The sequence below is a fragment of the Malania oleifera genome, chromosome 2 (genome assembly GCF_029873635.1).
Source record: "Malania oleifera isolate guangnan ecotype guangnan chromosome 2, ASM2987363v1, whole genome shotgun sequence".
Lineage (NCBI taxonomy): Eukaryota > Viridiplantae > Streptophyta > Magnoliopsida > Santalales > Ximeniaceae > Malania > Malania oleifera.
In genome coordinates this window covers 5041172-5113260 of record NC_080418.1, presented here as the reverse complement: position 1 = coordinate 5113260, position 72089 = coordinate 5041172, and the positions used below count along the sequence as shown (strand labels likewise).

The following is a 72089-nucleotide window of genomic DNA, read 5'->3' as shown; positions in this document are numbered from 1 at the left end:
ATGAGCACCCCTACGCAGTGGAAAACATAAATCACATAACCACATATACAATCACATAACCACATATACATATATATATATATATATATATACAATACCAGAATTTAGTATTTTCAACCATAACTACATAATACCTCTCTCTCTCTCCAGTGTCAACTACCCCAAAAATACAAAACCCTACACCAAACTTACCCTATAACTAGGGTGACCAAGTGATCTCTAGCTGGCTCACCTGAAAAATGTTAAAGTAATGGGGTGAGCCGATACTCAGTAAGTGGAAATATGCTATTACTAGTGTGTGGCGACCGAGTCATAAAAATTATAACATTCAAATATATAAAACTGCATGATCTGGAAAATCTGCAAAACGCATGTATAGTAGCTTAAAACATTTACATCATCTGAACTTTTATCATTCATACTGCTATATCATACTCTATACAACAAAAACGGTAAAACTGTATACACATAAATAACTGTGCTCTTTCCCTAGGACTCTGTATGTCATGATTTGACCCCTCATGATAGGGTTGTGCGGCTCGTAGCAGGACTTAACCTGGTCGGCCCTCCAGGTAAGTCACTATACTCTACACTATCTCAACCCGGCCAAACTGCATACTCTCCTAAGCGAGGGACCGACTACTACCTGTTGGGCTTTTGTGGAGCCTAGTTGTGTTTTAATTTGGGTGTCGACCCGACCCCTATTTAATTAGAGATTTCTATCCTAAGGCTTAGTCCATGGAGCGAAGGCTTGGGCCGAAAAATTTTTGGAGCCCATTCGGAACGGAATCCTAGGCGCATCATATAAAAGGGATTGCTTTCGGGTGATTAGGGTTGGCGTGGTTGTACCTGCGAGAGAGCGAGAGGGAGAGCATTGTATCGCCGCACTCTCTGTGTTTTCTTCCTGATAATATTGAAATCCCTGCAACTCCGTGGACGTAGGCAAAATTACCGAACCACGTAAATATTGTCTTGTGCGTGAGATTGATTTTCTTTGGCGTTATTTTTCCTCTATTTTGTTTCTCACAGGTTTCGGGAATTTGTTCATTATTCCCAACAACTGGTATCAGAGCCTAGGGTTAGGTACGAGTGGGAGCAATGGCAGAGGAAGCAGGAAAGGCGTCTGGAATAAAAAAGTTTGATGGCATAGACTTTGGATTCTGGAGGATGTAGATCGAGGATTATCTCTATGGGAAGAAGTTACATTTACCGCTTCTAGGAGAAAAACCTGCTACTATGAAGGATGAGGAATGGACTCTCCTTGACAGATAGGTACTGGGAGTTATAAGATTAACTCTGTCTAGGTTTGTTGCACACAACGTCGTAAAGGAGAAAACTACAGCAGATCTGATGAAGGCTTTGTCTGGTATGTATGAAAAACCATCAGCAAATAACAAGGTACATTTGATGAAGAAATTATTTAATTTAAAGATGGCAGAAAACACATCTATAGCACAACATATGAATGAGTTCAATACTATCACAAATCAATTATCATCGGTAGAAATTGATTTTGATGATGAGATTCGTGCATTGATCGTTTTGGCTTCGTTGCCAAACAGTTGGGAGGCAATGAGGATGGCAGTAAGCAACTCTACTAGAAAGGAAAAACTGAAGTATAATGATATATGGGATTTAATTCTGGCTGACGAGATTTGCAGAAGAGATGCAGGCGAAACCTCAGGATCCGGCTCTGCCCTAAACCTTGAGACCAAAGGCAGAGGTAATGACCGAAATTCAGATCGAGGTAGATCAAAATCCAGAAATTATAATTGAAACAGAAGTAAATCCAGACCTGGCCAAAAAGGACAATGCTGGAACTGCGGGAAAATGGGTCACTTTAGGAGACAATGCAAAAGTCTTAAGAAGAAGAGTGAGGATGATTCTGCTAATGCTGTAACAGAAGAGGTACAGGATGCACTACTTCTTGCAGTAGACAGTCCACTTGATGACTGGGTTTTGGACTCAAGAGCTTCCTTTCATACTACTTCACACCATGAAATTATACAGAACTGTGTAGCAGGAGATTTTGGTAAGGTGTATTTGGCTGATGGTACAGCCTTGGATGTTGTGGGTATGGGAAACGTCCGGATGTCACTGCCAAATAGGTCTGTTTGGTTACTAGAAAAGGTACGACATATTTCTGACCTGAGAAGGAATTTGATTTCTATCGGACAGCTTGATGATGAAGGGCAAGCGATGCTGTTTGCTGGTGGCACTTGGAAGGTTACAAAGGGAGCCAGAGTATTGGATCGTGGAAAGAAATCCGGTACTCTATACATGACCTCATGTCCAAGAGATACAATTGCAGTTGCTGAAGCAAGTACTGATACAAGCTTATGGCACCGCAGACTTGGTCACATGAGTGAAAAGGGGATGAAGATGCTGCTGTCAAAAGGGAAACTACCAGAATTGAAGTCCGTTGATTTTGACTTGTGTGAAAGCTGTATCTTAGGAAAGCAGAAAAGGGTGAGTTTCTTGAAAAGTAGCAGAACACCGAAGGCTGAAAAATTGGAGTTAGTGCACAGAGATTTATGGGGTCCTTCTCCTGTTGCATCCCTTGGGGGTTCAAGGTACTACGTTACTTTCATTGATGACTCAACCAGAAAGGTATGGGTTTATTTTCTGAAAAATAAATATGATGTATTTGAAACTTTTAAGAAGTGGAAGGCTATGGTTGAGACAGAGACAGGTTTGAAAGTAAAGTGTTTGAGGTCGGACAACAGAGGAGAGTACATAGATGGAGGGTTCAGAGAGTATTGTGCTGCACATGGAATAAAAATGGAAAAGACCATTCCTAGGACACCACAGCAGAATGGTGTGGCTGAGCGCATGAACAGAACTCTCAACGAGCGTCCTAGGAGTATGAGGCTACATGCTGGACTACCAAAAACTTTCTGGGCTGATGCTGTCAGTACTGCAACTTATCTGATAAACCGAGGACCTTCAGTTCCCATGGAGTTTAGACTTCCTGAAGAGGTTTGGAGCAATAAAGAGGTAAATTTTTCTTACTTAAAAGTTTTTGGTTGTGTTTCTTATGTTTATGTTGATTCTAATGCTCATAGTAAACTTGATGCAAAGTCCAAAATATGCTATTTCATTGGCTATGGAGATGAGAAATTTGGCTATCGGTTTTGGGATGAACAAAACAGGAAAATCATCAGAAGTAGAAATGTGATATTTAACGAGCAGGTTATGTATAAGGACAAGTCAACTGTAGTGTCAGATGTCACAGCGATAGATCAGAAAAATTCTGAGTTTATTAACTTAGATGAGTTGACTAAAAATACTGTCCAGGAAAGGGGTGAAGATGATAGGGAGAATGTAAAATCGCAAGAAATTCAAATTACACCTGTAGCTACGGTTCGTAGATCTTCCAGGGCCATTAGACCTCCACAACATTATTCACCTGCTTTAAATTATCTTCTGCTAACTGATGGTGGTGAGCCAGAGTGTAATGATGAAGCCTTGCAGGACAAAAGTTCAAGCAAGTGGGAGTTAGCCATGAAGGATGAGATAGACTCCTTGTTGCGGAATCAGACATGGGAACTAACTGAATTGCCAGTAGGGAAGAAGGCTCTGCATAACAAGTGGGTATACAGAATAAAGAACGAACATGATGGTAGCAAGCACTACAAAGCCAGATTAGTTGTCAAAGGGTTTCAGCAAAAGGAAGGCATTGACTTTATAGAAATATTTTCTCCAGTTGTGAAGATGTCAACAATTAGACTGGTACTGGGAATGGTGGCTGCAGAAAATCTACATCTTGAGCAATTAGATGTGAAAACGGCATTCCTTCACGGTGACTTGGAGGAAAACATCTACATGATTCAGCCAGAAGGGTTCATTGTCCATGGATAAGAGAATTTAGTCTGCAAACTGAGAAAGAGCTTGTATGGTCTAAAACAAGCTCCAAGACAGTGGTATAAGAAGTTTGATAGTTTTATGCATAAAATTGAGTTCAAGAGATGTGAAGCTGATCACTGTTGTTATGTTAAGTTCTTTGACAATTCTTATATCATTTTACTACATTGAGGAGATTAATAATCTGAAGAAGCAATTGTCAGAACAGTTTGCAATGAAGGATTTGGGAGCTGCAAAACAAATCCTTGGAATGAGAATTACTAGAGACAAGGCTAATGATACATTGAAGCTTTCACAGTCAGAGTATGTGAAGAAAATTCTCAGCAGATTCAACATGAATGAATCTAAACTAGTGAGCACACCCTTGGGTAGTCATTTCAAACTAAGTAAGGAATAGTCACCAAAGATAGAAGAAGAAAGGGATCATATGAGCAAGGTGCCCTATGCTTCATCTATTGGCATCTTGATGTATGCTATGGTGTGTACAAGGCCAGACATTGCACATGCAGTGGGAGTTGTGAGCAGATTCATGAGCATGCCAGGAAAGCAGCATTGGGAGGCAGTAAAGTGGATTCTGAGATATCTGACGGGTTCATCAGATACATGTCTTTGCTTCACTGGTGCAAGTTTGAAACTGCAGGGTTATGTAGACGCTGATTTTGCTGGTGATAATGATAATAGAAAGAGTACTACTGGATTTGTATTTACTCTGGGTGGTATAGCTATATCTTGGGCTTCAAATTTGCAGAAGATTGTTACTTTGTCTACTACAGAAGTTGAGTATGTTGCAGCAACTGAAGCTGGAAAGGAGATGATTTGGCTACATGGTTTCTTAGAAGAATTGGGTAAGAAGCAGAAGATGGGCATTCTACACAGTGACAGTCAGAGTGCAATCTTTCTTGCCAAAAATTCGGCTTTTCATTCAAAGTCGAAACACATACAAACAAAATACCACTTTATCCGTTACCTTGTTGAAGATAAGCTGGTAATACTTGAAAAGGTATGTGGATCTAAAAACCCAGCAGACATGTTGACTAAGGGTGTTACTATTGAGAAACTGAAGCTGTGTGCAGCTTCAGTTGGTCTTCTAGCTTAAGGAGAGGAGGTTGAGTTGCAAGGATGAGGGATTGTTTGTTTAGGAGGATTGCGGTTGATACTGGTAATTGAACTAGTCTCCAAGTAGGAGATTTGTTGGGCTTTTGTGGAGCCTAGTTGTGTTTTAATTTGGGTGCCGACCCGACCCCTATTTAATTAGAGATTTCTATCCTAAGGCTTAGTCCATGGAGCGAAGGCTTGGGCCGAAAAATTTTTGGAGCCCATTCGGAACGGAACCCTAGGCGCAACATATAAAAGGGACTGCTTTCGGGTGATTAGGGTTGGCGTGGTTGTACCTGCGAGAGAGCAAGAGGGAGAGCATTGTATCGCCACACTCTCTGTGTTTTCTTCCTGATAATATTGAAATCCCTGCAACTCCGTGGACGTAGGCAAAATTACCGAACCACGTAAATATTGTCTTGTGTGTGAGATTGATTTTCTTTGGCGTTATTTTTCCTCTATTTTGTTTCTCACAGGTTTCGGGAATTTGTTCATTATTCCCAACACTACCTCGTCAAACTGGCCCCCTCAACCTAGCGAACTGGGGAGCTGCATACTCTCCGAGCACGGTTGACGATACCCACACACTATCTAAGATATGTGATTGCACTCTATCTATATTAGCAACGGTACCATGCTCTGTATTCTATATTTGTATTGTATCTGTCTGTAATCTTCCCACAAGGATCTGATACTATATATATACATACTATACTTTTTATACTGTTTTCATTATATTTCCAAAATAACCATAACACTATATTGCTGTACTGTAAATACTGTAATATTTGTAGCATCTTGATGCTATAACTGTATAATCTGTCTGTACTTTCTTTCTATATGATATTAGTGTTATGGCATTTAGGAAAACATAGCTTTCTATACACACTGTATATACTATTCTGAATAAATATCTGTATACTGTTATATATATATTTGTCTATGTAATCATATGAATAAAACTGTATATACATATTCTGTCTGTATAAAATCTGCAATTATCTAACTATATTTGTATAACTTGAAATTCTGAAAAACTATAAAACTCCATATCAATATCATGTACTCAGGCCACACATACTTTAAAAATTTGTATCCTGTATAATATCTGGTATACATGCATATATATATATATATATATATATAGTAAATCTCTTAGCATAGCATATTTCCCTTACCTTATCTCTGAAAAGTCCCTACTGTACTCTAGCCCTATACCCGTAGGGTTCACCACTCAACACCCTCAAAATCAAATCCCCTAGAACAAAACATCAGTATTTTTTCGTGTATTGTATTTCTTATAACTGAAGGAAAGACAAATACTGAATAAAATGCCTTATCCTGAGATTGGGATGAAATCCAAGCCAACTCCACCAATGATCAACTCCAGTAGACTTGCAGAGAACTTCGCCAGGAGCGTCGTGGTGGCTTCAGATCGTCGATCAGGCGTAAAACGGGCCCAGAATCAAAGAGAGAAGGGGTGGAAGATGTTTTAAAGAGAGAAAAGGAGTTTCTTGCACTGATTTTTCATCAAAAATCCGGGTTTTCACTATTTATAAAACCGAATTCGTTGACAAGACACGTCACCTCGTCGACGAGTCCTTTAATAATTTCGTCGACGAACTTCCCCCCCTCGTCGATGAATTTTAGACTATCCAAAAACCCTTCTCGGTATCTTCTCATTGACGAGGCATGGTTTCGTCAATGAGGTCGCCTTATGCGCTCGTCGACGAATTCCCTGTATTCGTTGATGAGGCCCTATGTAAGAATTTCGAGTTATTATCTCCAAAAAGCAATGTCACCACATTCGTTCACGAAGCCTGCTGCCACCTTCTATTTCTGTTTCCATTTCTCTTTCTCTTTATTATTTAAAAACCAATATTTTCCGAGTCGTTATACTATGAGTGTGAATGTGTGTATGGTTGTGAGTGCAAACGTGTGGGTATCAGTGTGTGTGAAGTGTCAACAATTCCCGGGAGATCAAAGTTCAGTTCTCTGTTAAGAAAGAGTGCATTACTCCGACGACCAAAATATGAAGCAAACTACTCAACACATTCATCAAATTACCAAAATAGCAGTGACAAAAGGAATCCAATAAAATTGACCTCATTGCAATTGTATTCTACCACCACGTTATGAAGTCCTGAATGACACAAACTCAATAGAAATTCAGTCCAACACAAATAGATGCAGTAAAGAGATTCAAGCACCACTTTCAGACCACAATATGACACGTTCCAACTTTCTAACTGAAAATCAGGAACAATGACCCACAATAAAAGCATTTCGATAAGGAATTTCATGTCTACCCCAAGCCATTTACGGTCCAAGCATGCAGAATTGGCAGAATAAAAACAGGAACACACATAAATGAACTTACAATTTTAAGGGAGGGGCCACTAGCCGTGCGAGGAAGCACAGAGCTGAGTTGTTGTCTGTCCAGGATGCACCAGAGAAGGGAGCTACTCTGTAAGATAGGAAATGGAATGCAGAGCTGATGTTGACGGATGGTGGTGCTGATAATGGATGTTGGTGGCCGGAGCTACCTACGGGCTGGAGTCTGGATCAAGTGGTTGTGAAGTAGCCGGGGATGGAGGTCGTGAGCGCCGAGGATGGCTGCCAGAGAGGGTGCATGCTCTAGAGTGGCTCGTCTTTGTGCATAGGATGCTCACGACTGTGGTTGGGGGTTGGATCGTGGTAGGTTGGGCAAGCCGTGAGCGTGATGGTGACGGCGATGACACAGGAGTGACGATGGTAGCCCTGAGCTGACGACGGTGGAGGGGTGGTTCTGCTGGGCTTAAACAGCTGTCTAGAAGAAGAGAACTGGAAACGACAACCACCGCTGCTACACTTGTCGGTGAGGGAACTAATGGTGGCTGGTCTGGTGTGGGAGAGTCGTGATAGAGGATATGGAGATGGTCATGCGGGATGGCTATGGCTGTTTGTGCAAGAGAAATGGAGAGTCTGAGAGAGGGGGAGGTTATGGTTGCCGGCGTTTTGGTGGCGATGGTGGCCGTACTCAGTTCACGGCTGTGTGTGGGGGCGTCGGGAGTGGATCTGGTATGATGGTCGTGGTTGGGATCTGCAGTGAGGGAGGAGAGTTGCTAGAGAGTTGGCTATGGTGGGATGATGATGAACAGTGTCTATGGAAATGTTGGCGTGAGGGAGAAGTAGTGTGGGTTGGATGGAAGAGAATGGTGGAGAGAGGCAAAGTATGAAGTGGAGATGGACAAGAGAATGAAGACTGCCCCCCTTTTACCTGTGTGTGGGTGTACTTATAGAGAGTCTACAGAGGATTTTGGCACGCAAAGGCACGCGAGAAGCAGGAAGAAAGAAAGAAAATCTTTAACAGAAAATAGTCCCTCCTCCCCTGCTGTGTGTGATTTGTTGGAACTATTTCAACGTGTCATGCTTTTCTCTTTTTTGTTTTTGAATTATTCTTTTTGTTATTTTTATTATTTTTTGTAGCTTTTTATTTTCCACAAATGAAAAACTTAGTTTCAATAATACTTGATCCCCGACAATGGCGGACCTGGAATAAAAATGACTGTGGGAAAAAGGGGGCATTGGGTTGCATCTCTAGTTTCGTTGGAAAATCGTGGATATATTGTGATATATATTGTGTTATGGAGATGGTCGTGCCTTGACTTGTTTTAAACTGTATTTTGAAAATGATGATTGTTGAGATTACCAAATGAGTGTGGAATGACTTGTTATATGAACATGCATAAGTTGTGATTTTCTGAAATGAAATATAGGAACGGGGTTCTGAATTGTTCCAGGTTGTGAAAGAGTGTCTGACTCTATATCCGATGGCGTGAGCCTTTCCGGCTGATCACCAAAGGGTGTGGATCCACTAGATGTACCGGTATGATGCCATGGGAGCCTGGGGCTATGCCATGTGCTAAGGACACCGTGTAATGCGGGCCGGCTTTAGGCCGAAGGGTGTGATGACATCGGGTTACCTAATCATGTGTGTGTGTGTGTGTGTGTGTGTGTGTGATGAGCACTATACTGGAACTGTTTTGTGAAAATACTGGAATTGTATTGAACTGTGTTTGTTTTGTCATAATAACACTCAATTGCCACACATCGATATAATCTGGATCTGTCTTACTGAGAGGTGTCTCACCCTTATCGTACGTACAAGTTTTTCAGGTCCTTCGAGTAACCGGAACTAGCTTCCTTGTGTTGGGAGCGTGGTGGTCGGTGTACTGCGTGAAGTACTTGTGTAAGTATTTGGACTATAACAGGTTGTCGTTTTGGGTTTTGGCTGGCACCCGGGTTTATGTTTTGTATTATAGAGCATAGACTCTTTTTGTATAGACTCTGGCATGATACCATGTATGTATAAAAAGAACATTTTCATGCGTATATGTCATGTATGTGTATGTGTATAGGGTGTATGGGAACCCCATGGTGTCGGACCCTCATTCATTATTATATCATTGTTGTTTTGTATGATATAGGGATAGGTTAGGTTACTAATTCACCCCTGGGTCCCATTTCTAGGTTCGGGGTGTGACAGCTTGGTATCAGAGCTAACTAGGTGTTTAGGTTTTGTAGACTTGGTTAGGCATAACTATATGTACATACTAGAGTATAGGATGTAGGAAATAGGGAGAGTAGGTCGAGGGTTGTTTTGTTGCTAGACAGAGACTCGTTGGCGGTGTTCTGTGTGTTTTCTGTAATGATGATTTCAGTAAAATCATGGCAAACCATTAATGATTTTCGTGTTGGTGTGATAGGACAAACCTGAACCCATGAGATTGGTAGTTAACATGATTAGATGTCAATGATTGTGTTAAATGTGTACGATATAGGAATTCTAACTAATTCCTATTCTATTTTCAAAATGGAACCCAAGGACAATAACTTGGAAGGTGGCTCCGAGGAGACTGCGAGCGACGAGTCTCCTTCTGTGCCTCGAGGGTTGACGAGGCAGGTTATGTGGGAGATCGGGCGGAGTGTTAGGAGACGCAAACATTCTCCTACTGCTGCGGGGTGTACCATTGAGAGGTTCACACATATACACCCTCCAATGTTTTTAGGAGGACCCAATCCAATGATAGCGGAGGACTGGGTCGAGAAGACTGAGAGGATTCTAGAGGTCCTACACTGCATAGATAAGCAGAGAGTCCTTTACGCTACCTTCCAGCTGTCTGGGGAAGCGGGGCAATGGTGGATTGCGGTGAGTCTGCTGGAGAAGCAGATAGCTGGTCTTATAGAGATGACATGGAGCCGATTCAAGGAAGTATTATTTGAGAGATACTATCTGGCCTCCATACGCGATGCTAAGGCGGATGAGTTTTCTGCTCTTACATAGGGAGATATAATGATGCAGGGGTATGCTGCTTGATATATAGAGTTATCCCGTTTCGCACCGTGTTTGATCTCAAGTGAGTATGAGAAGTCTCGAAGGTTTGAGAAAGGCCTGAGGAAGGACATCTGCAAATTAGTAGGTATACTTCAAATCCATGAGTTTTCGATTTTGGTGGATAAGGCCACTATGATCGAGACCGGCATCCAGGAGGATGAGGTAGATCAGCAACCGAAGAAGAGGCCAGTGCCATCAGGTTCTAGCCAACGATCATGGAAGAAGGAGAACAAGGGCTCAAGTTATCGTTAGAATACCGAGCGTCAAAGTTCTTAGGTGAATCAGTCGAGTGATCATTGTATCAGGTGCCACATATGGCATAGAGGTGAATGTTAGCCGTTTGGGGGTAACTGCTATAATTGTGACCAGTCAGGTCACATGGCTCAAGATTGTCACGCACCAAAGAGGGGTATGCCCGCTTCAAGTTAGAGTCGAGGAAGTAATCAGGTATCTTAGGGAACTTATCACCAAAACACAGCTCCGGCAAGGGTATACTCGCTTACTCCAACGGATGCTGAGCATGCGGGGAATGTGGTGACAGGTACTATGATGTTACTTTTAAATAGAGTTGTGGTTTTATTTAATTTGGGTGTGACCTATTCCTTTATATCTGCTAACTCTGTTAAACTATGTAGGGTTGAGACCTGAGTTATAAATGAAGAATTGACTGTAGTTACACCATCTGGGAGTGTATCGTTCTGTAGGAGGATGTTAGAAAACCGACCAGTGGTAATTTAGGGAAGGTTGCTACTAGTGAATCTTATGGTATACGACATGTCTGGGTTTGATGTCATACTGGGGATGGATTGGTTATCCTCCAGTTATGCTGTGATCGATTGTCATGGAAAGGTGGTAGTGTTTAAACCTCTTGGGGAGCAGAAGTACGAGTTTGTAGGATTGTCTGTGCGTTTGATGTCACAGGTCCTATCGGTATTACAGGCGAGGATGTTACTCTTGGACGGATGTCAGGGGTACCTAGCTTGCATGAGGGAATCGTCGCGGGATGATTTGAAGCTTAAGGATATTCGAGTGGTTAACGAGTTCTTGGATGTGTTTCCCAAAGATTTGCCCAGTTTACCTTCAGATCGTAAGGTGGAGTTTGCGATAAAGTTGCTACGTGGCAAGGCATCGACCTCTAAAGCTCCGTACCAGATGGCTCCAACAGAACTTCAGGAGTTGAAGGAGAAGTTGTAGGAATTACTAGACAAGGGCTTCATTCGACCTAGTGTTTCGCCCTGGGGAGCTCCAGTTTTGTTTGTGAAGAAGAAGGACGGGTCAAATGCGCATGTGCATTGATTACCGTGAGATCAACAAGGTGACTGAAGAATCATTACCCGTTGCCTCGTATCAATAATCTCTTTGACTAGCTACAACGAATGCAAGTCTTTCAAAGATCGACCTACGATCAGGGTATCATCAAGTGAGAGTTAGGTCTGAGGATGTTGCGAAGACTGCTTTTGGGACCAGATACGGCTACTACGAGTTCTTAGTCATGCCTTTTGGGTTAACGAATTCTCCGACAATGTTCATGGATCTGATGAATAAGGTTTTCCATAAGTACCTAGATCTGTTTGTAGTGGTGTTTATCGATGACATTCTGGTATACTCGAGGAGTTCGGAAGAGCATGAAAATCATTTGAGGTTGGTGCTACAGATTCTTTGGGATAGGAAGTTGTATGCCAAGCTGAAGAAGTGTGAGTTCTAGTTGAATCAGGTCGCATTTTTAGGTCATTTGGTGTCTAAAGGCGGTATCTCAGTTGAACCTAACAAGATCAAAGTGGTAGTCGACTGGGTGAGACCGAAGAGTGTGTAGGAGGTTCGGAGTTTTCTAGGACTGGCGGGTTATTATCATCACTTCGTGAAAGGATTCTCTAAGTTGTCTAGGCTTCTGACATAATTGACCAGAAAGGGGGTGAAGTTTAATTGGACTGAGAATTGCGAACAATGTTTCTAGGAGTTGAAACAATGATTGGTTACTGCTCCGATTTTGACTATTCCTTCTGGGGATGGTGGTTTTGTGATCTATAGCGACGTGCTCTGAAGGGTTTAGGATGTGTGCTTATGCAATAGGATAAGGTAATAGCTTATGCTTCTCGGCAACTAGAGGAATATGAGAAGAATTACCCTATGCATAATCTGGAATTGGCTGCTGTAGTTTATGGAGTGAAGATCCGGTGACCCTACCTGTATGGTGTTCAGTGTGAGATTTTCACAGACTACAAAAGCCTCAGGTACTTTTTCACACATAAGGAGTTGAACATGAGGCAGAGACGATAGCTAGAGTTGATCAAGGACTACGATTGCACCATCAGTTATCACCCGAAGAAAGCTAATGTGGTAGCTGATGCGTTGAGTCAGAAGTCAGAGCATGTGGCAGTATCTGCAGTTGAACTCAACATCATATCAGATGAGATCTAGAAAGCCTTGGCATAGAGTGGGCGGTTGGAGATCATCGGGCTTTCATTGCTAGCTTGGTGATCCAGCCAACTTCGTTTGAGCATATTAAAGTCACGCAGGCTAATGATGCAGAGTTAGTCGAGATTGTGGAGAAAGTGTAGCAGGGGTTGGTTGCAGATTTTAACATCTCTGAGGGAGGTGAGTTGAGGTTTGGAACCAGGTTGTGTGTTCCAAACGACAATGAGATCAGGACAATTCTCGAGGAAGCACATCATTCTTTGTATACGATACATCCAGGTAGCACGAAAATGTACCGGGATTTGCGCGAGACCTTCTAGTGGAGTGGTATGAAAAGGGAGATTGCTCAGTTCGTGGAGCAGTGTCTGATGTGTCAATAGGTGAAAGTTGAACTTAAGAGGACGTCGGGGCCGTTACAGCCCTTAGCTATTCTGGAATAGAAATGGGAGCATATTTCCATGGATTTTGTGACCGAATTGCCACCAGCGCTTCAAGGGCAGAATGCCATCTGGGTGATCATGGACAGGTTGACAAAATCTACTCACTTTATACTAATGAAGATTAGCTACTCCTTGAGTAGGCTAGTAGACTTGTACGTGCATGAGATAGTTAGAATGCACGAGGTACCCGTATCCATTGTGTCAGATAGAGACCCGAGGTTTACCTATTATTTCTGGAAGAGCTTGCAGGAAGCATTGGGGACGAAGCTTACTTTCAGTACAATGTTCCACCCTCAGACTGATGGATAGTCGGAGAGGACTATACAGATCTTGGAGGATATGTTACGGGCTTGTGTGTTAGATTTCAGCGGTGGTTGGATGCAGTTTTTGCCACTAGTAGAGTTTGCCTATAATAATAGCTTCCAGAACAGTATCAAGATGGCACCGTTTGAGGCTTTGTATGGTCGGAGGTGTCGGTCTCCTATGTACTGGGATAAGGTTGGTGAACGTCAGGTGTTAGGACCTAAACTCGTGCAGCAAGCATCTAAGAAGGTGGGTTTGATCCAGGATAGGATTAGATCGGCTCAGAGTCGATAGAAGAGTTATGCGGATGTTCTCTACCGTGAGTTGGAATTCGAGGCAGGGAGTAAGATATTCCTAAGGATCACTCCGATGAAAGAGGTGATGAGATTCGGAAAGAAGGGCAAACTGAACTCGAGGTATATCGGACCATTCGAGGTTCTTGAGCGAGTGGGTCCGGTAGCCTATAGGATTGCACTACCCCCTGCGCTTTCGAGGATCCACAATGTGTTCACCTATCCATGTTGAGGAGGTACGTGTCAGGTCTGTCGCATGTTGTTAGTTACGAGAACTTGGAAATTGGGGATACTTTAGCGTACGAGGAAGTACCCATTCAGATTCTGGACCATAAAGTTCAGAAGCTACATACCAAGAACATACCGTTAGAGAAGGTATTGTGGCGGTATCACGAGGTTGGTGAAGCTTCTTGGGAATTGGAAGCAGAGATACGCCGAAAGTATCCACAATTATTCTGAGTTGTGGTTTTGATAATAGAATCAGTGAGTATATGTGTATTACTCTACTTTTGTATTGTGATAGGTGGTTAGTCGTTAGGAGTGTGTATTATTGTGAACTCCCGAGACAGTTTATGTTTGTAACCACGGTGTTCCTTCACCATAAGTGAGGGTATGTATGTATTGTGACGGGGCTGCATTCTAGTAGCCGCCAGCTCTTCTTAGAGTCAGGTGTATGTATTTGGTTGTGTGGATGAGTTTGTAAATTAGAGATTACAAATTTCGAGGATGAAATTTTTGTAAGGAGGGGAGGTTGTAAGAACCCGATCCGTGAGATCTGGAATAAATACATAAGGAAAGGGAAAAACAACAAATTGAGCAGGCTTTGTCGACGAAGCCAGAGTTCATTAACGAAGGCCCTTCTGTTGTTCAATGACGTAATGTAGGGGCTCGTTGACGAGGAGAAGCCGAGAGGTTTCGAGAAATCATAAAATGTCAAGCTTGTCGATGAGGCCACCACCTATGTCGAATTACCTATGTTGACTCGTCGACAAAGACGTCGCCTCGTTGACGAGGTTGGCTAAGCCAAATGTGCTATAAATATCCATTTGGGTTGCTTAGAAGCTAAGTTATCAAGTTTTTTCTCTCTCTTTCCCTAAGAACTCAAACTCCACTCTCTCTCTCTAGATTTCTTCGCCATACGTTGTTAGAATCGATGATCAGATGTTACCACGAGGATCAAGGAAGGATTCTCTTCGAGATTTGTGGAACGGATTTTCATTTCGAGCATTTTCGAGATTTGACCCAAAATCGAGGTAAGGCTTGGTTTTCATTTCCGTTTTGGTAGTACCGTAGAGAATGGAATTGTAAGTATGTTTTATACTGTGATTTATAGGTTTTGGGAACTCGGTTCGCTGTTTAGGAGCCGTAGAGTTCGGGTTTGGATTTTTGGGGAAAGGTAAGGGGATTCTATTTATATCGATTATTTTCGAAATCGGATTCGGTAGAACTGTGGTTCACGGTCCTGCGTGTGTTTTGACTACCTATTTGGGGAAATCTAACTAGTAAAATTATGGGATTTTCATGTTACAGTTTTGGGAAAAATGGGGCATTGGGTTGCATCTCTGGTTTCGTTCGAAAATTGTGGATATATTGTGATATATATTGTGTTATAGAGATGGTCGTGCCTTTACTTGTTTTAAACTGTATTTTAAAAATCATGATTGTTGATTTTTTAAACATGCATGAGTTGTGATTTTCTGAAATGAGATATAGGAATGGGGTTCCGAATTGTTTCAGGTTGTGAAAGAGTGTCCGACTCTATATCCAAGGGTGTGAAATACCACCTGCCAGTGGCAAAAGTGTCCAACTCTATATCTAAGGGCGTGAGCCTTTCCGACTAATCACCGAAGGGTGTGGATCCACCAGTTGTATTGATACGATGCCATGGGAGCCTGGGGCTACGCCATGTGCCGTGGACACCGTGTAATGCAGGTTGGATTCGGGCCGAAGGGTGTGACGACATCAGGTTACCTGATCATGTGTGTGTGTGTGTGATGAGCACTATACTGAAACTGTTTTGTGAAAATACTGGAATTGTATTGAACTGTGTATGTTTTATGTCATGATAACACTCAATTTCTACACATCGATATAACCTAGATCTGCCTTACTAAGAGGTGTCTCGCCCCTATCGTACGTACATGTTTTTCAGGTCCTTCGAGTAACTGGAACTAGCGTCCTTGTGTTGGGAGCACAGTGGTGGGTGTACTGCGTGAAGTACTTGTGTAAGTACTAGGACTATACTGGGTTGTCCTTTTGGGTTTTGGCTAGCACCCAGGTTTATGTTTTGTATTATGGAGCTTAGACTCCTTCTATATAGACTCTGGTATGGTACCATGTATGTATAGAAAGAACATTTCCGCTGTGTATATGTTATGTTTGTGAATGTGTATAGGGTGTACGGGAAACCACGGGGTCAGACCCTCATTCATTATTGTATCATTGGTATTTTGTATGATACAGGGACTGGTTAGGTTACTAATTCAACCCTGCATCCCATTGTCGGGTTCGAGGCGTGACAGAAAATTATTACATGCACAGACTAACCTGCATAAAAGAAATATTACATACTTATTTGTATCTCTTCCCAATTACTGTTATTCCCTTCTAAACAAATGCGGGTATTTTTGTTGTATCTCTTCCTTAAGCTCCCAAGAAGCTTCCTTTACCGCATGATTTCTCCACAAGACTTTTACTAAAGGAATCTTCATATTGCGCAATTCCTGTTCCTTCCTCTTCAGAATCTGCACCGGAACTTCTTCAAAGGTCAAAGTATCACTGAACTCTAACTCAGCATAACTAATGACATGGGAGGTATCTGGGACGTATTTCCTTAACATGGAAATATGAAATACGTTGTGAATTCTACATAAAGCTGGTGCTAAAGCCAACCTGTAGGCAACTGACCCTACTCTTTCAAGAATCTCGAAAGGGCCAATAAACCTAGGGCTCAACTTACCCTTCCTCCCAAATCTCATAACTCCCTTCAGTGGCGCTATCTGTAGTTTCAGTTTTTCTTTTCCATTACTTCTCCACCCAGGTACGCTCTACTTCTCTCGTGCACATATTTTCTATTTCCCCTATGCTTTTCACATTGAGGACAATGTTCCAATTTAGTTGGAGGGGTGAGAAATTGCATGTGACATTGTGCACGTCTACTTGCTGAGTTTTGTATTTAAAAAAGAAAGAAAAAAAAAAAGAAAGAGTATTGAAGATAGATGATTATGCCATGATTAACACTGACATTTATCCTTCATATACTTGCATATAACCTAAGAATTACACATTCGAATCATTTATGTGTAGTTTCTCTTTATATGACTTTGTAATTCCATGAAGAATTGATTGGTAGTACACTCGTGTTAATTTAGCTATATAAACTCTTGTATTTACATGGCATTTCATCAGACTGAATATACACATTCACGTAATTCGTGACACTTAGGGTTCCTTATGAGCACTGAGAGAACACCTGTGGCGACTATGACACATTGTGAGCAACTGTTGAGTCATTTATTGTTCTTTTGAGTTTTGACGTTAACTCAAAGTTCATGAAACTCAACTTTTCATTTTTCTTCTGGATGATTCTTTGTACACTAATCTTTGTTTTTGAGTTGCTAGCCTAGAGGTGGCATCCAGTGAGGAGATAGAAACCTAAGTCTTGTAGCCTACTCAAGATGTGAAGGCTGAGCCACTCCTAGAGATAGACTTAGTTCATGGACTACTATTTGAATTTAATTCACATGGGTGGTATGAAGATAATAAAAAAAGTGTAACGATTGTCCTAATTGACAATGAAAAGACAGAAATTGAAGAACGAGTAGAAGAAAGAATAAGGAAAATAGAAATGCACATGAAATGAAAGGTCAATACCTGTTCCACGCAAATATCACAAAAAGTCAGGGACACGACACATATTCTCCACATATGAAGACTCTTCAACCGCTTAATGTCTTAGATGTATTCGTGTTTGGTTTGTGAATAAGTTGATCTAGGGTAGTCTTGGTTGGATATGGCAAGTAGGCGAGAAGATGCAAGGGTGAAGGACCCGACACCTCACAAATAGGCTAGATCCTTTTCAGATTAGTCCACTCCATACATTTAGCTTTTGTTCCTTACAATATGTCAGATCTTTGATTGCGGCACTCCTCCTCATATGTGACAAGCGAACCCATTCTTTTTGAATGTTTTTTAGGGTATACCAGTTAGGCCGAGTCAAAACGACCGATCTGTAGGTGTCCACTGGTATCCTGGGTGTAACGAGTCATACACATTACACATATCTCAAGATTTCCCTTGTTTATACTCGGATTTATATGACTACATTAACTTTGAATTGTATTACTGGTTAACTTCATGTGAGTATACTGTTCTTAACGGCTATATGACGATGAGACTTGTATGAATGACTTACTTAGGAGTTGCGTGCATTGTATATGATGAGCTTGTGTGAAATTTGGTTATATTCTTGTATGTGATATGGTATGGTTGGGTCGCATGTGCATTCATTTCATGTTTGTTGGAATTAGTATTTGTGGGTACTGCCCTGGAATTCATTTACGTTATTTGCTAAAGACTAGCAAAACTTTAGTTGAGGGGTGCGATCACGTGCCTAAATTGCGTAATTAGACATTTAAATTCATGCGTTAAGAATTATATTTTTAATTAAATACCTAATTACTCTCTATATTTTAACATTGTGTTCTATTTATAATATTTGAGTTTTATTGAGTAATTTATGAATTTTTGGTATTTTTTATCGCAAGGTAATTATTGGAAGCAAAAATCGACACTACTTCATATTTTGCCTGTACCTTTCTCATTTGAGCTACGATCGAGACAATTCAAAATTCTAAGAAAACCTAAAGGAGTGGTCTACAACTTCTGTGTTTTGAGCTTTGAGAGATACGGGCTCTAGGAGGGTCAAACTCGGGCTTGTTTTTTGGGAAACAAAAAAGGAAAAAAAGGAGGAACAAGAAAAGGGAAGAAAATAAAAATAATAAATAAATAAAAATTGTGATTTGACCTGACCATGTAGTCGGGTCCTTTTGCTTGAAGCACTGGGCGTAGGGTTGGGGCTCTCTCTATATATATATATATATATATATTTTTTCTTCTCTTGGGAACCCGGCACCCTCTCCCTCTCTTTCCTTCTATCCTCTTCTCTTCCTTTCTCTTCTTCTTCTTCTCTCCTCTCTTCCCTACCTGCTTCAACTTCATCAACCCCAGTCTTTCTGGCTTTTGTTGCTGCTCGTGAAATGTCCCAGCCAGCACCCTCCTCTCTCTAAATCTCCTTTCTCTATAACTCTCTCCTCTCTTCTCTGACTCTTGGTCTCCCTTTGTCTTCCTTTCTTCCTCTCTCCCTTACTTCTCTCCCCTCTCTTTACTGTTGCTACCCGAGACCCCTCTCTTTGCTGCTGTAAGCCCACAAAGTCGAAGCCTTTGTTGCTGTAAACCAACAAGTCAAAGCCCTTGCTACCAGCCAAGGGCTCCCACTGCTACTGTTATCCCAAGCTTGCCGAGAGCCTCTCCCTGTTGCAACTGCTACTCACGGCCAGCCACACTGCTGCTGCTCTCTCTCTATTTTTATTCTTTCTTTTAAAATAGTTAATTGAATAATTGTTATTTTTCAGTTGGATGTCAGTTAAAGTTTTAAACTTTTAATTCTTGTTTAGGTATTATTACTAAAGTAAATTTATTTTCTTTCTCTTCGTATTTAGTATTATTATTATTATTAAAGTTAGTTTTTGGTTGAGTTTTTTTTATATTATTGTTAAAGTTTGATTTCGTCTCTTAAAAAAAAGAAAAAAAATCTTCTTTAAGAATTAAATTTTGTTGGGTTCTATTTAATTTAGGTTCAGTTTGATTAAAATATGAATTTTTTTTTCGTGTTTCCATTTATTGTTTAGTTGTTAAAGTCTTAATTTTGATTCAAGTTTTTGATTGATTTAAAAATTTGGTTTCTTCTTGTTTGAGTTTGTGTTCGATTGAGTTTTTTTTATTGCATGCTTAAGTTTGTGCTTTAAGTTATCGTTTTTAATCTTTTTCTGAAATTCAACGCGTGTTTCAAATCTTGTCTGGCTATTAAACGTAGGATTTCCATTTCTCGTTGTTAAATTTAGTGCATGTTAAGATTTATAATTTAAAATTCACGTTATGTTTAATTCGCCAAAAGAAAATCTCAATATCCCAGAAAACCCGAATTTGAACTGTGTTCAGTGATGTAACGTCCTCAAATTCCTTAATATAAAATGTAACATGATAAATAGAAAAGTCAATCGGAACTCGTGGGTAATGGGGTCACCTGTCAATCACAACGGAAACCTAAGTAGCAGTAAGTATAAGATCTCAAACATTCAACCATAAAACATAATACAAGAGTTTACTACATCATCAAAATACTGTATTTATAAACAACTTCCAAAACATCAAAATAACTCTAAGATCATACAACAAAAATCTCCTGATCCTAGATCAAGATCTGGCCCTCCTAGTGGGTAACTCAATAAGCTCAAAGGTGGTCACGACCCGCCAGTCTCTCAAGGTCTCCTGAAAAATTAATTAGGTTCGGGGGTGAGACACATCTCAGTATGGGAAAATAAACTAAATGCAACTGTGTGGCAACACAAATATATAATGCAGTTATACATATACAATACATTTCACATATTTGTAAACATTCGTCATAATATAATGAATCATCATATACTTTCATATTTTTCTAGTAACTTATATCATTCATAAATCGTCTGTTATAATTGATAATACTGAAAACATACCTAGGATGAATAACTAGCTAACGTCATGTATTACCCCCCATGACGGGTTGTGCAGTCCGAAAGCGGGACCCGACAATGGCTGGCCGACCACTGCCTAGTCGAAAATGTCTGTAAGTACGATGAGCCCACCGCATCCTGGTCCGGACTGCCAAGTGGACGTCTACAACTCTACACTGAAAGTCACATCGACTATCCATCTCCCACCCCCTCGTGAGGTGGTTAGCACAAGTCTGAACATAAATATCTAATCAATATAGCTACGGTACCGAGCTCCTGAACTAAACTAAACTAACATCCGAATTCTAATAACATATAATACATGATAATATAGCATCTTTCATAATTTCATAAATACGGCCTCGCGCTGAACATTTCATAAATATGGCCTCGTGCCGAGCATTTCATAAATACGGCCTTGTGACGAACATTTCATAATTACGGCTTTGTACCAAACATTTCCTAAATATCATTCTGAAAATAAATCAATTATCATGTATTTAAAATTCATCATATACTGTATTATTACCTTATTCCTGAAAACATGCTTATTCGTAAAATTGTCGTAACGTAATACATTTCATGAAAAATAATACTCATGCCACACAATGCTGAATTAAATCATACGTTCCATCTAAAATCATAATTCCTGTATACAGTAGTATTTTCCTAAATATATATTTACTCTATAATATTCGTATACAATACATGTTTTTTTGAAAATAATTTACTCATACATAATAATAATTTGCATAAAAAATAACTGATTTAGTTTATTCCCTTACCTGGCTACTGAGAAAACCCCTAAAAATCTTGGTTTAACACCCGTAGGGTTTCCTGATCAATACCCTGAAAATGAAAACTCGCAAAACTAAACTTCAGTATTTTTACGTGTATATCATTTCCTATAACTACCGTAAGACCAAATTTAGCTTAAAAAACCTTACCTCAACTCAGGATGAATTTCAATGGAGTTCCACTAACGATCCGCTTCGGCAGATATGCAGAGAACTTCTCCAGGAGCATCATGGTGGCTTCAGATCATTGATATGGCGAAAATACGGCCCAAAATCAAAGGGGGAAGAGGAGGGAGCCAAAGGGAGAGAAAGAGGGTGAACTTTGGCTAATTTTTGGATGTTTAATCTGGATTTTTGATATTTATAGGACTGGATTCGTCGACGAGCCATGTCATCTCGTTGACGAGTCCTTCAATAATTTTGTCGACGAAACCCACTCCTCGTCGATGAAATTCAAACTGCTCAAAAACCACTCTCGGTATTTCCTCATCGACGAAATTTGGCTTCGTCGACGAGGCCCTCTTATGCCCTCGTCAACGAATCCCCTGTGTTCATCGACGAGGCATCTGATAATTTTCCTTCCTCTTTATTATTTAAATCTCATTATTATTTGGGTTGTTACATTCTCCCCTCTTTATAAAATTTCGTCCTCGAAATTTACTATTCATATAATTCATCATCCCTTATTAGGCAAAATGGTCTACTTATTTTATTACTTACCCTTACTTATGGCGGAGGAATACCGTGGCTACATTTTAAGTCTTGGGAGATTACATATACCAAAAGAAAATTTCCCCCAAAACTAAAATACCTTTTACTACTAGAATATTACATGTACCTACAAAAGAAATAATACATATTTACTCACATTTCTCAATCACATATGGGCTTCTTGGAATAATTGCGGATATTTCTGTCTGATCTGTTCCTCAAGCTCCCAAGAAGCCTCCTCTACTGCGTGATTCCTCCATAAAAGTTTTACTAGAGGAATCTTCTTATTACATAGTTCTTGTTTCTTTCGGTCTAGAATCTGCACTGGTACCTCCTTATAAACTCGCAAATCACTGAGCTCTATCTCACCATAGCTGATAATATAAGAAGGATCTGAGACGTATTTCCTCAACATAAATATGTGGAATACATCGTGCATCCTGGATAATGTAGGTGGCAAAGCTAGCCTGTAGGCCACCAGCCCCACTTTCTCTAAAATCTCAAATGGACCGATAAACCTAGGGCTAAGTTTACCCTTCTTTCTGAATCTCATAACTCCTTTCAATGGAGCTATCTTCAAAAACACATGATCACCAGCATCGAATTCCAAATTCCTGCGGCGATTATCGACATAACTTTTCTGTCGGCTCTAAGCTGCACTGATTCTTTCCCTGATAAGTCGAACCTTGTCATATGCCTACTGCACCATCTCTGGACTCACAACTCGCCGCTCACCCATCTCATCCCAATACAAAGGAGATTGACATCTCCTACCATACAAAGTCTCAAAAGGTGCCATGCCAGTACTGGACTGATAACTGTTATTATATGCGAACTCTACTAGTGGCATGAACTGAGTCCAACTACTCCCAAAATCTAAAACACATGCACGAAACATATCTTCTAATATCTGTATCGTCCTCTTAGTTTGTTTGTTTGACTGAGGATGGAATGCCGTGCTAAATGATAACTAAGACCCTAAAGCCTCCTACAAGCTCTTCCAAAATCGTGATGTGAATCGCGAGTCTCGATCTGACACAATAGATACAGGCACCCCATGAGAACGAACTATCTCCTGAATGTAAATCTCTGCCAATCGGCTGAGGGGATAACTGATCTTGATAGGGAGGAAATAGGCGGACTTAGTCAATCGGTCTATTATGACCCAAATCGCATTCTGGCCATGCGATGTCGACGGCAGCCCTGAAACGAAGTCCATGGAAATATGATCCCACTTACACTCTAGGATAAATAACGACTGCATCTGGCCTGCCGGCCTCTGGTGTTCAGCTTTTACCTGCTGGCATGTCAAGCACTAGGCTACATACTCGGTAATCTCCCTCTTCATACCACTCCACCAGTAAAACTCTTGTAGATCTTTGTACATTTTTGTACTGCCGGGATGAACCGTATACAAAGATCTGTGAGCCTCATCTAAAATATTCTTCCTAATGTTAGTATCAGCAGGAACACATAATCTGGAATGGAACCGCAAAATTTCGTCATCTGAAATGCAGAATTCCTCCCCCTGACCACTCTGCACTCTGTCTATCACCTCTTCTTATTCTAGGTCTTCTTTCTAGGCGGCTGTACCACTAAGCTGGCGATACATACTGGAGGATTACTTTCTACCAACTCTATACCAAGTTATTCCAGATCCATAATAATCGGATGCTGGATCTCCATCGCTACTAACACTAGACTCGCGGTCTTCCTGCTCAACGCATCAGCTACCACATTTGCTTTCCCGGGGTGGTAACTGATGGTACAATCAAAATATTTAATTAACTCTAACCACCTTCTCTATCTCATATTCACTTCCTTTTAGGTGAAGAAATACTTTAAGCTCTTGTGGTCGGAGAAAATCTCGCACTGCTCACCGTACAGGTAAAGCCTCCAAATTTTCAATGCGTGTACCACTGCAACCAATTCAAGATCATGGGTAAAAGTAGTTCTTTTCGTATTCTTTTAACTATCTAGACGCATATGACACCACCCTGCCATGCTGCATCAATACACAACCAAGTCCCTTCAAGGACGCATCACTGTAAATAGTATAACCCTCACCCCCAGACGGGATGATCAATACAGGCGCTGTGACTAGCCTTTGCTTCAATTCCTGAAAGCTTTGCTCACAGCTGTCATCCCATTCAAATATGGAATTCTTCCTAGTCAGTCGTGTCAGAGGCCCTGATAAAGCTGAGAGCCCCTCAACAAAACGACAATAATATCCAGCTAACCCTAAGAAACTCCTGATCTCCTGGACGTTTCTCGGTCTAGCCCAATTCACTACCGCCTCAATTTTACTAGGATCTACAGAAATTTTGTTTCATGAGATAACATGCCCCAAAAACACAACTTTCTCTAGCCATAATTCACATTTACTAAATTTCGCATACAACTTCTTTTCCATAAGCATCTGCAAGACTGCCTCAAATGTATCTCGTGCTCCTCATAGCTCATCGAATAAACTAGTACATCATCAATAAAAACAACTACAAACTGATCTAGATATGGATGAAAAATCTTATTCATCAAATCCATAAATACCGCAGGAACATTCGTCAGACCAAATGACATAACAAGAAACTCATAATGTCCATATCTAGTCCTGAAAGCTGTCTTCGACACATCCTCTGCTCTCACCTTTACTTGATGGTAACCTAATCTGAGGTCAATCTTAGAATATACTCGTGTACCCTGGAGCTGATTGAACAAATCATCGATACGGGATAGAGGATACTTGTTCTTGATTGTCACTTTATTAATCTCTCTGTAATCTATACACATCCTCATAGACCCGTCCTTCTTTTTCACAAATAGTACTGGAGCTCCCCACGGAGATACACTAAGTCGTATAAAGCCCTTATCAAGCAAATCCTGCAACTGATCTTTCAGTTCTGCCAACTCTGCTGGCGCCATTAGGTATGGTGCTTTAGAGATCAGCGCTATACCTGGAAGTAGATCAATAGGAAAATCTACTTCGTGATCAGGTGGTAGACTTGGTAATTCATCTGGGAACACATCCGTAAATTCTTTCACCACAGGCGTATTGATAAGCATTAGTTCATTTTCAGACATTTCCCTCACAAAAGCCACGAATCCCAAACAACCATTTTGGAGCAGCCTCCTTGTCTGAACAGCTGAGACCATTTGAGGTAAAGATTGCACACGTGATTTATAGTTTCCTTAGAGGTCTGAATATCACTTCTCTCACACGACAGTCTATAATAGCAGAATTAGCTGCTAGCCAATCCATGCCGAAGATGATGCCAAACCCGTGCATATCCAACACCACCAACTCAGCTGATATAATCTTCCCCTGAACATCAACTGGACAACCATGGAGTACCCTACTATATCTTACTGCGAACCCAGTCGGTGTAGCTACTAATAACTCGACATCTTGTGATTGTGTTTCAACCCCACACAATTTAACACACCCCAAGGACATAAACGAGTGTGTGGCACCAGAATCAAAAAGCGCAATAACTTTAAATGAAAATATATTAATTGTACCTATTACCATGTCGCTAACTGTCTCAGCATCACTCGGTGTCAAAGCAAAAACCCTGGTTGGAGCCATATTCCTCTGCTGGCCTCCACGTGGCGTCTAGGAGCAGAAGCAGCACCAATCTGAGCCTCGTAATCTCTCATCACATGCCCTGGCTCCCCACATCGATAGCAAACATCTCGCCCGGCACGACACTTCCCTAGGTGCCTCTTCCCACAAGTTGGGCAAACTAGAGGTGGTTGTACACCCTGAAAATCGCGATTCCCTGTCTCCTGCCTCCGATCTCTATAGTAGCCACCTCTTTTCCATAAACTACATCCAATCCCTTGCTGGGAATCAGAAGGTATGGATCTCTTCTTCTGTCTCTGCTCCTTAGCCTCCAACCGCTTTCCAATCTCTGCTATAGTGGCCCTATCAACCAACTCGGCAAAATCCTGCAAATTCAGAATCGAAACTTGCTTATATATTTCCCTCCTCATATCTCTTTCAAACTCTCGTACCTTCTTCACCTCATCTGGAATGATGTACAGGGCAAAACGAGATAGCCTGATGAACCTCACCGCATACTGCTGCACTGACAGTTGTCCCTGCTTCTGATTCAGGAACTCCTCAATCTTAGCCTCCCTGGACGAGGCTGGAAAATACCTATCGAAGAATATTTCTTTAAACTGCTCCCACATCATCTCCACAGGTACTGTCCTCTGCTGCTCTAAAAGTCTCACTGGCAACCACCATCTCTCAGCCTCCCCAGTCAATCTGTAGGTGGCAAACAGCACCCTCTGCTTCTCAGTACACTGTAGCACTGCAAATACTTTCTCTACCTCCTGCACCCAATTTTCAGCGACTGCAGGATCTGTCCCTCCTAAGAAAGTCGGAGGATCATCTTTATGAATTTCTCTATCGAACTACCGTGGCCTGTCGATGGACCACCCTGTTCCCTTGAACTCCTGGCAATTTCTGTCATAAACTGTTGTGCCACGCTGCATGAAATGGCATTTGAATCACTACCCGCAACGCCTGAGGGTCCAGCACCCTCACTTCCACTAGCGTGGGCACTACTGCCATCAGGGTCCATCTTGAAAAGCAAATAACTTAACTCAGAATCCTTTCACTACATATATTCCCCAACCAATATAGTATTTATTCCCAAATTAATTCACCTCTCCTGATCTTAATTCAAGGTTCAATCCTGCAACCTAGATACCCAACTCAACGATAGTTTACTATGAATTTCCTGAAATCGTCACCCCAGGAAAATTACATAAACCACCACGGAAGTCTTGCATCTAGACTACACAGACCTCAAATTCCCTTATCCTATACTCTGGTATTATTACTACTGCACTCTAGAGTCCACAGAACCTAGTATCCTAGGCTCTAATACCAAATTGTAACGTATTCAAATTCCTTAATATAAAATGTAACATGATAAATAGAAAAGTCAACCCAAACCCGTGGGTAACGAGGTCACCTATCAATCACAGCGGAAACCTAAGCAGCAGTAAGTATAAGATTTCAAACATCCAACCATAAAACATAATACCAGAGTTTACTACATCATCAAAATACTGTATTTATACATAACTTCCAAAACATCAAAATAACTCTAGGATCATACAACAAAAATCTCCTGATCTTAGCTCAAGATCTTACCCTCCTAGTGGGGTAACTCAATAAGCTCAACAGCGGCCACGACCCGCCGGTCTCTCAGGGTCTCCTGAAAAATTAATTTGGTTCGGGGGTGAGACACATCTCAGTAAGGGAAAATAAACTAAATGCAACTGTAAACATTCGTCATAATATAATGAATCATCATATACTTTCATATTTTTTTAGTAACTCATATCATTCATAAATCATCTGTTATATCTGATAATACTGAAAACATACCTATGATGAATAGCTAGCTAATGTCATGTATTACCCCCCATGACGGGTTGTGCAGCCCGAAGGTGGGATCCGACAATGGCTGACCGATCACTACCGAGTCAAAAATGTCTGTAAGTACGATGGGCCCGCCGCACCCTGGTCCAGACTGCCAGGTGGACGTCTACAACTCCACACTGAAAGTCACATCGACTATCCATCTCCCACCCCTCGTGAGGTGGTTAACACATGTCTGAACATAGATATCTTATTTATATAGCTACGGTACCGAGCTCTTGAATTGAACTAAACTAACATCCGGGTTTTGATAACATATAATACATGATAATATAGCATCTTTCATAATTTCATAAATACGGCCTCGCGCTGAACATTTCATAAATACGGCCTCGTGCCGAGCATTTCATAAAGACGGCCTCGTGCCGAACATTTCACAATTACGGCCTTGTGCCGAACGTTTCCTACATATCATTCTGAAAATAAATCAATTATCATGTATTTCAAAATCATCATATACTGCATTATTACGTAATTCCTGAAAACATGCTTATTCGTAAAATTGTCGTAACGTAATACATTTCATGAAAAATAATACTCATGCCACACAATGCTAAATTAAATCATACGTTCTATCTAAAATCATAATTCCTGTATACAGCAGTATTTTCCCAAATATATATTTACTCCATAATATTCGTATATAATACATGTTTTTCTAAAAATAATTTACTCATATATAATAATAATTTGCGTGAAAAATAACTGCTTTAATTTATTCCCTTACCTGACTACTGGGAAAGCCCCTAAAAATCTTGGTCTAACACCCGTAAGGTTTCCTGATCAATACCCTGAAAATGAAAACTCGCAAAACTAAACTTCAGTATTTTCACGTGTATATCATTTCCTATAACTACCGTAAGACAAAATTTGGCTTAAAAAACCTTACCTCAACTCAGGGATGAATTTCAACATAGTTCCACCAACGATCCGCTCTGGCAAATATGCAGGAAACTTCTCCAAGAGTGTCATGGTGGCTTCAGATCGTCGATTCGGTGAAAATCCGACCCAAAATCGAAGGGGGAAGAGGAGGGAGCCGAAGGGAGAAAGAGGGAGGGTGAAGTTTGGCTAATTTTTGGACGTTTAATCCAGGTTTTTGATATTTATAGGACTAGATTCGTCAATGAGCCACGTCATCTTGTCAACGAGTCCTTCAATAATTTCGTCGACGAAACCCACTCCTCATCGACGAAATTCAGACTGCTCAAAAACCTCTCTCGATATTTCCTCATCGACGAATCCCCTGTGTTCGTCGGCGAGGCTTCTGATAATTTTCCTTCCTCTTTATTATTTAAATCCCATTATTATTCGGGTTGTCACAAGTGACCCTTTTGTTTTTTATTTTCTGATTGAAATTACGCAAAATTTAGGATTAAACTGCATTCTGTGAGGAGACGATCTGACCCTTAGGCTAATTATTACACGACTGAACTCCGATACTTGGGATAACTTTTGAATTGCTCATTTTTGGAGTGAGTCAGTTATTAATCTTATTAACCCTCATTAAACATTTTCCAAAACTACCCCTATGTCCCCAACGATCAAAACTTTGGGCATCTCTATATATATGTCCTCATTTGTCCTAATTAAGGAGGGATTAGCAAATAGGATTAACTAAAATCCTCTCAAACCTTTTATACTCTCATTTGCTCAAACTACACATTTTGAAGCCAAATTTCTTATACTCTCTCATACAATCATAACCAATATTTGTGAGAGTTATTTGAGTAGTTATTCATTGTTCTATATTTCTAGGATACTCTCATTATATTCATTCTATTTGATTTTTAAATTGAGAGTTGAGTATAAGACTTTTCCCTTGATTTTATTTGATAAATTAGTGTGTGGGAAAAATCTTGTAGCTAGTGAGTTTTTGCATCCTCATTTCAAGACCCATTGAGCTTGTGATTTTTGAGTGTGAAAAATATTTTTCACAAACTCATTTTTCAAATATTTCTTGTGCTTGAATATTGAGAAAATATTTTTGGAGATATTTTGATTACCTTGGTGAAAATCTTTGAAACCCTAAATCGTTATTGAGATTTGCATCTATATTTTGGTTTAAAGATTATCTTGTTGATACACTCTTTGTGCTTGATTGAATATATACTTTACTTTGAGTGTTAGCACACAAATTGCACTGAGCTTATAGTTCCTATCTGTTTGAGGTGTATTGATTATATTGTGCATAGTAGTACATATCTACTTGTGTAAGAAGCATTTGTTTGTACATAAATCACTGTATCTTTTGTATTCCAGGTGTGGGCCTAAAGAGGGAGATTAGTCCTGTTGAATAGTCTCGGATTGGCTTAGACCCTGTTAGGAAAATTAGGTGCACCATCCAGGTAAGGTGTGATTATAGGTTGAGGTCAGCCCTGTCAATTGATCTGGTTGTAAATGGTGCCGCTCCACCCTTGAAGTGAGCCTTTACTAGAATCCTTGTACTTGTGAGCCAAGGTGGGGACGTAGGCAGTATTGGCCAAACCCTGATAACATATTGTGCGTGTATTTTATATTTCCAACATTTTATATTCCTACACGTGTATGTTATATTCGATATATTGTAAATGTTACGCATGATTTAATTTTTGCATATTATCTATACATTTGGGTTTATGTGTATATAGAAAGACCCTAGGTTGTGAAATACTGTTGTTGGATTAGCTAAACCTAGGAATAAATTTTAAATACCCAATTCACCCTTTCTCTTAGGAATACATCAATTGCAACAATTGATATATCAGAGCCTCGTTGCACTTGGCTTAACAACTTTGTTAAAAAATTGCAATAACTCTCATTGGTGTATCCCCATTCGATAAGGGACGATCACCTTCCAGTCCTCCATTATTTTGTGATGTAAATTACACCCACTAAAAAATCAGAATGAGTGTTTTCATAAAATCTATAAATTGAAGGGCCTGACAGGTGATTGATAACGGAATTTGTATGCTAGTAGAAACTGATATTAATTTGATGCATGCAAATTCACATGCCATGGATTTATTGTATTGCGCTTTAAAATCTAATATTCTACTTGAGATTATGGCATGTTCTAGTGCAAAAGAAATCTGGGATAAGCTAGAAAAAAAATATGGAGAGCCCAAAGTGAAGGAGATCACTCCTTCGGATGCTCCAAGCTCATATGATCAGAAGGAGGTAAATCATGGGCTAGCAATATCAATAGACACTGAGTTATATGATTCTTACTCTACCTCATTTACTGATTCGTACAATGAAGCATGTGATGATTCTTATGCTGAATTCTGTAATATATTACATGTTAAATCATCTACTGAATATAATGATAGTTCGGTTAATAATGCATGCGATGATTCTTATGAAAATTTTTGCGAATATATCTTGTGATGAATCATCGATTGTGTGTGATGATGATACTGTATGCATTGATTCATATGATAGTTATAGAGATAAATCTTGTATTAAATCATGCTATGATGAAAGCATGTCATTGAATGGATAACTAGAAAATGATTTATTTAAAATTCATAAGTCTCTAGTTAGAATGTCTTATCATAAAACTTTTCTAAAAAATCAAAACAAAAGGTTGGCTAAACAATTAGACAAATAAAAAGAGTGTCATGTCTTCCTTGAAAAAAAATATATTTAAAAGATATTGAAAATATTCTACCAGGAGGGAGAAGTGAGAGATGATAAATCCTTAGGTCTTAAAAATAAAAATCTTTTCAAAAAGGGTTCAAAATCACTTAACAAATCTCATACAAATTTCTATGGCTCAAAGAGTAAAAATAAGATTTGTAAGCATAATCTTTCACGCATACACAAGACTTGCTTATTCTATGAAATGTTTTGGCACACTCCATCTAGAAGTGCCAGAGGTTTAGATAAAGTGATGATATGGATGATAATGAGAGCAAACCCTGTAGGATCTAAGGTAAAATGGATCCAAATTAATATTGCATAATTATTTAATTCATCCTTAGTTCCTAAGTTTAGGGGTTGTGATGACTGTAGGCTTAGGGAGTGGTTCAGGGTTAAAATATATAAACCTAATATCTACATCCACTTCCAAATGGACATGACATATTTGCTAGGTAAATAATTCAAATGCTTAACTCATACTTAAAATGTAAACATCTTAAGTTAAGCAACTGTTGTCCATTGCACTAGATTGAGTGTTAGGGATCCATCTTATATCATATATTACTATACCCTAAACTAATTTTTGAATATGAAAAGCTTGAATCAAAATCAAGTCATCACTCTAGGCTTAAAGCACTATTGATCATAAATGATTAATATATATTAAGTATGTTATTCATAAGAGATCCTGCTACAATCAAGATCAGAGGCAACCACTAAGGGATTCAAGTTTTATTTATTAAATCAAAATATTCCCTTTGAACTTAAAATATAAAAATCCTTTATTTTGATTCACCATCCAATCCATAGGACTCCTTACCAAACCACGATCATATTCTGTAAGGTTTCTCCCATTCCTTGGTTCATATCCTTGCTCTAAATTGTGATCATATCTAAATGATACATTCCATCCTCCAAAGAGAATTGTTCCATAAATAATAATATACTCCTAGTCACTCTTAGTCTAACTGTTATGACATATATTAGCCACCATGAATACATTTTGAACAATGTCCTACCTCTCCTAAATACTCTTATGAACTTAATAAAAAATTAACTGTTAAGAGTATTTATTCTTTACTTCTCTCACATGCTCTCAAATCGTAAAATCATATCCTTTAGAGCTTCATATCCTTAGAGATAAGTTGAATGACTAAGTTGGTTGCACTAGGTCTCAATCTAAATGAATGCATAAAATTCAAATAGACCTATGCATGTGCATTTTTAAATCGAAAGTCATTCCAGCTTGTGCCTCTCACACGTATTGCGATTCATAAGAAAAGAGGCAAGATAGGCTTAGCACATAGAAAATATAATCATTTTGACTTTTTGGTCTGATAAACCTATAATCAAAATGCCAAGTTTATATCAATGAATACCCTTAAGTCACTTGGCTAAGAAATTTAAAATATATGATGACATAAAATGAGTAGAGTACATAATTGAGGGGGATCATTTATCTTTCATGACTATATAAATTTGAATGCTCTTATATTCTTATATCATTTATGCTTTTATGCCCATATGTGTACAACATTGCAGCACACTATCCATGATTTGATAAATGACTAAAATTATTATGGATAGTGTATATATTTTCTTAGCACAAACTACTATTAAGCTATACTGTATATCTTGAGTTTATTATACTACTGGATTGCATGCTTAGTCTAGAATGCCTTCTGCATGGCAGATGCAGTTGATGTGAATTGCATGCTGGTAATGAATTTTAGGTTGTTGCATGCTTTATATGAATATTTTATTGAGAACAATCATATTTTTAGGTACAAGTTTTATGGGAAAATGTCCAATTTTATAGACGGCATGCTGCCGAAATTTTGACAGGATTTTTCTCAAAATAAAACCTTATTCAAAGATGATTATGATATAATAAAATGAAAGTTAAAATATTTTTGAAATGATGAGTGAAAATTAATTAAACAAATTAAATTTCATCCTATCATAATCATCGAATAGTTAGAGGAACTCAGCTCCATCCCTAGAGAAAAAGCATAAAGAACTCATATGCATCATGCTTTAATTTTTGAATATTGAAGCTCTTTTAAGAACCCTAAACATCATATCCAACTCTTAAAACTATATATGTAAATATGGATTGTTCTTGGTTGTGAGTATTATAGCATGCCTTAATATATATTCTATGATGCATCTATGGTCTATAGGGACAACTATACTGATAAGGATAAATATAATTGATTAATAATTAGTATGGTTGGTTTAAAAGTTTTAAAATGATTGCTTATACTACTGGGCATAATGAAATATTTCTTTATCTAGTATAAACAGTTTATTGCATCTAAGCTAGGATTCCAAACAATAGGGGGAGTGTAACGACCTACTTAACTTACCATATAATAAAACACATATAATAAAGTCAACTCGAACCCGTGGGTAACGAGGATGCACACCTAACATACACAGCGAAAATCTAAGTAGCGGTAAATATAAATTACACCCATCAACCATGAAATACATAATACCAGAGTTATCTACCATCCATCATAGCACTGTATTTACATACAACTCCCAAAACATCTAAAATATATCTAGGATCTCACAACAAAATCTCCTGATCCTAGTCTAAAAACTTATCCTCCTAGCGGGATAACAATTACTGCTTCAGTGGCGACCTTGATCCGTCGGTCTATTTGGGTTTCCTGAAAATTATTTAAGCTGGGGTGAGACACCTCTCAGTAAGGGAAAATAAACTAAATAAAGTTATGTAACAACATGAATATTTAATGCTATAGTAGATATATAGTACATTACACATACTAGAAAACATTGATCATAACATAACTGAGTAAACATATAATTTCATAATTCTCATAAATCATACAGTTCATGAATTGTCTGATATAACTAATAATACTGAAAGTTACCCAGGATATATAACTAGCTGATGTCATGTATTACTCCCCATGACGAGTTGTGCAGCCCGAAGGTGGGACCCGACAATGGCTAGACGACCATTGCCGAGTCAAAAATGTCTATAAGTATAATGGGCCCACCACACCCTGATCCGGACTGCTAGCTGGATGTCTACAACTCTACACTGAAAGCCACATCGACTATCCATCTCCCACTGCCTCTACTTATAGGGGCGCTTAGCACGAGTCTGAACTATAATAATCTTAACTGTATAGTTACGGTACTGTGCTCTTGAAACTGAAATGAACTATCATCCGAGTTCTGATAACAAATAATACATGATAATATACCATTTAACGTAAATAGATTGATAGCATTTTTTTGTAATAATATAAATAAATGTGACCTTGCCCCGATTACTTTCATATCTGCGGCCTTGCGCTAAAATCATTCATAAATATGGTCTTGCGCTGAAATCATACATAATACACGACCTTACGTGGGCTATCAATCATGGTCTTGCGTCGAACATTTCATACATATCAATTTAAATAAATAATTCGTTTATCACGTATTTTAAAATCATAATGTATTGCATTATTTTATAATCTCTAAAAATTACTGAAATATACTTTACTTACAAAATTACCTTGACATCATATAATATGCGTAAAAATAATATTCATGCCACAAAATTTTGAATAAAATCATACATTCTATACTGACATCATATTTTCTGGCATTTTATACTAAAAACATATAGTGTAATAGCAGTATTTTCCCAAATATACATTTTCTCTGTGATACTCACATATAATACATGTTTTTTGAACATAAATCTACTAATAATTTCGTAATAATTTTCATAGAAAAATTATTGCTTTAGTTTATTCCCTTACCTGATTTTTGAAAAGAAACCCCATAAAATATACTGTTTCTACACCCGCAGAGTTTTCCGTTCAATACCGTGAAATCAACATCTCTCAAAAAATTTCAGTATTTCTCTGTGTACAACATTTCCTATAACTATGGAAAGACCAAATTTCGAATAAAAAGTTTTACCTTGAATTTGGGATGAATTTTAAGGTAGCTCCACTAACGATCCACTCTAATAGATTTGCAGAGAACTTTCCAAGAGTGTCGTGGTTGCTTTAGATCATCGAACCGGCGAGGATCCGGCCTGAAATCTTAGATAGAAGCGAGGAGGGATGAATTAAGGAAAGAGAGAAGAATTTTCACATAATTTTCAGCCAAAAAATGAGAGTTAGGTCTATTTATACACTGGTCTTCGTCGACGAGTCACATCACTCTGTCAACAAGGTCAAGAAATAAATTCATCGACGAATGCTCACTTCTCGTTGACGAAATTCAGATATGCGATAAATCCCCTCAGTATCTTCTCGTCGACGAGACGCGTCCCCGTCGACGAGCCCCTTTTGTGTTCTCGTTGACGAATCCCCTGTGTTCGTCGACGAGACCTTGAATAATTTCCTTTCCCTTCTGTTATTAAATAACGTTAATTATTCGGGTCTCTACAGGGAGCATCTAAAATTAAATATTCATCTTATCATGCTCTTAAATACTTTTAGCTTAGATCTGTTTTGAATCAAGTTTGGCTTGTGCTAAAATAATATGATTATATTGAAAATCTTAAGTTGATATATATTGCTTTGCCACATGTTGTTTGTATTTGCCATATGATCCTTGTTGTAATTTGTCTGATATCTTTGCGATCATTGTGGTTATGTTTTTCTAGTTACATTTTGTGTGCTTAAATGATAAACTAGAATATTGATGCTTGCTTGTGACCTATTTTAAAGTTTTTTTTTCAGCAATGCATTACCCTTAGTACTTTTTTCAAATATCAAAAGGGGATATATATATATATATATATATATATATATATATACACACATATATTTTTAATTGCATAATTGGTTCGATAACTTCTTATGTAAATGCATGCAAACTTGTTAGACTGTGTTTGTGCTCAAACCAACTATTTGCTATCATATGTCGTGTGCTTTAAACTCAAATCTTCCACGGGTCTTACGATATATTTCAATTGTAACAGTTTGTGTATATTTATGGTCTAGCCTTATTTTCATGTCATTTAAATCATTTAAATGACCAGTTTCATTATTTGTGTGCTTAATTGCTGAGGTTATCTTTGTCATTCATTTTGCATTATATGACTATTCTATCTCTTGAATGATTGAAAGTTATACTTTTATTTTATGTCTTTAACATACTCGACTGTTTAAGCTAATTTTTGTGGATAATTGCTATCTAGAACTCAAATAGGTCATCTCTATACAGGTATTTTTAGGAAATGCTCTATTTTCAAACGGCATGTTGCCAAATTTTCTAAAAATCTTCCCAAACCATATCCTATATATGAATATACTTAAATATTTATTTAGGAAATTTTTGTTGTTGCCAAAAGGGGAAGAAGTAGGCAAGTATTTGTCATCATCAAAAAGGGGAAGATTGTTGACCCTATGGGTCATACCCTGTTTTGATTATGACAAATACTCCGATATTTAATATCTATCAAATTTGTGTGCAGGATAATACTAGTAAGAGTAAGATCATATTGATGGCATGCCACAACTTGAAGAAGAATGAAGACCCCGATATATTTACTTGTTGTATTTTCATATTCGGGTCTATAATATTTAAATTCAAAAATGTTTATAATAATTTGCATATCATGCATGCAGGGCTATAAGCTCAAGACCTTAGAAATACCTTCGGTCGACCAACACCAGATTTTTGGGACAAATTAAAAAGTTAAAAAACCATAGACTGACTTTAGGTCCCAAATTATCACATAAAAAATCTCCACAATCTTAGAATTAATTATCACGTAAATAGGGGTGACTTCATAAGAAGAATATGGTTGAATTGCACAAGTTTGGTATGTTTGGTCAACCAAATCCCAACACATGGAGAACTTCGGTCGACTGAAATTCCCAAGGGTCAAAAGTTTGACCAATCGGTAGACCGAATATAAAATGAACTACAACGCCCTGGTCGACTGAACTGACATGTCGGAAATCTCAATGCCCTGGTCGACCGAACCTTTAGGTTATATGTCTTGGTCGATCAAACTTATGAAGTTTGGTCAATTGAACTTGGCTTGGTTGATCGAACCTCGGAGGTTCTGAAATCGCCTTATGATTGGTCGACCATTTTCACAGTCCAAATTCATCCTAGTTGACCGACCCTCTTGAGTTGCTTAGATTTTACCGAGGTTGAAACGCTATTAGTCTTATTAACCCTCATTAATTTTTTTTTTCAAAATTACCCTTATGTCTCTGCTAGAAAAGGTGTATTCCCAAGAGGGGGGGGTGAATTGGAAATTTTAACTTTTATCCTAGGTTAAGTCAGAAGTCAATAAGTTTTGGTAACCTAGGGTCTTTCTACGCAGTTCCAAATGTGCTGATAAGTAAAATACGTAGAATTTAAATCATGCACGTCATTCATACAATAACATATACGTGCGATAAATATAAAGTGCTGAAATGTAAATAGACACACGATATGTTATCGGGGTTCGGCCAACTGTGCCTACGTCCCCGCCTCTAACTCGCAAGCAAGAGGATTCCACTAATAGCTCATTTAAGGGTGGAGCGGCACCGTTTATAACCAGGTCAAATTAACACAGGCCTAACCTCAACCTTAACCAAGTCAATTAGCGGGGCTGACCTCAACCTACACGCCTTAACAGGACGACGCACCTAGCTTTCCTAACCGGATCTAAGCTAATCCGGGACTATTCCAGGGCTAGTCTCCCTCTTCAGGACCGTGCCTGGATATATAACAAATGTGTATTTATTCAGATGGTACAGTGATTGTGCTTTCGTGTAAAGCAGATATGTACCCAAATGCGCGCAATTAACATATACCACAAATGATATAATTAGTAAGCTCAATGTGATCTTAAGTGTTTACTCTCAAATAGATTTACTATCGATGTAATTCGTGTGTGAGAGTGCAAACCTATATAATCTTTGTATCACTAGATATTCAATATAAATGCTCAAGCAAAGATATTAGCCACACTTCATATATTTCAATCAACAAGTTTTCTTAATACATATATGTATATGAAGCTCTAGCAATGTATAAGTTTGGTTTGCAAAAAGAGTTTAATCTTTGTATTCAACTATAGATATAATTTAATGAATATTGCAACAAAGATTTTTCTCACAAAAACAAATATCTTTTTAAAGATTTATCAGGACAAACTACACTAGATATTTGAAAATATTTTGCAACCAAAAACAAATACAATCTTCTTAAGATGTTGCAATGAAGGTGCAAATCTTAGAAGATCTTTCAAAGTTTTCTTAGGATAGACTTATTAACAAAGTCTCCTAAGAATACTTAGGTTTAGCTCTCAATGAAAATAAATCAATCAAATATGAATGGGAGAGCAAACCTATTAAATATAAACACTCAATCAACTTACAGAGGATTTAAGAGATAGAAGAAGATAAGCATGAGTGAATGGGGATTGGATACGAGTATTATAGGATTTGGGATTTTTAGAGAATTTCTCTTAATCAATATTTTTAATCCCATTCTAATTATCCCAAATGAGGGGGTATTTATAGACAACCCTAGAAATATAACCGTTGGGGACCTATTGGGAATAATTAGGAGAGTTTAATGACCTTTCAAATATTTTAACCCAGTTTAAAAATATTAACTGTGGTAAAAAAATCAGGGCAACCACAGAGGTCTGGTCGACCAAAACAAGTTCGGTCGACCAAGTCTCATATGGTTCGTCGACCAGGGGACTTTTGAACTGAGGTCTCGGTCAACCAGGAGAAAGAGATTTCCCAATTTTTTGAGGTTCGGTCGATCAAGCCATTTAGAACTGGCTGGTTCGGTGGACCAGACCGCTGGGAATTCTTCCGAGGACCCTCCGGTCGACCAGGTAGTTGGAGAACAAATGTTCTCGGTCGACCAGATAGTCAACTGTTGACCCATGAGGGTTTCGGTCGACCAGGGCCTTTTGAACAACAAGTTTCGGTCGACCGAGTGGTCAATCTTTGACCTAATGCACTTTTGGTCGACCAGGGCTTTTTGAACTAACTTGGTTGGTCGACCAGATGGTCAAACTTTTGACCCAATACACTTTCGGTCGACCAGGGCTTTTTGAACTAACTTGGCTGGTCGACCAAATGGTCAAACTTTTGACCTAGGGAGGTTTCGTCAACCAGGGCTTTTGGCTGGTCGACCGAAAGTGCACCATGTGTGCATTTCGATCCCGTTTCGAAACATACAAGCCCTATTCAAGTGCCTAACAAACATATGTGTAAATGTGTGTGTCCTAGGGTCACTTGGGGTCCAATTTGAAGACACCGAAAAAGTCCTGTGTCGGTCAACCGAAGGTCGATCGAAGGGTACACCCTAAGGTCTTTCTAAGGTCATTTTAAATCATATATGTGATGTGTGTGAGCTTATTTTAAAACCAAAAGACCTATTTAATATTACAAACCAATTTCCCTACTAAATATATATATTACAACTGAAAAACGTGTATTGATCTTCAAGCTTTAGTTCCTCTTTGTGATCTGCCAATTAGAATTCCTGCACATCAACTCGACAGATATTAAATACCTGAGTATTTGTCATAATCAAAACAGGGATATGACCTATAAGGTCAACAGTCTCAAAGGTCAAAATTTTGGGCATCTTTATATATATGTCCTCATTTGCCCTAACTAAGGAGGGATTAGCAAATAGGATTAACTAAAATCTTCTCAAACCTTTTATACTCAAATTTGCTCAAACTACACATTTTGAAGCCAAATTTCTTATACTTTCTCATACAATCATAACCAATCTTTGTGAGAGTTATTTGAGTAGTTATTTATTGTTCTATATTGTTAGGATACTCTCATTATAATCATTGTATTTGATTTTCAGATTGAGAGTTTAGTATAAGACTTCTCCCTTTATTTTATTTGATAAATCAGTGTGTGAGAAAAATCTTGTAGTTAGTAAGTCTTTGCATCCTCATCTCAAGACCCATTGAGCTTGTGATTTTTGAGTGTGCAAAATCTTTTTCACAAACTCATTTTTCAAATATCTCCTGTGCTTGAATATTGAGAAAATATTTTTGGAGATAATTTGATTACCTTGGTGAAAATCTTTGAAACCCTAAATCGTTATTGAGATTTGCATTTATATATTGGTTCAAAGATTATCTTGTTGATACACTTTTTGTGTTTGATTGAATATAGACATTACTTTGAGTTTTAGCAAACAAATTACACTGAACTTATAGTTCCTATCTGTTGGAGGTGCATTGATTATATTGTGCATAGTGGTACATATCTGTTTGTGTAAGAAACATTTGTTTATATGTAAATTATTATATCTTTTGTACTTCAGGCGTGGGCCTGAAGAGAGAGATTAACCCTGTTGAATAGTTTCAGATTGGCTTATACCCGGTTAGAAAAGTTAAGTGTACCATCTTAGTAAGATGCGGTTGTAAGTTGAGGCCAACCTCGTTAATTGACTTGGTTGTAAACGGTGCCGCTCTATCCTTGAAGTGAGCGTTTAGTGGAATCATTGTGCTTGTGAGTCAAGGTGGGGACGCAGAAAGTATTGACTGAACCCCGATAACATACTGTGCATGTACTTTATATTTGTAGCACTTTATATTCCTACATGTGTATGTTATATTTTATATATTGTGAATGTTGTGCATGATTTAATTTTCGCATATTATCTGCGCATTTGGGTTTATGTGTATATAGAAAGACTCTAAGTTGTGAAATACTGTTGTTGGATTTGTTAAACCTGGTAATAAATTTTTAATACCCAATTCGCCATCATTGTGGGAGTACACCAATTGCAACAAAAAGCAAAGCGTATTTATAATTTTACCAAGCAGATTGTGAATTTTTTCTTACTATTAAAATTACAAAACATAATAAAATTTACATTCATGTTATAACTTTAAATAAATCACTCTATCAAATGTATGTTTGAACAACTAATAGTGTTTATTGTTCATATTAACTTTTAAAAAATTAAAGTATACCTTTTAAAAAAATTTTATGATCTTCAAAAAATGTATACAATTACTTTAATTTTCTCAATATTTGTTTTTGCTAATTCTTAATGTCTTACTTAATTTAATTTATGACATTGAGTTAGAACTTTAAAGTAGAAAATCACAAGCTTTAATTATTGAAAAAATTAAAATAATTTAATTAGTAAAATTATAAAATTGATCTTATATTTAGAAAAAAATTTGAATTTATATTTATATAATTTTAGATAAAATTTAATATAAAAGTATATTACATATTATCTAAATTAATAAAATTCAAATTTTAAAGCTCTAAGTTTATACTTTGCGGAATTAATTTGTGCAAAAAAATTAAAATTATTACATTTATCTTATAATTGTTATTAATTTTGTTATTTATTATTATTTTTAAGGCCAGGCGAAAAAGCGAACTGGCAAGGCCATCACGTTCTTACAAGTTCTGATATTCAACATTTCCAATCTCCTGCCGCCCCATCCCTGTGTCTCTCTCTCTCTGTCGATCGCTGCTTCAGATCTCGCAGCGATCAATCCTCGATTTGGCTGGTGAATCATCGCTCAAAACCCTTCTTGCAGGGGGTTTCGATCTTTTCTACCGATCGATAATAAGCTTTTGAGCTATCGATCTCGCAATCATGGCTGCTGCAAATGCTCCTATCACCATGAAAGAAGTTCTGACGGTAACATCTTTCTCCCTCGTTACCATTTCACTAATTCAACCTAGATTAGTTGCTCTCTCTTCGAATTCAAGCTCAACTTTTCTCACTGATTCTGTTTTTCGTAGCCCTACACCATTCATCTTTAGGCAGATCTTAGATCTCTTCACTTTCTCTTATAAATCGTGGTTTTAGCTTTAGCTTGCTATTGATTGTCTTAAGTGGATCTTTTTTTGTCAAATTCTGGGTGTATTAGTGTTCCAAGTGTTTCTCAAATTTTCCTTTTTTCGTGGTTGCAGTTGCCTAGCATTGGAATTAATCCGCAATTCATCACGTTTACGCATGTGACGATGGAATCAGATAAGTATATATGTGTTAGGGAAACAGCTCCACAGAACAGTGTGGTCATCGTCGATATGAGCATGCCCATGCAGCCGTTGAGAAGGCCCATTACCGCAGACTCAGCTTTGATGAACCCCAATTCTAGGATTCTTGCGCTGAAAGGTAGATTTTAGAGACCTTTTATGCCTTGCTTTATGATTTGATATGTGTGTGTGTGGGGGGTGGGGGGTTGATCATCTAGGACTTGATCAATCATGTCAATTTACATGCTAAATTACAACTCACCAATTAGTCAATTGATTGTTTCGGTTTTGGATTATCATTAGCGCACCTTCTATGTTGAGCTCCTTACATAGGTATGACATCTTATATTGTGGATTTTGGGTTATGTTCATTTCTTCCATCAGCTTTTAAGTCGATCAGATGATGTTGTCTTGGAGGGTTATCGATGGCATCAACTTCATTGTTTTTGTTTATGGACATTATTTGCATGATATCCTCATTATTTCTTGCTTCTATTCTGAAATGCTCCTGGCAATGAGTTAGTGGATCTTTTAATTGAAACTTTCATGCACTTGCATACTCATATGCACGCTTTTTATCTCTGCTGTAAATGTTTTATTCCAATAATTTATGTGGTATAATGTTTATTCTGCTCAAGATTCAATTAATTACTGGCTTGGTTTTCTTGCTATTGTTGTTGTTCCCTAGTCTGTTGTTGGAGTTTGCGAATCTTTGTCTGTGGATGTTGGGTTAGACAATAGACATTGATTTCAAAGCATTTGTTGATGCCAGTTCATGCATTCTATGATTATGATAGGCATATCAAAAGCGGGATTTTTTTTTTTTTGTGGTTGGGTGGGGAGTGTGATGCATGAGCGATTTTTAATATAAAAATTTGTGTTATTATTGATGGATTAGAAATAGTTTTTCATTTTATATTTACAATGGGACTAATTAACTGTATGATAATTTATTTTGAAGCTCAACTTCCTGGAACAACTCAAGATCACCTTCAAATATTCAATATTGAAATGAAAGCAAAGTTGAAATCTCATCAAATGCCTGAGCAGGTGATAAATTTGGCCCCTTTAAAGCACTTCCTAAGTATTGGATATGTTCTTTTAATACTTTGTACTCAATAAGATTGGCTTGATTTTGGTGGTCTTAACACATGTATGGCACTCTCTAATTAGGTTGTCTTTTGGAAGTGGATTACTCCGAAGATGCTGGGCATGGTCACACAGACCTCAGTATTTCACTGGTCTATTGAAGGTAAGACCCTAGTTTTTTTAAAAAGTATTTTTACAGCCCCCCACCTCGCCCCCCTGCACGCACTGCGCATGCTTAGCTTACAATTCTCTAATTGCGTGTTAACAGGTGATTCTGAGCCTGTAAAGATGTTTGAGCGAACAGCTAATCTCGCAAATAATCAAATAATCAACTACCGCTGTGATCCCTCTGAGAAGTGGTTGGTTTTGATAGGAATTGCTCCTGGTGCAGCTGAGGTGCATGGTCTACTGGTCCCATTGTTGCCTATTCATTTATTTACTTTTTGGGGAAACCTTATTTTTCTCCCTCCTCCCTGCGTTTGACCTGTGTGATCTCTTTGCTTACTCTACCGCTTTGTAAATCGCGTCAGCTTCTAAATGGCATGTATAGATATTTGTAGTAATTGAGTGTGTTCTTTTAGCTATGTTTGAATATTGATCTTGTTAAGTTATCTGACATGTATGAGGTGCTTGACATGTTGATCCAAATGGTATTTTGTGAAGCATTTTATTTATGTTTTCTAAGAATTTTCTAAGGCAAAAATTGTTCTTTTTTTTCCTTGAGCAAATTGATCATGTTGACATGCATAAAAGGTGTGTTGCATCATGAGTTGAGCGTATAAAAGACTCCGTGTTCTTTCATGGTTTTGTATGATATTATCAAAACATCTTTGCTTTTTGAGATTTTTTTGCCGTATAAAAATTCATGCCCTTACTTTGTGGTAGATGTTGGCAAAAAGATCGTAAAATGCCAGTCTTAAAATTCTGTGCGATTGCCTTGCAACAAATAATTGTTCAAAATTTTCTCTCCATTTTAAAGTTGAACAGAAAAATAAATGTGTGATCTAGCATATATATTATTTGTATTGTTGTTGTTGTGGTGGAGAAACTTATGTCCTTGATTGATTCATTTCTACTTGAATAGTTCAAATACTTTCATGTGCTGTCTCAAAGTTTGACACTGGCAGAATCCTTTAGAATTAATATGATTATACCATGTAACTCCTTGTCTCTGTTCTTGATTGTTTTCCTATGTTGTGAATTCAGCCCTGGATTTATCCGTTTCAGAATCTCTTGAATCTGAAAATGTCTATTTTGTATTTTATTCTTTCTTTGGTTCACTTACATTAGCAATATTGGTCTCTGTTGGTTTTGTTGCATCATAGTGGAAATCTATGTATTGAACCATGTTTATTTCTAACTGTATGTAGTTTAAGAATATCAACAATAATAAATATCTGAGTCTGTGATGATAATACTTCACTTTACGTGTTGAACATTTTATTGCAGAGACCACAATTAGTCAAAGGAAATATGCAGCTTTTTTCTGTGGACCAGCAACGTAGTCAGGCTCTTGAAGCTCATGCTGCATCTTTTGCTTCATTTAAAGTTTGATTCTGCCCATCACTGTTGTTGTTTTTTTTTTCCAGGCTCTAATTTTTTAATTTATGGAATTCATTTTCAATAATTTTTGTTATATGCAGGTCGCTGGGAATGAAAATCCTTCAACTCTTATTTGTTTTGCCTCAAAGACTACCAATGCTGGACAGATTACCTCCAAGTTACATGTCATTGAACTTGGTGCGCAGCCAGGTATGCTTAGTATCTTACATTCTGGTACCACCCTTCCCTTTGTGTGTGTGCGCGCATGCACGTGGTAATATTTTGTACAGGTGTCCATCGATTTGAAATTGCAGTTCTGTATTTCTCACTCGGAACCTTGTCTACTTCATAAATTAAATTCCAGTTGTTTTGTTATAAGATTGAGTTGTCAATAAATTTAAATTATTTCATCCTAGACATTGTTAGCAAAATTATGATTGGGATCATAGGATCAGATGATCTTACAGTTCAAGAATTTCAAGAATGGGTAATGCTCCATTTGGTGGGATAGGAAGTATGGAAACAAAAATGATCTTTCCTTAATTTTTCTTTGTTTTAACAAAGAAGATATTAATCTGTCTTTGAGTAAGTCGATATATAACAATGAACAACAAACCAAGCCTTAAGTCCCACAAGGTGGGGTTGGCTACATGAATCATTTTTCGCCAATTTATGCTATTATGGACAATTTCCTCTAACAAATTCAAGCCTATTAAATCCTTACTCACTATCTCATTCTAAGTTATCTTAGGTCTTTCCTTACCCCTTCTACTGGCCATCATAGTAACTAGCTCACTCCTCACTGGCGCATTATTTGGCCTACATTGCAGATGCCTAAATCATCTGAGTTGTCCCTCCCTTATCTTCTATAGTAGCTACGCCTAACTTTCTAGGTATATGTTCATCATTTAATTTATCTTTTAATGCTATACCACTCATCTACCTTAGCATTCTAATCTCGACAAACTTTTTCTTTTTGGATATGTTGCTTCCTAGTTGCCCAACATTCTGATCCATATGGTATGTTGGTCTTACGGCCATTCTATAAAACTTCTCTTTTAATTTTAAGAGTAGTCTACAATCACCCAACACACTTAAGCGCTTCTCCATTTTACATAATCTGCTTTAATTTAATGCATTACATCTTTATCAATTTCTCCTTCAGCTTGCATAATAAATCCCCAAGGTATCAAAATCCACTAGTGTTATTGATTTCTTGGTCGTCAACTCTACCTTTTCTCTAATATTTCTCCGACTACGATTGAAATAAAATTTCATATATTTTGTCTTATTTCTATTAAGCCTAAAACCTTTAAATTCTAAAGCTTCTCTCCACAATTTTAACTTAGATTGTATTCTGCCGCTAGTTTCATCAATCAAGACAATTCATTTGCAAACAACATACACTAGTGTTTTAAAAGGCGAAGGCGTAAGGCGAGGCATTTTACCCCTAACAAGGTGAGGCACAAGTCTTTTGGGAATTTAATTTTTTACTTAAAAAAATATAAAAATAAATTATACATACTAAAAATCATATGAATTTAATTTAATAAATGAAATGAAGCAATTTAAATTGTACCCTTAAAAATAGCTTAAAGAGTCTGAGCTCAAGCTAGCTGTGGGGGTATTGGCCATGAATTACAGGGCCACTGCCACATGCTCAACCAGGCTTTAATATTTAACTCCAAACCTATTGCCTTTCTTGGTTAAAGGAGTTTTGACTCCACCATGATTCTCTCTCTCTCTCTCTCTCTCTGAAGTGAGACAAGTCTGTGAATAGAGATGATTTTTTGTGAAGCAGCTGAGTGTCGAGAAGAGAGACTTTTGTGTGAAGATACAAAGCAGCTGAGCGTCAAAGAGAGAGGCTTCTGTATGAAGATCTGAAGTAGCTGAGTGTCGAAGAGTGTTGAAAATCGGAATTAGGTCCTCGATGTGGGAAATAGATTGCCTGAGAAGACAAGGGCACAGATTTGCAGAAGACCTGAGGTTGGTCGATGATTGAAGTAGGTCGAGAGAGAGAGAGACGTGGTGCTTGATTGGCTGAAAAGAGACAACCCTGTCGTCCTGTCGAAGGAGTCGTCTTTCTGGAGAACATTAACCGATGGAAAGAGAGTATTCGTTGATGTCGTGGAAGCTTTTTCTGCTTCGTAATCTGCACATACAATGGGGTCTGAAATGCTACGCCTTGTCTACTGAGGTGTGAAATGCGAGTTTTTCTAGCCAAAATATGTATGCCCAACTCCAAAATGTGTATGCCTTTTGGGACTTTTGCCTTTTACATTACGCCTAGGGGTGTTTAACCGTCAAAATGCTCAAAGCGCGCCTCAAGAACTCCTTTTAAATCACTGACATACATTGTGGAGCCCCATTTTGGATACTCCTAGTAAGTTAATCCAATCGTCCATCACTAGAGCAAAAAGATAAGGGCTTAAAGCAGATCCTTGGTATACACATATTGTGATTGGAAATTCCCTAGCTCTTCACTTGTAGTCCTAACACAAGTCATTACTCCATCATACATATCCTTATTGATTTCAGTGGACATACTACATACGCCCTTTTTTCTAAAACCCACCATAAAACTTCCTTAGGTATCTTATCACATGCTTTCTCTAAGTCAATAAAAATCATATTTAAGTCCCTCTTCTTTTTCGTAAACTTTTCCATTAATTTTCTATCCTTAAACTTCGTTCTACTACACTTTCCCATAAATTCGTTGTATGACTCATAAGTTTAATTCCACAAATTTATTACAATTTTGAATGTTGTTGTTATTTTTGTATATAGGTATTGAAGTGCGTTTCCTCCATTCGTTTTGCATTTTCTTAGTTTCTATAATTGTGTTAAATAAATTTGTTAACCATATAATTTTGTTATCACTTAGACATTTCCAAAATTCAATTGGGACGTTATCTGGTCCTATAGCTTTTAATTTTTCATCTTTTTTAATATGCATACTAAACTTCTTTAACTCCAATTTTGTGAGTAAGTCTCATATTTTTATCTTTTTCCTCATTTGTTAATTCTAAATTTAATCCTTCTACGTGGTTTTTATTAAATAGCTTACTAAATCAATGTTTTTAAAGGTGAAGATGGAAGGTGAGCCATAATCCTTTTGAGAATCTTATTTTTAAATAAAGATATGTAAACAAATTACATATATTTTGAAAATAAAGAAAATTGCAAATAAAATGCAAGAAATAAAATATAATTTGTAACTATTTGTTGGCCATTCAGAAGATAGTAACTTGAAATCATTATATAAATCATGTCGGGTGATAGCTATAACATTACAAAGCTCAAACAGTTTTCAAGACCCCAAAATTTAACTCTCAATTATTTTGAAAGTTTGAGTTTAAAGAGTTTTAGAAATCAACTCATATTACACAACATTCTTTTATATAAACATGTTAAAAATTTTCTAGCCAAATCTAACATGAAGCTTCAAACAATTGTAAGCCTCAGCTAAAAATGCTCAAAAGGTGTGCCTTTTATGCAAATGGCAAGCTTCAATGTGTATTGCGGTTGCCTTTTGGATTTAGTATTTTAAACTGAGTCTCGAGGCATTTTTTGAGATGAGTCTTGATTGAGCCTTTTAAGATATTGGATATTGACCCAAATAGAAAATTGTATTAGAATTGTAATTCCACTACGATCCTTAACAGCTAACTTTGGTTGTAAAATTTTGAGTTATTTAATTGGATTTTTAAATCATTGCAATTGTTGTTTTGTGCTTTTTTTAGAAGTTATTATACGTAATTTGTAGAATCTAATCATCTATTTATTTTAGCTAAACAAGTGATTTTGACAACCTTGATCAAAACTATTATAATATAGGAAAAGGCATTTGTTATTGCGGAAATTATCCTCTAAAGTTCAAACAAATGTGTTCCTGCTTGAGTTTTCAAATTGGAGAAGAGAGCGATTAATGCCTTTTATATAATTTTCCTTTACAAAAATTGACCAATTTTGTCACCCTACACTTTTGTTGTGATGCTTTCCAATGTTTTCTTCATCCTTACCGGGCATTTGCTTCCTATCTATATTATGCATCTGTAAACTGTTAGCATACAATTTCCAAACATTATTTAAGGTAAAATGCTACTTTTATTCTATTCATTTTGTTCCTTCATAAGAAATTTTCACGCTCTGATAATGTGCGACTTATTGTTAGGAAAACCTGCATTTACCAAGAAACAGGCAGATCTATTCTTTCCCCCAGACTTTGCTGACGACTTTCCCGTGTCAATGCAGGTGCGTATAGAGATTCATTAAAAAATTTTTATTGAGCACCTGAAAGATTAAATATTAATTTAGCCTTCCCCTTTTGTCTTTGGTTGATGACAGATATCCCACAAGCACAGTTTGATATATGTCATCACAAAGCTTGGACTTTTATTTGTTTATGACCTGGAATCAGCTGCTGCAGTTTATAGAAATCGAATTAGTCCAGATCCCATATTTTTGACAGCAGAAGCATCGTCAATTGGTGGGTTTTATGCCATTAATAGGCGGGGCCAGGTGTTACTTGCCACTGTAAATGAAGCAACTATTGTGCCTTTTGTTAGTGGCCAGGTATGTTTAGAAGTTCTTTTTTCCCACTGCCTATCGCAATCAAAATGTTGTATGCTAAATTATTATTTCATTGGATTTTGAATGTTGTTCCATATTTTTTGCAGTTAAACAATCTGGAGCTTGCTGTCAACCTAGCCAAAAGGGGGAACCTTCCTGGTGCAGAAAACCTGGTAAATTTAGGCTTGATTTGAATTTGTTCCTTTTTCCCCATACTATTATTCTAAAAGTTGAGGTTTCTCTTGACTTTGTTGATTTTAGATGGAGCTGTGTCTTTGAAGTGAATGGTGAAAACTTGGCTAGATCATTGTTTTAGTGCATGTACTCTATTAAAATAATTGAATGAAGATAATTATTATCTCTATTGTGCTTTGATAATGGAAGAGAGGGCTTTTGGTTGGTTATCCATCACTTTAAATTACAATTATAATATCATTGAGATCTACAACACTAGCATTAGGTTTAGAATGTATGTTAAATGAAATATCCAAGTAACCCTCTGAGCTTGGGGTATTTAATAAAGGCCATAGCAAAGAGACTTTTATGACCAGTTAGAGTAAAGCCTCAACTTTCACAGATTAGTAGGATAAAATAGCAATCCCAAGACTAGCTTTCCCGGACAATGTATATTGTGAAATGGTGGCACTATAAAAAATCCAGAAAGGTAGATATCTTTGTTTTCTGCACTATACAACTCAACTCTTTTTTTTTTTCTTTGGCTTTACTATTCTCTCTCTCTCTCTCTCTCTCTCTCACACACACACACACACACATACGCACACACACACACACACACCCCGACACCCCCCCCATTTCTTGCAGGTTTGATACCTGCATCGCTTTGTGGATTATTTTCTTATTAAAATAATTGAATTAACAAACTTGTCTCCTTGCATCATTACACTCTGGATTTTGAAACCTCTGAGCACTCTCCACTTCAGGAAAAAAATGGCGTTATGTATAAAGTTTGTCCTTACAAATCCTGACACTTTGTTAGGTGCTTATTTTTCTACCTGTAGTATCCCGTATTCTTCAACAGAAAATAATGTGTAGTAATGCCCATAGAAATAATGGAAACAACTGGCTTGCAACTAGTTGTCAGTGATGTGCAAGCAAGTTATGCTTGAATTCTTAACCATATGCAGGCATGCTTTGGACTTCTATCGCATATTAAAACTTCCTCTTACGGCATGTGGTTGTTTCATAGGTTGTCCAACGATTCCAAGAATTGTTTGCCCAGACAAAGTATAAGGAGGCTGCAGAGCTTGCTGCGGAATCGCCCCAGGGAATCCTTCGTACTCCTGACACTGTGGCTAAGTTTCAGGTATTTGATAGTTTTGTATTTTTTGTTATAGATGCAATTTCCTCACTCTGGATTATACTGTTTACTGTCAATGGTTTGTTATGTGCACTTTATTTATTTCTGGGTTAAGAACACAAAATTCACTTTCTATATTTTGCGATTAATCCTAGGACTTTGTATCCATACAAAAGAAAGCCCACTAGTCCCCTAAAAGTATTGAGTTAACCCATTTTATCTGAGTCAATCCAAATGTCTGCTAGTGGTGATTTTAGATGTTAATTTTTTTACAGGTTTTTTTTAATTTTTGTAGGCTTTTTGGATCTGTGAAACCTCTTCTTTTGTTACCATTCCCGAGACATATATAGCTGGCTGTTATTATGCTTACTAGGTTAGAGAAGTTTCATAGGCTTTGCAGGTTATATGCCTTGTATTTTGTACAAATTGATTGTTTAAAAACTACCCATTTTTTCTTTCTCTAGGAAGAAAAATTCTTCAAAACTTTTTTGTTAAGTTTGATGAATCATCTTTAACTTTTAGTTATATTTAAAAAAACAATCTATTTATATTGAAAACTTTTTAAGAGTATTGAATTACCAAACGTATTCTTTTAAAAAACAAAAGAACTCACATACCATGAAAATGGATTATTTTGGGGAATACAAATTATTATATTTTTACCGTAATGGGTTTTAAGATAATTTTCTTGAAATTTGGTTGATATTAGTAACTGATTAGGACAGATGCCTTTTTGTATCTGTTAGAGGTTATTTATGTCTTTTAGTATTATTATTAAGTGTGTTAGTATGTTAATTAGTGAGAGTTAGTAAGGGTATAATCATCATTAGAATATAGTTAATTTGTATTATAAATAGAGGGAGAGACCTATCTTCAAGTTAGGTCATTCAGTTTAATCAAAATCTCAACATGGACTTAGGGCGTGATCCAACCTAAACCCTATTCTTCTTAGCCGTTGCTGGAAAAGTCATTCCCGCAGCTGTCCTTCTCAGATCCATCTCCGCCCCTCATTATTTCACAAAACCAACCATATACCCAAACACAGAATCCTTTGAAGCCTAACCCCACAAGACCCCATCGCTGGAGGAGCTCCCACGCTCTGCCACATGCTGGCCAAATGCCAGCAGTTCCGATTTCCGGCCACCTTTTTGTTTTTTTTTTTTCCTCTGCCATGTTTTGATTCCTTCTCTAGACAATATTATCAAGCTGTTGGGCCTGTTTTTAGCTCAAAAATCCAACCCTTTTCGACCATGCACTTGTGGTACTCTGTTAATCTTTGTTTGGGGTTTGTGAAGGCTTCTTTATGAATTTTTTGGAGCAGTGGCAGTGTTTGTATATCCAGTTGTGAGGCTGTGGCAGTGCTATATCTGTCAATGAGTCGTTCACCTCATTCGTGGTTATGTCGGTGCCTCACATAGTTTGTGATTGTCCCGATTAGTTTTGATTGTTCTTCTTGTTTGACATTGGTGTGGCTGCTGAGTTGTGAGTGTTGGGATGGAATCCTTGAATCCCAAAAATTTGTTTCCTACATTGCTGCCGCAGATAGCAACTCAAAAGTTGGATGGAATGAACTAAGTTCAATAGTTTAAAGCTGTTTGGTTCATTTAGCAAGATTAGGAAAATCTGATCACTTGCTCCAATTTGATCCTTCTGATGAGGAGAGAAAAGAAGTGTGGGTTCGAGAAGATGCCTTGATTGTTTCCCTCTTTGGAATTCGATGGAACCACAGATTGCACGGATGTGTATGCATCTACATACGTGCAAGGAGATTTTGGATTATGTCAAGCTTCTATACTCTAGTAACATTACACGTATGTATGATTTATCCCAGGAGTACTTTTAGTTACAACAAGTAGATAGGAATTTTGCAGATTATTGTAGATGATTTTGGAGAGATGAAGTGTATTCATGAGGAGCTTAACATCGTGCAACCTATAACTTCCGATGTTTGTGAGATGTAGAAGTAGAGAGAGCAGATGACACTTCTTCGTGTTTTAGCGGATTTGAGACCTGAGTTTGAGGCAGCCCGGTCTCAGTTACTTAGTAGTGCCAAGTTGCCATCATTTTCCGATGTTTATTCTCGTGTCTTTCGTGCTTTCTTTAGCATGCATTCTCCTGTTCTTGCATCTAACTTTGCGAGGACAGCTTTTGCTACATAGGGTGATTCTAGTTCTCTACCAAACAACTGCAAAAGCTATTGAGGTGGTTTGAGTGGTTGTGGTGGTAGAGACGGACAAGGTAGACGTATTCCTCGCAAGTGCACTCATTGTGGATGGAGTAATCATATTATTGAGCAGTGTTGGGATCTCCATGGCAGACCTTCCCGTGTTGCCATTGCAGCAACCATCGACTTCACACCTTTTGGGGCAGCCAATGCAGCCATCACCAACTCTTTACCTTTGGGGCAGAGTGGGGGGCACATACTGTATCCATGTTAGAGGAAGAGTATTTCAAGTTCCAACATTATCAAGCGTCACAACAAGCTTATCTTCCCATTGCATTTGTTGCTCAAACAAATAATCCCACGGTATGCCTGTCATCCAGTTTTTCTCATTTGGTCCTCTTTCCCATTACTTATAAAAAGTGAGCCACCGGTTCAGGTACAAAATACTATCATTACCGACTAGATCATTAGACATCCAGCCCGTAATCGCAACAACCCAATTGCAAGAGCGGAGCTCCTAGTCCTTGGGTCATAGACTCGGGTGCCACTGATTATATCATAGGTATACGTAGCTTCTTCTCCACTCTTCAATATCCTGCCAATTTACCTTGTGTTACTTTTGCTGATGGATCCACCACTGCAATCAAGGGAATTGGGACTGTAAATCCCACTTCTTCTATTTCTCTTCCTTCGGTTTTGTATATTCCCATAGTTCCTTTCAATTTTATGTCCATTAACAAAATTAATAAATCCATGAATTGTTCAGTGACATTCTTCCTTGATTCTATGGTTATTCATAATTTGAAGACGAGGAAGATGATTGGTGAAGGGTGCTGCTGCCACACTATTCCAATTTCATTGTCGCCTTGGTCATCCTTTATTGGAAAGTTAAAATATCTTGTTCGTAGTTTGAGTTCTATGTCTAGTCTTGATTGTGAGTCTTTCCAGATGGGAAAGTACAATCGTGTCCCTTTCGCTTCTCGAGTCAATAAACAGGCTGCAAGCCCTTTTATGTTAGTTTATTATGATGTTTGGGGCCCTAGTAGAGTTGTGTCCAAGTTGAGTTTTTGGTACTTTGTAACCTTTGTGGTTGATTATTGAAGAATGACTTGGTTATATTTAATTAAAGATCGTTCTGAGTTATTTCATGTTTTTTGTGCCTTTTTATTTTGAAATAAAGACTCAATTTGGTTTTGCTAGCTTGAATACTTCGAAGTGATAATGCTAAAGAGTACTTCAGTGCACAATCCACTACTTATATGACTCAGTTTGGTATTGTCCATCAATCATCCTATGCCCACACTTGACAAAATGGGGTTGCAGAGAGGGAAAATAGACATATTCTTGAAATCACTTGCAACTTACTTCATCAAATGCATGTACCTAAAGTGTTTGGAGTGATGCTATATTTACTGCTTGTTATCTAATCAACAGGATGCCATCCTCTCTTCTTATTGGTAAAATTTCCTACTCCATTCTATCTAATCAACATGATGCCATCCTCTCTTCTTATTGTTAAAATTTCCTACTTCATTCTCTTTACTAATTCACCTTAGTCTCTCTCCTTCCTTGTATATTTGGGTGTGCGTCCTTCGTTCATCAACTAACTTTTGGGGTGGATAAGTTGGATCCTCGTGCTATAAAATGTGTCTTTTTGGGCTACTCATATACCCAAAAGGGATATCATTGTTATAGTTTTGTGTTGCATCGCTTCTTTGTTTCTGCCAATGTTACCGTCTTTGAGTCTACACCTTACTATACCCAGTCCCTGAGTGCTTTTGAGCTTAATGAGTCTCTTCCTTTGCCTAATCTTCCAGATTCCACTTTGCTGTCCTTGCCCAACCGACCATTTAAGTCTCCATGTAGTTTGAGTCCTTCTCATCATCTTGATCATCTTAATTTGCAAGTGTATTCACTACAACGGCTCCAAGAAACAGAGGCCCCTCCCCCCCCAGCTTGTACTACCACGCCTTTGGTTTCCTCATTTGATGATCATACTCCCCACGATGTATGGTCTGGAATATTTTGATACTTTTTCTCCAGTTGCCAAACTTATATCAGTACATCTGTTCATCTCCTTAGCCACTACTTGTCATTGGGCTTTGCATCAGTTAGATGTAAAGAATGTCTTTCTTGCGTGGTGACCTTGAGGAGGAGGTTTATATGGAGCAATCACTGGTGTTTGTTGCTGAAAGGGAGTCAGGCTTAGTGTGTCACATCAAGAGGCTCTCTATGGTTTAAAACAGTCTCCCAAAGCATGGTTTGGTCATTTTTGTGTTGTACTTGAATTTGGTCTTCGATGATGTGTAGTCAAACATTCTGTATTTTATCGTCATAGTTCATCGGGTAGGATCCTTTTTTTGTTGTTTATGTGGATAGTATTGTTATTACAGGTGATGATGATAAAGGTATTTAGAGTCTCAATTTTTTTTCTACAAACTAAGTTTCAAACCAAAGATTTGGGACCGTTGAAATACTTCTTGGGTGTAGAAGTATCTGGATCTCGTATGGGTATTGTTTTGTCGCAAAGGAAGTATGTTCTTGATGTGTGAAATTGGATTATTGGGATCTAAACCGATTGATACACCCATGGATCCTAACAGCTAGTTAGTGGTAGATATGGGTGATTTGCTACCTAATCCTGGACAATGTCGGAGACTTGTTGGAGAGTTGAATTATCTCACAATCACTCAACTGGATATATCTTTTTCAGCAAGTGTTGTGTGTTAATTTCTAGATTCCCCGAGGACAAGTCATTAGGACACCGTAATTCACATCTTGAGATATCTCAAAGGTGCACTTGGGAGAAGTCTTTTACATCGTGATCAGGGTCACACTTAATCCATGGATATACAGATGTAGATTGGGTTGGGTCACCTTTCGGCCGGAGATCCACAACTAGGTACTATATCTTGGTTAGTGGTAATTTGGTTTCTTAGGAGAGTAAGAAACAAATTGTGGTGGCTAGGTCAAGTGTTGAATCAGATTATAGAGTTATGGCCCACACTACTTGTGAACTTGTTTGATTGAAGAACTTGTTGGAAGAATTGGATATTTCTCATTCTCAGCCTATGAAGTTGATGTGTGACAATCAAGCTGCTCTTCATATTGCCTCCAACCCGGTCTTTCATGAGCGGACAAAGTACATTGAAGTTGATTGCCACTTTGTTGGGGAGAAACTTGTGTAGAAGCTCATTTCTACCGCTTATGTGAAGTCTGATATGTAACTTGCTGATTTGTTTACCAAAGCATTTGGGGGTGCTCGTGTTAAATTTATTTGTAACAAGCTAAGTCGCATATTACATTTATGCTCCAGCTTGAGGGGGAGTGTTAGAGGTTATTTATGTTTTTTAGTATTATTATTAAGTGTATTAGTATGTTAATTAGTGAGAGTTAGTAAGGGTATTATTGTCATTATAATGTATTTAATTTGTATTATAAATAGAGGGAGAGACCTATCTTCAAGTTAGGGCATTCGTTTTAATCAAAATCTCAAGAGTATTCAAACTCACATGAAAATTAATTTGATGTTGAACAAAATTTATTGAATTACTTTTTTCTAACTATCCTAAGATTATACATGCAAAAGGGTGATAGCACATGCTGCACATCCTAGTGTGTGAATCAGGAGACAACTTTCTCTAACTTATATAAATTATCATTTTCTCTTGCAAATTTTGTTTATTAAACTCAATTTATTATCCAAAAGAGAAGATAGAATAATGCCATTTTAAAAAAATTTAGTGTAGTGTAGGACATCGTAAACTAATAACTAATTTCTACACACTAATTAAAGTCTTTATATATCACATTGAGGTGCATTGTGTGAATTCTGTTCAACTTATTTTTTGTTTGTGTGTGTGTGTGTTAAAAAGAGAACAATGTAACATATTATCATAGTTTTAAAATTTGGACCAGTGACCAACTTGGTGAAGGGGGTCTGCCGCACCAGTTTGACCGGTAGATCAAACCAATGGTTGAACTGGTGATGTTATCATAATATTATTATTATCATTAATAAATTTAGTCAATTAGAGTGAAAAGATCATCTCTAGAAATATTATAGTTGTTGTTGTTGGCAAAAAGACCAAGATGAAATTTTGTGTAACTTACCTATTTTTCTAAAAATATATATTTGAAAGAATATTATTATATTATTATTAGAGGATTGATCGAATAAAAAAAATATTTAAGCTCAACATGTGTTATATGCATCATGGTTTATGTGTATAATATATATGATGTGTTACTAAAACAAAAGGCGTTATTTGGCCTGTTGGTGAGTCTTTAGTTCTTTCTTTGGATACTGGAATCAAATCCCAGCAGCTCCAGTCCGCATGTATTTTTTTTTCCCCTAGTGTGAGGACTGGGCCTGGTTCAGGCTGGTTCTTCCCGGGTCAGCCAGTTCCCTACTAGTTCATATAATTTCCAATTCCTAGCCATAACCTGGACCGGCCAGGTGATCGGTTCTGGTTGAACCTGGTTGGATCAGCTGGTCTGGTCTGGGTTTGAAAGCCGTGCATATTACATGGATACAGTAATAATTGAATGTTAATTTTTGGTAATGTTATTAATAGGAAGTAGATGCAAGTATGATTAAATTCAATAATTTTGGATGCTCAAATTTTATTTTTTTTTCAATGAGCAAAAGCAGTCAACTGTGTTACAACATAAAAATGATTAATTGTTTTTTGGGGTAAGTCAAAACTAACTCAGTGGGGTTTTATTATTTTATACCTTCATTTTTTTGGGCATCCCCTATTAATCTCTACAGTGAAGAATTGACGCCATTGTTACCTCTCCTAATTATTTGTTCATAAATATGGGCGCATGTGAGGTTCTCATTTGCTTATAATGCTTGTGTTGCAGAGCGTTCCTGTGCAAGCTGGGCAGACACCACCATTATTGCAGTACTTTGGAACTCTTTTAACTAGAGGAAAGCTGAATGCTTTTGAGTCGTTGGAGTTGTCACGCCTTGTTGTAAACCAGAATAAAAAGAATCTTTTGGAGAACTGGTTAGCAGAGGACAAGCTTGAATGTAGCGAGGAACTTGGCGATCTTGTTAAGGTTTATTCTGGAAATTTACATTGAGCTTTATATGATGCTTTATTGTTCTATGATTTTTACTTATAATTTGGTCTTTGGTAGCAGTAATAGTAGTTTTATTTGGAATTTGTTATTTTTTTTTTCTTCATTCAGAGTCCTTATCTTTTTGCTTTATGAATGAACTTACTAGACATGTCCCAAATGAGGTTGAGTGTTGTATGTTGTTTGCAAATGATATTCCCATGATCGATGAAACTAGATGTAGAGTCTCATCTCAGTGGGAATTATGAGTGAACATTAGAATCCACAGGTTTTCAAGATATTTAATAGTAAGGCAGAATACATGAAATACAATTTAGTCATTATGAGAGGAGTAATGGAGAAAATATTAAGCTTGATGGTTAGGAAATTCTTAGTATGAGTACATACGTTGGATTTATTTTGCTAGCTAAAGGAGAAATTGAAAAGAGGAGGTGATACATGGTTAAAAGCACAATGGTTGAAATGGAGAAGTGCTTCGGTCATGTTGTGTGATCGTAAAATATCTTTAAAATTAAAAGGAAAAGTTTAGTAGCTATAAAACTAGCCATGCTTTATGAATCAAAATGTTGTGCAGCTAAGAAATAACATTCAAAAAGGAAAGGTTTCTGTACAAAATAAAGGAATGAACACAGTTGTGGTAAGGTACGCATGGCACCTGCACAAGGTAGCGAAAGGATGATTAAAAGATTGTTTGGACAGTTGCAACGTAGACCAATGCTCTATGGTATGGGTGATTTAGTAGTGTTACTTGATAGGGAGAGGGTGGTTAAAAGATGGTTTGGGCACTTGCAACGTAGACCAATGCTCTATAATATGGGTGATTTAGTTGTGTTACTTGTTAATGGCAGAACAAGGGAAGAGGTTGGCTAAAAAGAACTTAGGCCCAGATTGTAAGGATTTGATACCATTCCAACTTTATGAGGTTCTAGATTGTATGTAATGACAGAAGAGGATTAATAGAGATGTTTCTTGTAGTGGTTGTTACCGTACTTCATGTGCTTAGTTAAATGTGCAGTCGTCGTTGAAAATGAATTGAGATACGAGATCAATTTTACATGCTCTGGATTGTGGACAATGATCACACAAGTCATCTGTTGTTGCTTTGAATAATTTATCATATTTATTTTAAAATTCTAAATAAACTAAAATACTATGTTCCTGAATAATAATATTCTAGAATCTAGAAATATGACTCCAATAAAATACTTAAATGAAAATACAATTAATTCCCTTGTTTTTTTTTTTTTTTTTCTTTTTCAAGGTTGCACATTCCCTAGGTACTATGATGGGGTAATGACTAGTGTTAGGACCATAAGGGAAGTGTGGAAATTTTCAATCGCAATAGGTGTATACTGCGGTATGAGTGCCTGCTTTTTTGCTTCGTTGTGCATTATCCAAATTGAGATCCCATATGTATGTTGTATGCAGATGATTGGTGAAAACTAGAGGTGGAGTGGAATTTTAACTTGAAATTATGGGGACAAGTTTAGAATTTAGAGGTTTCAAGATAAGTGGAAGCAAGGCGGACTCCAGGAACTGCAATTTTAGTCATTCTAGGAGGAATAATGGAGGAAAAGTTGGACTTGATGGTCAAGAAGTTCCTAGCATGATTATTAAAATCGCGATCTAGATCGTAGGATCGTACGATTCTACGATCCAGATTCACCCAAACAATCCAAGTCGCAGCAAAAATCAGAATCAAGTAGAACTCGTGGTAGAATCGTAGAATCGGAATCATAAGCAGAATCTTACAGATCCTACTCTGTTACCTGGATTGGGAATTTTTTTTTTTCCCTTTTTGGACTTCAATAATGTGGCCCAATACATGTTTTTATTTGCCCAAAGGCCCCAAAAGGTTTATGTTTGATCCAAAGTCTTCTAAAACTGGGGCAAAATGGCTCCCAGCCTCCCATCAGTGAGCAGATTCAGCAAAATCTGCACCTGATTTCCCTGGAGTTTGTCTCCTCAATCCTCCACTCCTTAATGAAATTCAGCAACCCTGCACCTGAATTTCTCACCTGTTCGACAACCAGAGAGCCCTCCTTCTGGTGACTGGTGTTTGATCAGCAGCAGCTAGCAGTCTTGCTGTTTGATCAACAGTTCTTTGGCGTTCAACAACCAGAGTTCCTGGGGTTCGACAAAAACTCATTCCTCAGTCCTCTTCCTTCTTTGGTGTTCAACAAGAACACATCAGTCCTCTTCAACTCAGAGTTCTTGTTTGATCAGCAGCAGCCAAGAAAAGAGCCAAGCCAGCTGGCCCAGCAGAGCTGCAGAGGTATGCTTTGAAACAAAATTTTTGCTTCTTGAAAAGACTCGATAGTGAGCACTGTTTTTATCCTTCTTCTTCTCATTTTCTTGCTCTTCTTCTTTTTCTTCTTTCTATTGTTTGAACTTTTTATTGTTTTTGAACTTCTTATACTTCCTAAGTTACTAACCAAGTTTTTAGTCTTAATACTTGTCATAAAGTTCCACATATATAATTTTTTAATATTTATTTTACATTGAAAGCAGAATCTTACAATTCTCAATCTATGATTTGTTCCTGCAGACTCCTCCAACGATCCCACTTAGAATCTCGATTCTAACAACTTTAATTCCTAGTACTAGTAGATTTTGTTATCTTGGATTTATTATTCAAGCTAAAGGAGAAATTGAAGAAAATGTAAGCATGTTGGTTTAATGGATAGGTGCATCAGGCATGTTTTGTGATTGTAGAATATTTTTAAAATTAAAAGTTTGTTTCTTTGGGACAGATATATGACTTTCTAAATGGAACTAAATGTTAGGTAATTAAGCAAAAACATGCCCAAAGAGTAAGAATTGGCAGGAAACACTTTGGATTGGGTGAATTGGTGGGAAAGGATTAATGTAGCCGACCCTACCTAGTGGGACTTAAGGCATGTTGTTGTTGTTGCTGTTGTATGCCCAAAAAGTAAAGGGTTGGATCTATAAAGATATAAAGATAATAGGTTGTGTTACCTCAAAAGAAAAAGTGAGGAATAAGCACACCAGTGGTCAAGTAGGTATAGTAGTTGTAGAAGACAAGGGAAAGAGCGACTAACATGTTTTAAGCACTTACACTGTATAGACCAAACAGTGCTTCATTTAGGATGGGTGATTTAGTTGTTATTAGAGTTGATTGGAGTGGGATGGGCTGACCTAGAATAACTTGGAGAAGATAGCAAGAATTTGATTACACTCCAACTTTTTGAGGAAGTTGTGCCTATCATGTGGAATGGTAGAAGAGGATTCAAATAGCCAATCCCACCTACTAGGACATAATATCGGGTGGGGGTGGTGGTGGTGGTCGTTGCATTCCCTTGATACTATTTTCCAAAATTTAAAAATATCCCTGAATAAAACTAAATCTCCTAATTAATGCTGAATCCACTAATTAATGTGGAGACTGCTAAAACAAAAATAAAACCAAATTACATTTTTAAAATTTGAAAAAAAAATTGCAAGTCTATGCTTATTTGGTTGCATCAGCACTGCCTCTTTTGCCTGTAATATTAATATTGTGGACCATTGCTGATTGTAGACGGTTGATAATGACCTTGCGCTGAAAATATATATCAAAGCTAGGGCAACTCCAAAAGTTGTTGCAGCATTTGCTGAAAGGAGGGAGTTCGACAAAATTTTAATATACTCGAAGCAGGTGATATTCATTTACATTTTTATCATCAGATTCTTTTAAACACACTTTGCTGTTATTTAAACATTATTTTGTGAAGTATGTTGATTGCTATCAGATTATGTGCATTATGAGCATCATTATTTAACTTATTTTCTGGTTGCTTCATCAATGCACAGGTTGGATATACACCTGATTATTTGTTCCTGCTGCAAACAATTTTGCGGTCAGATCCGCAGGTATTTTCAGTCTTCTAAGCATAAAAGATTGTTGCAGTAATCATGTTGGCTCCATGTAATTTGTATTTACCAAGTACTTTGTAGCACATGAATGCTAGTTTACTTTTGACACTCTTTTCAACTTTTGTAATTGGTTTTTACTACTTTAGAATGGAAATATCACCTAATTATGCCTCAATTTCAAGTACTGTAGCTTTTTTGCACCCTGATTTTAAAGTTCGTGGATGGCAAGCTTCTTCTCAAATTCTTCACAATCTGAACTTAATTTAAGCTCATTTTTTTATGTTAGATGATTTGACAACTTTTTCTTTCTTTGGGTGGCAGGGGGCTGTTAATTTTGCTTTGATGATGTCTCAAATGGAGGGAGGTTGCCCAGTTGACTACAACACAATTACAGATCTATTCCTTCAGGTTCAGCTAGTGTTTTAGTCCTTTTAGGTTCAACATCTTCATTTAATCGTAGGTTTGAATATATATTAAGGTTGTGTTTGAGAACATGGATTTCAAGACTTGGATTTGGATTTGTGTGGACTTTGACGAGATTCAATACAATTTTTTATTCTTTCTGTCAAATCCCATACAAATCCAAATCCAACTCCGAACTCCAACCCCCAAACTTAGGATAAGCTTTCTGCAATCCCCCCCCCCCCCCCTCCTCTCCAGGGTGCTATTATCAATTTTTATACCACGACAATGTATTATCTTTTATGTTGCCATAAATTGCTGGTTTCTGTTGTTGCTCAGAGAAACCTGATTCGGGAGGCTACTGCTTTTTTGTTGGATGTGCTGAAGCCAAATTTACCTGAACATGCATACCTTCAAACGAAGGTTAATCTTTTTGTTCTTAAAATTATTATGTTATTCTTGTAGTATTATCTCATCTGTCCTTACTTGTATGAGTTTAACTTTTTTTTCTTCCTAATTCAGGTTTTGGAAATCAATCTGGTAACATTTCCAAATGTGGCAGATGCTATATTAGCCAATGGTATGTTTAGTCACTATGACCGTCCTCGAATTGCACAACTCTGCGAAAAAGCTGGTCTGTACGTGCGAGCTCTGCAGGTAGAGTTTCATCTTGGAACCTAATTGCATCTTACAGAAAATTGTCATGTTCTGTACTGAACACTTCGACATTCTTGCAGCATTATACTGAATTGCCTGATATTAAACGTGTCATTGTGAACACACATGCCATTGAGCCACAGGTTTGGTACTAAATGCTTATACAGTTTGGTCCTGTGTGAAATGTAGTATTTCTTATAAATTTATGTGTTTACAGTCTCTTGTTGAGTTCTTTGGAACCCTTTCCAGAGAGTGGGCTCTCGAGTGTATGAAAGACCTTCTACTGGTCAACCTTAGGGGCAATCTTCAGATAATTGTGCAGGTAAACTACCAATTTTACAGCTGTTACTGATTTGACTGAATCTCAATTCTTTAACTGAGGATTATGCATGCATATCTTTGTAGACTGCCAAAGAATATTCTGAGCAGTTGGGTGTTGAGGCATGCATTAAAATTTTTGAGCAATTCAAGTCGTATGAAGGACTATACTTTTTCCTTGGGTCATATTTGAGCTCCAGGTACTTTATTTTTTTTGCACATAAAAACCAGAATTTGATATTTGTTGCATGAATATCTCTGTTTCTGATTGTTTTTCCTTGGAAAAGTGAGGACCCTGATATCCACTTCAAGTACATTGAGGCTGCTGCCAAAACTGGACAAATCAAGGAGGTGGAACGTGTGACTCGTGAATCCAATTTTTATGACCCTGAAAAGACTAAGAACTTTCTAATGGAGGCCAAGCTTCCAGATGCACGCCCTCTGATCAATGTTTGTGACCGTTTTGGTTTTGTTCCGGACCTAACTCACTACCTATATACAAACAACATGCTTCGATATATTGAAGGTTATGTTCAAAAGGTAAAACTATTCTAAGGAGTTTAGTTTCATCTCTTACATATCTATGTCATATGGTCAGATGGTTTTATATCTTGTTTAGCTGAGTCAATGTCAAGCAGACCTGAAGTCATTTCATTATTTTCATTTCTGTGGATGATAGGTCAATCCTGGAAATGCTCCTCTAGTTGTTGGGCAGCTGCTAGATGATGAGTGCCCTGAGGATTTTATTAAAGGTCTTATTCTTTCAGTTCGTTCTCTTCTTCCAGTGGAGCCCCTTTGCGAGGAATGTGAAAAGAGGTGTGCTGTTTTTTTTATCGCGGCACACTTACCTAATGTTTTCACGCCCATTCTCATTACTTCACTGCTCTCTCTCTCTCTCTCTCTGTGCATTTCTCATTTCCCCACTTTTCTTTCTGTTTGCAGGAATCGTCTCCGTTTGCTCACCCAGTTCTTGGAGCATCTTGTGAGTGAGGGAAGCCAAGATGTACATGTCCACAATGCTTTGGGCAAAATTATCATAGACAGCAACAACAATCCAGAGCATTTTCTCACCACCAACCCATACTATGATTCACGTGTTGTGGGTAAATATTGTGAGAAGCGGGATCCTACCCTTGCAGTTGTTGCATACCGTAGAGGACAGTGTGATGATGAACTTATCAATGTCACGAATAAAAACTCCTTGTTCAAACTGCAAGCCAGGTTGTTTATTTTTCTTGTTAAAATGTCTTTGGATATCATAAAGCTCTCCTTTGGTGTTTCAGTGGTGTTATATGATCTTTTTCTATGTTAGGTATGTGGTGGAGAGGATGGATTCTGACCTCTGGGAGAAAGGTCTTAGTCCTGATAATGAGTATAGAAGGCAGCTAATTGATCAAGTTGTGTCGACTGCTTTGCCTGAAAGCAAGAGTCCAGAGCAAGTTTCAGCTGCAGTTAAAGCTTTTATGACTGCTGATCTTCCACATGAGCTGATTGAGCTTCTTGAAAAAATTGTGCTTCAAAATTCTGCTTTTAGTGGGAACTTCAATTTGCAAAATCTGCTGATCCTAACTGCCATCAAAGCTGATCCATCAAGAGTTATGGATTACATTAATAGGTTAGACAACTTTGATGGACCTGCAGTTGGGGAGGTGGCTGTGGAAGCACAATTGTATGAAGAAGCATTTGCCATTTTCAAAAAGTTCAATTTGAATGTTCAGGCTGTGAATGTCCTGTTGGATAATATTCGGAGCATTGAAAGAGCTGTTGAATTTGCATTCCGCGTTGAGGAAGATGCTGTCTGGAGTCAAGTTGCCAAGGCCCAACTCAGAGAGGGGCTTGTGGCTGATGCAATTGAGTCATTTATCCGTGCAGATGATGCCACCCAGTTCTTAGATGTCATTCGGGCTGCTGAGGATGCAAATGTGTATCATGACTTGGTGAGGTACCTTCTAATGGTTCGGCAGAAGGCCAAAGAACCGAAGGTGGACAGCGAACTCATTTATGCCTATGCTAAGATTGATAGGCTGGGTGATATTGAAGAGTTCATTCTCATGCCGAATGTTGCTAATCTCCAAAATGTTGGGGATCGCTTGTATGATGAAGCCCTATACGAGGCAGCAAAGATCATATTTGCATTTATATCTAACTGGGCTAAGCTGGCTTGTACGCTTGTAAAGCTACAACAGTTCCAAGGTGCCGTTGATGCAGCTAGGAAAGCAAATAGCTCAAAAACATGGAAGGAAGTTTGCTTTGCTTGTGTTGATGCTGAGGAATTTCGCTTGGCTCAGATATGTGGGCTCAACATCATCATACAGGTATGGGTTTTGTTCAACAATGCTTTAGAGGTTGTCTGTCTTGGAATCTTATTATTTGCCCCTCCCAGGGCATGTTCTCTAAAATTTTGAATATTAAGATGCCTAGTTAAGCAGGGGAAAATTTTAATTTTTTCTTATAATTTTTTTGGTATTGCAATTTTCACAGAACCATTTTTGTTCATGACAGTCTTTCGCTCTACTCAGAGCATGATGCTGCTGTTTGAATACTCCTTAATTTTGTGTTTTAATTATTCTAGGTGGATGATTTGGAAGAAGTCAGTGACTATTACCAGAACAGGGGCTGCTTTAATGAGCTCATATCTCTTATGGAGAGTGGTCTAGGGTTGGAACGAGCACATATGGGGATTTTTACCGAGTTGGGGGTTCTATATGCAAGATACCGTCCTGAGAAGCTTATGGAGCACATTAAACTGTTCTCAACCCGCCTCAACATTCCCAAGCTCATACGTGCTTGTGATGAACAACAACACTGGATGGAGTTGACTTACCTGTACATCCAATATGATGAATTTGACAATGCTGCAACCACTGTCATGAACCATTCTCCTGAAGCATGGGACCACATGCAGTTCAAAGATATTGTGGTAAAAGTAGCAAATGTGGAACTGTACTACAAGGCTGTGCACTTCTACTTGCAAGAACATCCTGATCTTATTAATGATCTCCTTAACGTGCTCGCCCTTCGTGTGGACCATACTCGCGTCGTGGACATAATGCGAAAGGTTGACACATTGCCTAACTTACTATATACATTTTCACTTGCTGATGCTTTTTCTTCTCATAGTTGGAAAAGAATGATAAAAAATCTAACCATGTGTTTGGGAGCTGGGAATTCAGACTTTGGATTTTTGTTTGGATTTGGACAACATGTAGTACAAAAATGTATTGAATCCTGTTTAAATCCACACAATCCAATGCCCAATGTTTCCCGACACAGCCTAGAAGAATTTTGTCAATTATTTCTTGGTTTTTAACTTAAATCTTCTTGAGGTTCAGGCTGGTCACCTACATCTTGTGAAGCCATACATGGTTGCTGTTCAGAGCAACAATGTCTCTGCAGTTAATGAAGCTTTGAATGAGATTTATGTAGAGGAGGAGGATTATGACAGGCTTCGTGAATCAATAGATTTGCATGATAATTTTGATCAAATAGGTCTTGCACAGAAGGTGAGTAGATAACAACTAATTTTTTTCATGTGAGGATGTGCAAACACGGTCTAATGTTGCATACTTGCATCTGGACAGGTTGAGAAGCACGAGCTTCTTGAGATGAGGCGCATTGCTGCTTATATCTATAAGAAGGCTGGCAGATGGAAGCAATCCATTGCTTTGTCAAAGAAAGACAATCTGTATAAAGATGCGATGGAGACATGCTCGCAGTCTGGTGACCGTGAACTATCAGAAGAGTTGCTTGTTTATTTCATTGAGCAGGTGTGACTTTCATTTATTCTCGTCTTTTGAGACATGACATGAACTCTTATGGTAGATCAGGAATCTGTTGTTATTTATTATATAATTTCTTTTTTGGTGCAAAAAATCTTATAGTTGGGCTGCTGAATATTTTCTCTTATCATTCCCTCAAGTATCAAACAATTTATGTTATGTTCTTGGTTGTCCTTAAATTGTGAGCTCCTTTATAATGATAATACTATAGAAAATTTACCCATCATTGGGGGGTTTCCCTTGAGGAAAAAAATTTCAACCGATGTTCCTGACCTCCCAAAAATGTTGGCTGTTAAAACTTTTTTAAGCCTCCCCCACAAATTGTTTGGTTAATTATGGAAAAGCTGTTAAAAGTAGTAATCTGTATTTTTTAATGTACTTGCAGGGAAAGAAAGAGTGTTTCGCATCATGCCTCTTTGTTTGTTATGATTTGATTCGGCCTGATGTTGCTCTTGAGCTTGCGTGGATGAACAATATGATTGACTTCGCCTTCCCATACCTCTTGCAGGTTATTTTTCTAGCTTCTCTAAACAGATTTTCTCATTGATTAGCTTCAATTTTCTTCACTTGTTTCTTTTTCTTTTATTTATTTATTTTTTGAATACATATTCATTTCTATTTTTATTCCCTTACTTTCCCATATAGTTTATTCGTGAATACACAAGCAAGGTAGATGAACTTGTCAAGGGCAAACTTGAAGCTCTTAATGAGGTAAAAGCTAAGGAGAAAGAGGAGAAGGACCAAGTTGCACAGCAGGTACAATATCACTTGTTTATTCCTCCTCTTCAGCAGATTGTGTTTTTCTAAAGATCTGTCTCAGCCTGATGAGAATACCCATAAATAACCCAAATGAATTATGCATTTCACTTTTGGGGCTTATTGTGAGGGCCACCTTATTAAAGCTTTCCTGGTCTCTGACCCATTTTGGGCAAGAATGAGGCAATGGAAATGCTTGAAAATGCTTTAGGGGAGGTCCTTCGGAAAACAAATTGGTTGGCTGAAAAATCAACATGAAGTGGAGGGATTCAATTTGACTTAGTCCCCATCTAGTATCTGTGTTCTCTCTTTTTCATTCCTTGCAGACTTTTGATAAAAGAGAACATAAATAGAAAAGAACTGAAAAATCTTCTTGTGTGCTCACGTGCAGAATATGTACGCTCAATTGCTGCCGCTGGCTTTGCCTGCGCCACCCATGCCAGGTATGGGCGGAGGTGGAGGTTTTGCTCCCCCACCACCAATGGGTGGGATGGGAATGCCTCCAATGCCACCATTCGGCATGCCACCGATGGGCTCCTACTAGTTCCTGCATCAACGAGGATACACATGAACTGTGGAACATCAGCAGCCTGCTTTTCGATGCCGTCAGCCCAGCCCGAAACTCTTGAAATGTCCATGTTGTTCTGGTAGTCGGATTCATTTTTTGCTCCTGTCTGGAGGGTTTTAGTGTAGCAAATCGCCCCCACCCGTGCCTGGTTGAGGCACATGCCCCTTCTTTGTTGTAGAGTTGTGGATATTTCTCCAAATACATAAATTTTCGGTAGCAGACGCATTTCCCCTAACACCCCCTCCCACAAGACAATTTCTATGCTGGCTGAGTAGTCAGCCTAGATCACAAAAAGGAGTGGGGGTGTTAAATGTTCCATACTGGAAGGCTTGACTAAAAATTTGCCAATTGTAGTAGTTTTGTTTTTGGGTTTTTTCCATTTTTGACCAGATTGACACATGTATAGGTCGCTGTAGTTCTGTTTTGTGGAGACAAATTTTGTTTCATCCATGGGTTATGGGTATAATAGCGTCTCTTTTGTTGTGGTCATTATTGATGTTTCTCTTCCGCAATTCATTGAATTGGTAATTTATTTTCACAGGAGTATTGTGGAGTAGGGACTGGAGGGTTGTATTTGAATCCAGTAGGGGTATTTGAATTGTATTTAATTCAGAAATTTTTATGTCGAATGCAACATGAACTCTTAAATGATTTTATAATTATTGCACCCGTGCTCTCGCCCTGTAAAACTCTTAAGTTGGAATTCAATTAAGCTTGATTTGATTAGAGTAATTTCAATGTGTTTAAAATAAGAGTCCTAAAAAAATTTTAGAGGGAATTTTGAATGCTTTTTGGTTCAGTTTTGAATATTAATTTTTAAGGGTTTAGATAAATTATACTATAAAAGTATATTATGTTTCGCGTAAACTTGCATAAATTTAAAATTAAAATAGATATTTTTCATCCATAATCTCATTTGCATTGTTACTTTAAATGGATTAAAATTTAAATTTTATAGAAGAATTTTTAAAGAACATTGCCCAGCTTGATTAAGTTATCAATGATTTGCGAGCTATGGCAGAGGATTCTGGTACTGCTTTCATCGTAATCATAATCATAATCCTGTGCCCTTAAAACTGATCTCCTTTGGTGAGCTCCAATGCTATTGTCCTCAAGTCCTCGTGTCCTCATTGTGGGGCTAATGGGAAATCAATAAGAGCCCAAACACCACCTCTATTAAATTTAAGTACTTGAAATTTTAGATTTAAATTTATGTGAATTTGAATATAAATTTATATACATCTTGTTTGACTTTTAATTAACTTATTTTATTTATAATTTTTAAAATTAAATTATATATTAAAATTTTATTTTTTATTTATAAATAATTAGGAAAAGTTCATATAAATAAATTATGCACTTCAAAAACAATTCTACTCTTGACCACTAAAATTTATTTATTGTTTATATTGATCATTGCATTCTTTTTTAAGTTATTACGAGCGCATGCATAATTATCAATAGTATGTAAGATTGTTGTGAATTGTGTCTCATATACTAAGGAAAAACATAAAAGAAATTAAGGTGTAGTAGAGCAGAGGGAAACCGTCGACGGTTTGGCTGAATTTCATAATGCAAGCTCTCGATATCTCCATTTTGACTTAAACTGTCGACAGTTTGGCTTGGAGTAGTTTGCGTAGATTTAAAATTTTGAATAATTTGGACGTTATTTTGGTTGGGTTTCGGGGAGAAACTTCTAAGGAAACTTATATATACACAGAATACATTGTATATAGTGTGCTTTTATGCCTTTTGTGTGCCAAGGGTACCAATGGTTGATTGAGAGTATTCTTGAGAGGATTCATGTATTGTTCATGTAACATAGACAAAGAGATATTGAATTCTTGACGTTTACTCCCATGGATGTAGGCTTTACCGAACCATGTAATTCCTAGTGTCATCGTTCTTGTTATTGCTTTATTTACTTGTTGTGGTTGTAGAATTATTTCTGCATTCGACATTTAGATTGCTGCGGTGTTTATGTTTGATCATTTACACAAATTGTTATTCTGTTGTACATTGTTTGAAGGCTTTTACACAATAATAGGTATCAGGGCATCGTTGTAATGACCTCTGCATCTTCGTTTGCAAAATTTGATGTTGTCAAGTGTAACACCCCGACCCTCTAGGTGGGCCCGGAGTGCCACTAAACATGCATAACATACATCTCTCTGATACCATACGTATACAACCCGCCCAAACAAGGGAAAAATGGGTGTTCCATATTAATCTGTATAAACACACACAGCGAAAATACATACATCATCTAATACTTACCAGAGTATCTAGATTGTTCTCCACATACATCCACACATAACTAAAACATAATCTGCTAATACAATTCCAAAAGAGACAGACACTCATTAATATCTCACCAGCTCTGGCAAAGTCTACCTCTTGTCTAAATTCAGCCCGTCAGAATGCTAGGCATGATCTCTTAAAGGACCTGAAACAATATTTATATACTAGGGTGAGACACCTCTCAATAAAAAAGAATATATTATTGTCAGTGTGTGGTTAACATGAGATTTCGTGTGTACATATATTAATAACATTTAGATACATTTAATTGACATTTTAAAACTGTATTACTCTGTAAATCTGAAAATACATACTGCTGGCTCAATATAACCATTTCTATAGTAAATGTGCCCATATATGCCTAGAAGATACAACCTGGTCTATAGGACTAGCGTCGTCACGCCATCACATACACGTACAACATGTTTCCCCCTATGCCGGATTGTACGGCTCGAAGGCTGGACTTAGCAAATAGTCGGACGACTATAGCTAAGTCAGTCGTAAAGTAGTACGATGGTGCCTACCCAGTGCCCGAAGGCTGAGTCATCTGGGATTACTGCATTGGATGGAGCCCCAGAATTTAAACCTTTGGGGAGTACTTTACCCAGGTCAACAATCGCTTTTCCCACCCACACTTTATGTGTGTGGATTGCACCCCTGCATACACTTAGCTACGGCACCAACCTTTTAACATGAGAACATAATAATAGGGCTCTACTATCATATATGGAAATTTACATCATATAAAACTATAATCATAATTCAATGCATAAAACTGTACATATCTCTACTACATATCTGCTGGATACCGACTCGGTAAAAACCGACGTATCATAAACTTGGCATATAGTCGTTACAGTTTAGTATTTCACAAAAACCTGCTCATTTAATGCCAATTAACAACTATACTCATGCCATACAATTTTTCATCTAGTACTCATAAATAAATCATCTTCTTGATAAAATAATCTCTGCTGCTAAAACTGGGGTATGAATATCTCCAGGTTGTTATTTTATTAAATATAGATATATAGCTAAATACTGAAAATTGGAGAAAATCAACCCTACCATCTTTGGTTAATTTTTTTTTAAAAAATAAGCTTATGTATTGAAATAATAATTTCCCAACTGGTGAAAACGTTCAGAAAATCCAATACTATACCTCAAAAATATCATATTTAAATTTAATCGGTTGGTTTCAAAAATAAAGTCGGTTAACCGAACCCTAGGCCCAAAAACCCTAGAAAAGCCATAACTAAATATATAAAAAATCATTAACATTCCAACCAGTTAAAACTCTTAAATATAGCTGACATAATATAATCCCCTTATCTGCTTCCTAGAAATGACCCGAGACGCTTGAAATTTGAACCTTAGCTTTTTCTCGATTTCGAGAATCCACTCTGCTAGATTTGTAGAGATTTGTCCCCTGATCCTTGTGGTATCTTCTGATCATCGAAGCGGGCAATGAACGGAGAAAGATTAGAGAGAGAGAGAGAGAGAGAGAGAGACTTTTAGATT

General features: G+C 37.7%; 1 protein-coding gene across 1 annotated transcript; it reads left to right on the top strand.

Moving 5' to 3' along the window:
• The first annotated feature begins 41526 nt into the window (after positions 1–41526).
• LOC131147975 (clathrin heavy chain 1-like) lies at positions 41527–68756 on the top strand. Its single transcript, XM_058097678.1, has 30 exons — positions 41527–41797; positions 42073–42277; positions 43100–43188; positions 43312–43390; positions 43496–43623; positions 44677–44775; positions 44871–44979; positions 48944–49023; positions 49117–49344; positions 49449–49514; positions 50549–50665; positions 57693–57890; positions 61453–61569; positions 61725–61784; positions 62109–62195; positions 62529–62612; positions 62712–62846; positions 62927–62989; positions 63064–63168; positions 63252–63364; positions 63452–63704; positions 63844–63980; positions 64107–64385; positions 64477–65479; positions 65737–66222; positions 66497–66667; positions 66746–66931; positions 67329–67451; positions 67589–67699; positions 68091–68756. Exons 1-30 carry the CDS (start codon positions 41753–41755, stop codon positions 68241–68243), a joined length of 5109 nt encoding a protein of 1702 aa, XP_057953661.1. The 5' UTR covers positions 41527–41752; the 3' UTR covers positions 68244–68756.
• Positions 68757–72089: the final 3333 nt, after the last annotated feature.

What these genes read in the sequence shown, in the direction of transcription:
- LOC131147975 (XM_058097678.1), top strand. Translation starts at nt 41,753, where the DNA reads ATGGCTGCTGCAAATGCTCCTATCACCATGAAAGAAGTTCTGACG. An exon ending in TGCCTTTTGTTAGTGGCCAG is followed by an intron (nt 49,345 to 49,448) that starts GTATGTTTAGAA and finishes TATTTTTTGCAG; the next exon opens with TTAAACAATCTGGAGCTTGC. An exon ending in ACACTGTGGCTAAGTTTCAG is followed by an intron (nt 50,666 to 57,692) that starts GTATTTGATAGT and finishes CTTGTGTTGCAG; the next exon opens with AGCGTTCCTGTGCAAGCTGG.